We start from the raw sequence: 72,089 nt of genomic DNA on the forward strand, positions 1-72,089 counted from the left end.
GTCAATCCAATTTACAAACACAAATTAATATGGTAACCACAATATCAATTAATATCCGATAGTCTTTATATGATTTGACATAAGACTATTTTATAGCAGCTTTTGTCCATAGAAAACTGAGCAATTCATTTAGAACCAACCAAGGAAACCTTATTAAATATTTCGATTTACTATATTCTTGCCTGAGCGGATATTTTACGAGGTTTTATTGACCATTTTTTTACATTTAATCTATCTGATGTGCTTCGGTTATAGAGTTTGTTTCAAAGTAATCGGAATTCGTACCGATAAAAAAGCTAACATATATGTTTTCTTGAAGATGACACTAGTTATTCACCGTAGAAAAAGATAAGACCATGGCTATTTTCTTATAAGATTAAGCCATCTTATATGGAAACCTAATGAATACATCTAAAAATTTACTGTTTACACCTCTAAGTGCTCTTTCTATCTTTAATCTAACTGATAATATATTTTTACGAACATAAATTTCAATACTGTCCTACATAACAAATCAGCTATTGTAAGACTGTCCTACATAACAAAACGGATATTTTCAGACTGTTCTACATAACAAAACAGGTAATGTCAGACTGTCATACATAACAAAACAGCTATTTCAGACTGTCATACATAACAAAACAGATATTTAAGACTGTCCTACATCATGTACATAGCAAACAGCTATTGTCAGACTGTCAAACATAAATATACAGCTTTATCAGACTGTCCTACATAACAAAATAGCCAATGTCAGACTGTCAAACATAAAAAGACGGTCATTGTCAGACTGTCCAATATAACAAAAAAGTTATTATCAGACTATCAAACATAGCAAATCATGCTAATGTCAGACTATTAACATACATGTAGCATGAAACCAACTGTCAGACTGTCAAACAGAAAAAAAACCCACAGGTATTATCAGACTGTTTAACATAATCATACAACTATTGCCAAACTGTCCTACATAACAAACAGATATCGTCAGACTGTACAAAATGACACAACAAGTGTTGTCAAACTATCACACAACAGGTGTTTTACTATATAAAGAGTCAGAAATAGGACACAATCGGAAACAGTGACTTGGAACAGATAATTCGGTACATTTTTGTATTTGAAATGCGGTCTACAATTAGACGAATGACATATTTAGAAATGCTGCTTACATGTACATTCATTTAGTTTTGATATGAAAATCAAGGGATTATTATTCGATACCCTATGAAGCATATTGTAAACCTCTGATTTAATTAAATTATTTTTTTTAAATAAACCTCTTCCGCAGTAAATTAAATTTGAATAAAAAGTTATCTTTTAGAAAATTAAACAGGATTCTCTTTTGATAACAATCATGTTCTGGAACGCTCTGCATTACAATTATTGCTTACTTGAATAACAAACCAGATTGAACGAACAACACATTTTTTCGACACTAATGAATTTCGTAGATTCTATTAAATCTGACATTTAAATTGCTTATAAAGGACTAAGTATCCATACGAGCAATGCATACGTAGCGTGTTTGTTAATAAAAAAAATGCATTGATTGATAGTAATAAGACGTCATTGATATACAAAGAATCCGAAATGTACTATGTTTTGAATAATATGAAAAGGTTTGATCTTTCATTCCAGTTCCTTTGTCTTTGATGTTATACCAAACGCGAGATGAAAGTTTCAGTAAACGTGTGACAGAGTCCTTTCGCATTGAGTTGTCATTGGAACTTTTAAGACAATTGTCTAGATTCCAATTAATCTATTATTTTTATTTGTCCATTTTATACATTTTAGATGATAAGTCAAGTACATTGAAGCCACCAAATTAATCTCAGAGATAAAGTTAAACAAAGCGAATGTTGCAGACAGGACCCAAATAAAAAAGCTATAGTTTAGATCATGTTTCCACCAAAAGCCGGTTTGTGTCATCATTTACTACAGCCATAGTCAGGAGAGATATGCGTAACCCAAATTAATTATAACTGCGATCGAGTGATATCGGTATCTTCCATTATAGTCGGATATCAGCTATAACCGGCAGTGGTATCAGTAACTTCCATATAGTCTGAGGTAACATTAATTATTCCTATTATAGCCTGGAGTATCACACACTTCCAGAATAGCCTGTTACTAGTATACAAAGATTCGTCATAGCCGAGAGTGGTATCATTAGATACCAAAACCCTATATTTATCTCTACATAAATTTAAAAGTAATACATATAATACCCAAGAAAAGCCGGGAGTTATAATGGTCACTTATTTCTCAGCAGGGGTAGATACCATCGGGAGTGGTATCATCTGAACCAATCATAGCCAGGAGTTATATTTCAGTCACTTTAAGTAAAGCATTACGGTAGATCAATAATTGCCACTAAAGCCAGGTAGTTATATAAGTTACTCTATTCATAGCTCGGAGTAATACCAGTAACTCATATAATCACCTGGGGATACCATAATCTTATTAAAGAGTGGAGTTGTGCAGTGTACTACTTGATGCTGAATTATGTCATTATCCTGTTTTTATATACATATATTCCTCTATTAGTTGATGAGTTTACCTCAGCTTTAGTTTGTAACCCGAATTTGTTTTCTCGCAATCGATCTATGACTCTTACTCTTGAATAGCGGTATTCTACTTTTGCCTTTATTTATATATTTGAGGACAGCTCCAATTTTTCACAAAAAGCTGACTACGACTTAGCGTCAATCTAAACTTTGTCTAACTGAATTATACTTTTACTTATTTAGTAGATACAAACTAATTTATAAAGGAAAAATTGTAGTAACAAAGATATTCGCATCGCTGTCCATCATGTCTGTCTACTGTGTCACTATCAAGAAGTGCAGACGACACAAAATAGACATCTTAAATCTCTCATTTCCCATTTGTATGCCCTTTTCATTAAGTATTTGATTTGGAATATGTCTATACATTTATATTAATGTAATAAGATCGATAAACATCCAACTGAAAAAAAAAATTTAGTCTTAAACATATTTAAACAATATTTTAGATACCAAACTAACTTCATGTATTACACCTAAATAAATAAACAAAACACAAATAAGTATCGATCGATTAAGGCAATATCATGTTATTAGTACATAGCTTGTAAACTAACTACATGTATTACACCTAAATAAATAAACAAAAACACAAATAAGTATCGATCGATTAAGGCAATATCATGATATTAGTACATAGTTTGTAAACTAACTACATGTATTACACCTAAATAAATAAACAAACGCACAAATAAGTATCGATCGATTAAGGCAATATCATGATATTAATACATAGTTTGTAAACTAACTACATGTATTTCACCTAAATAAATAAACAAAAACACAAATAAGTATCGATCGATTAAGGCAATATCAATATATTAGTACATAGTTTGTAAACTAACTACATGTATTACACCTAAATAAATAAACAAAAACACAAATAAGTATCGATCGATTAAGATCATGATATTAGTACATAGTTTGTAAAAAATAAAGATAGATATACAATGTTAAGAATACAGCGACCAATACTAGAAAACAGCTTGCCTTCGTGTAGAAAGATCTCAGGATTTCGAGTAATTACATTTGCAGATAATTGCCGAATAATGTCTTTTAATTTCAACACCGGTGTTATTGAACATTTAGCAAATCTGCCAGCTGAGACATGACAAAAAAAAATCACCAAACCAACAATTTTTCCTTATAGGGATTTTATAGTCTTGAAAAGTTCCTCAATGCTCAAAATACATCTGTACATATATATACAACCAAAACCAAAACCATAAACACTACTGTCCTTTTCTAGAATTAGACATTTTTGTTTTACACGGGGAAACTCTACACAGACATTAACGACAAAAGGGAGTTTTTTTCGTTCCCTATTGTTCATTTTAATTTTTTAGACGGTGATGTTCCTTTTGCACCATTTTATATTGTGTTTATATATCACAACGCTTTGTCAAAGCCCTTGTCAGTTGTGATGTTTTGGTTTTTAATGGTCGTTATCTAAGAATTACTGGTAAACTATTAAGTCAAGGATTTGGCCACCACAAATAACTTAAAACTTTTACTTTTTATACTTCAATCAATAAAAAAAATGGTTTAGGAGTTTCTTTGTACCTATAGAGACTAATTTTAAACGGGAAATCACGCCAGGTTTTCGGAGATGTTGTTTACCTATGCCAGAAATTTAGATGCTATCCGTGTTAAATTATCAAACCTTTGAATAAACTTGTTCTAAAAGGTATTAGATTCTACACAGTAATTAGATCTTATGATATGGTTTTTATTGGTATACATATTGATTTTTTTCATCAGTAAATCAAAATCAAACTAACATTTTTTTTTAAATTTAGATGCACATTCATGGCTCTGCAATCTACATGTATCTGGGCATTGCACAAGGTCATGTTCATTCTCTAACTATTAAAGGAGTACTTACATTGAAAAATCCATTAATGTTTCATGTGTACTGACTGGTATTTTAGTCTTCGGTGTATGAATGTTATTAGTTTATTACTAACTCGTTTAACCCAGCTACGTTATTTATTGATAATGGACTTTTGACGAGGTCAATACGTTATATATGGACCGGTTCAGATTATATTGACCAATGACGAAGTATGTGACTGTCCAGACAGGCGTTCGTAATTCGGTGATTATAGTTTGCTGCTGTATATTTCTATCATAATTTTTTGGTTCATAAAGCGGGTTTTTAGTTTCACAGTTGAATCGTTTTATATTTCATTATGAGACCTATTATAACTGACTTCGGTATGGGTTTTTCTCCTTACCGAAGGTCTTATGGTGACCTTTATTTGTAGATTTCTAATCGTTTTGTTTATGGTGGAATGGTTTCTCATTAGTTAGCAATCTTTAATTATTTCCTTATTTCTATATTTTTAGAATTGACACAAAATGATTATAATAAAAATATAAAAGTTCGCAAACAGAATTATAATGTTCTTTTTATCACATGTCTATTCAGACATTGTAAGATATATAAAGCTAATTTCCTAACCTGTTTACTTTATAAATTAGATGTTATGTGTATTATATTACATATACCTACGAAAACATTCAAACCAGACTAAACTAAAGTTCTTTTAATTAATGTTGTTTCAGTCATTTTATTTTTTACTTTACTTCTTATACAACAATTTAACAACCATTCAGTGCATTGTCATTAAATGATTGTAAATAATGACTGGTCGAATGTTATTGCAAATTTACTTTGAAGTTTGCAATTGTTGTTGTTTTGAGAAAAAGCTGCCATTATATTATTGTTTATTCTGATTAATGAACATTTATATCAAATAAAACGCTCTTTGTTTTCTCGATGAACCGCGTATGATAATACTAAACACTGCCTAATTGAGGTTTATTATATTACAACCGCCGTGAAATTGAGATATTGAGACAACTATTATATCATGTCGGTTAGGGCATGATCATTCATACTTTGTGAGAGAAAAGTAGATTTTTCGAAGGAAAACAATATTTTCTAACTTAAAACAAAACGTTTTTGTTCGGGATATCATGCGGGGACAAAATCTCTATAACAAAATGTGACTATCATATATTCCATCTATTTCTCCATTTTGTACACATTACATACATAGTGAACGATTCTAAATTTAATGTATCATCATAAGGCTTGGTCAGAGACACGACAATGCGGTATGGGCTTTGCTCATTGTTGATGGCCGTACAGTGACCTATAGTTGTTAATTTCTGTGTCATTTGGTCTCTTGTGGAGAGTTGTCTAGTTGGCAATCATACCACATTTTCTTTTTTATATTTATTTAGTTTCAATGTCTTGATTAAATAAAAGAATATGTGAAATGAGTGCTATCCAAGTCACAATTTATAAAAGTTAACCATTATAGGTCAAAGTACGGTTTTTAACACGGAGTTTTGGCTCATATCGAACAACAAGCTATAAGGTCCCAAAAAAGCTACAAGTGTAAAACCATTCAAACAGGAAAAGCAACGGTCTAATCTATATAAAATATGAAACAAAAACAAAAAACAATTATGAACCACATCAACAAACGACAGCTACTAAACATCCGATATCTGACTTAGGACAGGTTCAAAATTGCAGCGGGTTGAAACGTTCCAATTGTACCAATAGTGTAACATCACAACATAGACACACTATAAAATGTCAATTATTCAATAAAAATACATATCATTTGATCTATGATACAATGTAAATACAAAATCAATAAAATAAGTGACGAATAATTAAAGCAACAGTATTATATTTGAAATATGAAAGAATTTCAGAATTTTTTTTATCTTGAGAAAAAATCTGCCGTTTGCAATGACATAATACACAGGTAAATGAATATAATTGTGTTGATAGGTATACATGCAAAGTTCAAATGGAGAAAGGTAATATGGTTTACAAAATAAACAATTTTGATGTTCATATTACGAAAAAGTGAAATTGTTTAGTAATACCTAAGAAAGTATACAGACCAGACATTAACCTGAATAAGTAAACATTAAATAACAAAAAAAGCATTACATTACATTAGTTTCAACAGGTCAAATAAATATGAAAGTACTATTTGAGAGTACTCGAAACTACTGACAGCTACTTAAAGCTGTTTAACATATCAAATTGTACGCTATACCTTTTTAAAATATTTTTGGTGGCATATATCATCATGCAGACAGCTCATGTACAGGATCATACACACTTAGGTACTTTTTAGGAGTTACAGGTCCTGCTTAAACCAACTTTTATGTTTTGATACGATAAAAAAACATAAACGTTTACGTCAATAAACAATATCATAATAGATACCATGATTGAAATTTAGTATTTGCGCCAGACGCGCGTTTCGTCTACAAAATAAAATAGGGTCTTAAATGTTTGCCAAAAACATCTAAGGTAATCTATTCCTGAGTTAGGAAAACCTTAGTATTTCAAACATTCAAAGTTTTGTTAACAGTTAATATATAATTAAAACCTTCTAAAATAAGTCCCAACACACAACGCAAAACCATGAAGACCACACTATGATCTATAAAAATAAGATTGCGATGGGATTGTGGTATGGTCGGCTTGAATATTGAGTATTTTATAGTTTTCACATTGATACTACAAATATACGACCTCGCTATGATGCTGAACTGCTACGATTCCGCTAATTTTGATCTTGTCGCCCTCTTTCTGCTTGTAATTCATTGACTTCTACACACAATTCTTGCTTCGATATATCACTTAATGAAAAATGAAAGAGGTTTGTATTTTCTAGTCGCTCACTTTTTTAAAAAGGGGGTATTAAAATACTTTTTTTGATTGCACAAGATGCGCTTTTATGAGCAACACGAAGAATGCCACATGTGGAGCTGGATCTACTTATCTTTCCGGCGCATCTGAGATCACCCTAAGTTTTTGGTGGTGTTTGTGTTGCTAAGACTAGTTTTTTGTATTGTGTTGTGTGTACTTTTATTTGTCTGTTTGTCTTTTTCATTTTTAGCATGGCGTCGTTAGTTTCATTTCGATCTATGAGTAGACTGTCCCTTTGATATCTTTCGCCCCTCTTTTTTATTTACTTTTCATTTACATAGACTTACACATAAAGAAACAATAACAATAACTTTTGTCAAATCGATATCAATCGACTTTTTCAATAAAGTCATTAAAACATATGTTACTAAACCACTTGTAACGGGCTCGCCTTGAGTAAAGGAGTTTATGTGAGCACTATTTTCGAATTGAGAGACACTATACCCTCTTTTCCAACTTCATGATCAAATTGTTTCAACAAGTTTTACTCTTGTATATGAAAGAAAACATGGGAACTACACGAAGATGTAAGCATCATTGGTTAATGATCTATCGATAAGGTTGAAAGATACAAAACAATTCATTTTTTAGGCAAACATTTGGAATGTTGAGATTTCAAATTTATTAATATATTCTTGAATTTAAGGAAATATTCTGCCAAAATGTCTAATGAATAAATATATATGTATTTGAAACGTATTATTGTTTATTTGAGTTTTAGTTCCATATTAATACACATTTAGGAAGGCTTATTGCGGCTGCTCAAGATTACGAAACCTTACGGAATGTTTTAATCATATATAAGCAGATGTGGTATGAACTCTCCATCCATTAACAAAGCTGTCAACTTTTAATTGGGTATTAAACTGAGATCACCCCTAGTTTTTGGTGGGGGTCGTGTTGTTTATTCTTTAGTTTTCTATGTTGTGTCATGTGTAGCATTGTTTTTCTGTTTGTCTTTTTTTTTCATTTTTAGCCATGGCGTTGTCAGTTTGTTTAAGATTTACGAGTTTGACTGTCCCTTTGGTATCTTTCGTCCCTCTTTTATTAGTATGAGTGTTTTCTTTCAAAAAGTAAAATCACAAAAATACTGAACTTAGAGTAAAATCAATTCGTAAAGTCCATAATCACATGGCAAAATCAAATAACAATACGCATAAAATGAACGGACAAGAACTGTCATATTCCTGACTTGGTACAGGCATTTTCAAATGTAGAAAATGGTGGATTAAATATGGTTTTATAACGCTAACCTTCTTACTTTGATGACAGTCTCATCAAATTCCGTTATATTTACATTAATGCGTTAACTAAACAGACACAATTAATAAAATAGTCAAAATATGGGTACACCAGTCATCATCGTATAACAATTTTAACAGAACACAAAAACATCTATCTACAAACACATTCATTGATTTTTGTTTCTGACGTTAGAAAATTTTATACGTCACATAGATTTGTCGCTCAATGTGCATACAAACAATTTAAAAATTTACATAGGCAATTTTAGCATACAGGGTTAAAAAATCAAAAGTATGTAAGAATAAATTTCAGAAATAGACCGAGATTTAAACTAGTCCAAAAGATATATATAGAATTTATAAGAATCCACAAATAATTAATTCCACTACGCGATTGAATGATTTTGACGTTTGTGGTTCAACGTATATTGTAATTCATAATAGAAATATATCATAATGACATAAAATAGAACAATATCATACTGACGGGATCTTTTAGAGTACAGAGTCACGTTATCAGAACCAAAGAAATTCAAAAAGTCGCATATACAAAACACACCTACAAAAAATGAAAGACAATTCAAACACATTGACGAGATGTATAAGTACCGAGCCACGTCAAACGGATATCACATAAAACCATTCAACAGTAACAGTAATATTAATAATAGAACAAAGACAAATGAAAGAACTATAAAACACGTTGTTAAGATGATAAACAAAATCAGTACGCAGAACCTATACATCAAGACCATCGTGTAGTATTTGTGAAGTTGATACGGATTATTTATCAACAAGGTCTTGGTACCTTACAATGAACTTTTTTTTAGAAAAGGACGAGCGTCACTGATGAACTTTTGTAGACGAAACATGTTGCTGCTGGTTTATATATCACAAAGTCCAACTTATAACACATTAGGAGTGAAATAAAGTTTGCGCGTTGTTATAAATCGAACATTACTTACATTTAAAAGAATATGTCATATAATCTCGAGGACGATGACATAACGTTATCAAATAAACATTATACAATTTTCTTAATGAACTCAAGAAATAAAAAAAGATGTTCGCCATGACAACGGCACAGAGAGGATTTGATTTTGATAAAGTTATAGAAACCTTACGATATCATTGTTTAAGTGTTCTCAACATTCAAACAACGTTCATCATTATCAATTATACTGCCGGAAACATGAATGAACACTTCAAGATGGATCGAAGTTCTTCACAAACGTAGTCAGAAGTTTCGTGAGGAATGCAAGAAGAACCAATTATCGTACTGTGTAAACTTATTCGATGAAGGATGGGAACATAAGATTCCGACAGTTACAGCTATGTTTTAAATTAAGTATCAAATCAGATTTCCTTGTAATGCCTTGCTACTTTTTAACATGGAAATATGGTGATACATCAAGCTAGTGGAAATTAACATGTAACAATTAATGTTCTAAAACTTTAGTCTGGAATCAACTTGAAGACGTGTATTGTCAAAGAAAACTACAAGAAAATTCAATTTGTAAGACCTCAATAATTTAGTTTTTGCTTATTCAAAAGTATGGGAATCGTATAAAGTATAAGTATACCTCTGAGAGTTTGTTATACGACTCGATTAAAATTACGGGTAATCGGTAAAGGTCAACAGCTCATACTTAGTTCTGAATGCAATGAACGAAGACGGTCGTATAGCAACGGTTTACGTATCATGATTATTGTAAATCAATGTAAGCATAAATAAATTCAGCATAGATACCAGGATTATTTTTTTTTATTTACGCCAGACGCGCGTTTCGTCTAAAAAAAGACTCATCAGTGACGCTCGAATCCAAAAAAGTCAAAAAGGTCAAATAAATTTTCCTCTGACAAAACCTTATTAACATTATTCGTATTTTTCAAATGTTCAATTATGCTGGTTACAGTAGCCATTTCTATGACCTTGTCGTGTTTTAAGTGGTATTAAAAATGTCCTAGTGTTAGGATAACGATTTCGACTCTCCGAATTCATTAATTAAAGGTGTTAGAACGGCAATTGTAAAGTTATGGTGAAATGAACTTATCCTATCAGAATTTTATTCTTATAACAAACACAATTCTCTTTTCGAATGCGTTGTTAGTAGTTTGGGTCATCATGCAATTTTTTATATGTCTTTCTGTGTTGACATGAACTATAAATTAACTGTTTACAGAACTTTGATTTTTTTAAAATTCTAAGGCTTTTTACCTCATGATATATATAACCTTAGCTGTATTTTACAAATCTTGTAGGAATTTTTGGTCTGAGCATCACTGATAAGTCTTTGTAGATGAAACGTGCATCTGGCGCAAATATTAGATTTCAATTTGTATAGTTATGTTGAGTTTATTTACCTTCTTCTGAACTGTTTTAAGGGATTTTGTTTTGAATTTCATCGGCGATCAAGTATTTCTTTTTATTCTAATTTTTATCTTTCGTTCTCCTTTGAATCTGGTATCCAAGACCCTAACCAACAAACATTACATCATTTCAAACATGTTAATCTTAATTTTTGCGGACTTAAATGATGACCTCTTGTCATTCTCAGTGATCTAACTGGGATTGAAGAATGTATGACTCTGATCCTAACGAGGCATTATCTTGGCATATGATGTTCCTCTTTACATTCATTTTTGTAAAAACAATGGTGTTATGGACTTATTTCAATATAAGATTGAAGAAAATAGACTAAGAATATGAACAAAACAAATATCCACAACCTCCTGCGTTTAAAATGTGTCATAGTACGATCATTGCTTATCATAGAACTGATTAAATGCGAGTCCTAAAAGATTGTATCAACTCTAAAATAGAATTATTTTAAGGCAACAGTAACTTTTCTATGTTCAAAATTCATAAAACGTTATTAAATAGATATAACACACTAAAACTGAAGTAATCACATGTATAAAAAGATGACTGGTGCATCTACAAAAAATATCAAATTCTGTTCAAATGTCATATTATGGTGTAGAACACATTTGGTTAACATATAAATTAAACAACTATTCTGTTACTAAAGATCTAAGACTGTAAATACATATCTCACGCTAGTGTGTTGAAATACAGACATACCGTATCGGACAGCCGATTCATCAAGGTGACCGTTAAACTTATGTAGTGTCAATTTCAGCCTCCCTTCCATGAATGTGTTAGGGTAGATTTTGTGTAGGGAGCATACCCCTGCTAATGAAACGTTTCAATAGGTCACAATTATAAGCATGATACTTATTCTGAATTGTGTTCTCTGATTTCAACCTTCGATATGTAGACAACCAACAGTAATGGTTATATAATTGAGCGAACAGTAGTAAGTCTCTTTATCCCGAAGGAATACTTGTGAGAGAAATTCTATGATATTTATTCCATCTTATTTTGATTAGTATTGCCTTTGTACAAGATGTTTTGTGGGTTTTGATAAACGTTTTCGTAAAATAGTTCATCACAATGAAACGGTTTCTTATTTCTTGTTATAGTCTTTTTGAGTTTTTTCAATGATATACCTATGTCACGATTGTAATAGTATGATATTTACAACTCGTTCACTCTGCTAGTGTCTGTAACGATATTGTGTTTCGATAAACGTTTTCTATGTTAAGCTGGTGTATTTGAAAGTCACGAATTTTGTTCCAATGAAATAATCGAGGCCTTCACCAAATTATTTTAAATATAAAATAAAACTGGATAGATAGTTTTGCTGTACTTTTTGAGATATTGTGACAAATCTAGTGTCTTGATTTTTTCGGTTGTTAAGTTTTTTGAAGTTCATTTCTTTTTGTGTTTTTCTCTTTTAGAAGATTGTTAAGGGGTTTTCCTGTTGTAGAATTATTTTTGTTTTTAATACCTGAACACATAAATTATCATGTGTTGCTGTGGTCAAGCTGGTGCTTGTGCTTTGTCATTGTCGTACCTGTCTCGTGCTGTTTGTTGTATCGTTGTCATGGGTTCATCGATGTGTACTAGTTCGAGTTTTGTTCTGGGGAAGCTTCATTTTTTAGGTTTGTTTGAGGTCGGACGTTGGTCTGACTTTTGGAAAAGCTGGATAGTCCTCGATCAGTGCTTCGTGTTTTATGTCTTTATTGTGTGCTTATTAACACCATGCGAAAAATTACACTAATCATCACCGACACATTCTGTATGTTTGTACCTATCCCAAGTCAGGAGTCTACATTCAGTGGTTGTCGCTTGTTCCTGTGTTACATATTTGTTTTTCGCTCATTGTTTTGTGTACTTTAATAAGGCCGTTAGTTTTCACGTTTGATTTATTTCAGATTGGTAATTTATGGTCTTTTTACCGCTGAATATGCGGAATGGGCTTTGCTCATTTTTGAAGGCCGTATGGTTACCTATTGATATTAATTTCTGGTTTCTTGTGACGATTTGCCTCAGAGTAAATCCTACCACATCCTCTTTTTTATATGTATGATTACATCGTTATATGTATACAGTTGCACTAGTTCTTCGAGAGGCAAATAATGGCAAATAAGAGATACTCAAAGTTTTAAACATCGTTTTTTATATATGCTGTGTCACATGAATATACATTTTATCAAGAAATGTCAAAGATTTAAAAATTAGAAATGTTGTCTTATAATTTAGCGATAACTTTATTTGGTATTGTATGACTTTGATACTTTAAAAGCAATATTTTCCAAAAATCGAACAATTAAATATGAGGGGGAGGACAGGGGTAAGGGAGACAGGGAGAAAGGGGGTGGGAGAAAGGAGAAAGGGGGTAGGAGAAAGGAGAGGAAGGCTGGGAGAAAGGAGAAAAAGTAGGAGAAAGGAGAAAAAATAAAATATCTCTCCTTTTAAAAAAATTTCTAATATTTCAAGAAAAAATATCTCAAAAGGAGATGTTTTATTCTAATGGGAGAAAGGAGAACGGGGGTAGGAGAAAAGAGAAGAGGGGTGGGATAAGGGAGAAGTGTACCCCCTGTCCTCCCCCTCAAATATGGATTGATTATTGATGAAAACAATCTATAAAGACTACCCTTTGAATTTGAAGTCCATATTCTTTATTGTGGGTTTTCACAGTATCTGCTGTGAATAAACACTCAGATTTTTCAAAGAATAAACAAATTCCAAATATTTTTTTTACATAATAACATATTTGACAAAATATAGAAATTAATGAAAGAATATATAGATATACAACTTTCCCTATAAATCTTTTAAGAACAATAACTTATTAAAAAGACTAAATACTAATATATAAACAAAACAACTGCCCACGTATTTAATTCATATAAATAGAATTATACGCATCCAGATTAATAGAAATAAAGATGGTGGATTAAGAATTAATCTGCTCAACAACTTGAATAATGTATTTATAATTTTGCAAAAAAAAAAGCAACAGTAGTATACCGCTATTCGAAACTCATGAATCGATAGAAGAAAAAAAATCCGGGATGTAAACGTGTCATTCATATATTGAAAATAAATGATTCTTTTTTAAATGTATAGGAGGAATATGTTCAAAAGGCTCTGAAACCAAACAAAATATATGTAAGGTGTGTCTGAAGCGTATTCGTTTGGATTTACCAATATAATGGACGCTCAAAACAAAACCAAAGAAAAAATCATGGATTGAAATTGTGACCAAATCATACAATATAGGAACCACACAACTAGTAATGGTAAAGGTCTCTAAAAATGATAGCTTTTAAAGAAACTTCAATCTGGAATAGTATATCAAGGCCTCTAAAAATGATAACTTTAAAAGAAACTTCAATCTGGAAACAGTATATCCAGGCGTCTAAAAATGATAACTTTTAAAGAAACTTCAATCTGGGAACAGTGTATCAATGCCTCTAAAATGGTAACTTTTAAAGAAACTTCAATCTGGGAACAGTATAGCAATGCATCTAAAAATGATAACTTTTAAAAAAACTTCAATCTGGGAACAGTGTATCAATGCCTCTAAAATTATAACTTTTAAAGAAACTTCAATCTGGGAACAGTATATCAATGCCTCTAAAAATGATAACTTTTACAGAAATTTCAATCTGGGAACAGTGTATCAATATAATTACATTAGATGTATGTTTCATTATAATACGTGATTCTGATTGGCTATTCTGCAATCTCGTTATTCGTTAAGCAACTTCATTACACAATAAAATTTATCATTTATGATGACACGAGGTTCCACAATAAAGTGCACAGTAAATTGAATAAAAACTTGATAAAAATCGGGTTTTCGTGATCCTAGCTAAAAAATGTAATTATAAGTATTGAATGCTTCTTTTTGTAACTTCATAGGGTTGTAAAAACGTTGACCGTGCGCACAGTTTTAGAATGAAGCGCTTCCGTGCTTTATACAAAATGTACTGCGGTCAACGCTTTAACACCCCAATGAATTTACAAAAAGAAGCATTCAATTCTTAAACATATGTCCCTGCTATAATTTGATATCTTTTTGTCTCGTAAATTGTATTTATTTTGATGGGTCGTGAGGAAGTAAAGCACAAAAACCAAAAAAAAATGTTGAACACACATAATTAACTTGCTTATGTTTAAATTGAAAATCAAGTTGCTTCGATATATTTGTAGACAATTACTATCACACTCTAAAATATTAAAGAAACTGGCTACATAAATAACGTTTGTAAGAAACGTTTATAAAGAGCAAATAAATACCAATACATTACATCAATTTGCTAATCTGAGGTGTCCTTTATCTATCATGGCAAAGTGAAAATTCATTTCGTAGATTTTCTTTCAGACATTGTTTTTAAATCAATCGTCTTAATGATGATATAAAACCTTGAGCAAAGTAGATCCGGAATACCTCTGGAATGATCGTATAATGTAATTCATGATATTTCAGTTATAGTAGATCCGGAATGTCTCTTCAATAATCGTATAATATAACATAATTCATGATATGCCAGTGACAGAAGATCCGGAATGCCTCTGGAATTATCGTTTGATATAATATAATTCATGATATGTCAGTGATAGTTGATGCTATTTACTGTTACAAATTCTTTTAAAGACAGCCTGTAGATCGTCTCTGAAGGAAGTATTCATGAAGGCATATATAATAGGATTGGCGACATTGTAAATAAAATACATGTAAAATAAGATCTTACTAAACGGCACAAGGTCATGTGCCATCAACCAAGAGGGTAAAAAGGCAATCAAAAACACTATGGTTACAATAAACAACATGGCGGCAGTTCGTATGTTGGCATAAAACACTTTTTCTTTCAAGCCAAGACTTTTTTTTCTGAACTTTTTCTGACCATCTGCATCTTTTCCAGCGATCTCATGGCCATTGTTTAAAACAGTCATCTGTGTATCAACGGCAGAATATTCATTCGGAGAAGCGGGAAACAAACTTGATCGTTTTCGTTTGGCCTTCAATGCACGTCGAATATGAATCGATCGATATATTAATCCGTACAAAATAAGAACAATTAGAAAAGATATGAGATAAAATCCAGCGTAAATCTTTTGGTAAATATATGTGACAGTATTGTTGAAGATTTCGGTACTTGGCGCGCACATCCCAGGACCATAACCTTCAGGTACATCCGGTTCCGAACTGACAGTCTCGTTTATACCAATGGTTACTGTTGATAATGAAGGAGTAACGGAACTATTACCTAGTATTGTGTCATTTACATTCTTTTGTGATATGTAGGACGACATTGTAGAATTAATGACGTCATTTATAGTTATATTTAAAGATGGTGGATCTATGATAGAAAATATTCCGTGAGTTAAGGATGTCATAATTCCTAAAATACAAGCAAACACTCCCATAATCATGACAATTATTTTAGCCCTTGGAATCGTAATTGCGTGTAAAAATGGATGACAAATACAAAAGTATCGGTCGAATGCGATGGCGACCATGACAAATGCAGAAAACGGGACATTACACGTAATCAAAAACATATATAATTTACACGGTAATTCGTAGTAAAGTGTATAGTTAAGATAAAGAACCACAATATTGTAAGGAATAATTATCAAACAAGTAAACAAGTCAGTACCAGCAAGAGTTAATATAAACAATGACGATGTTGTTATGTCTCTCTTCCTCGAATATATGTATATAACAAGAGCATTTCCGATACTTCCGGTTACACTGAATATTCCCAGAAGTACCAAAACAACCAGATTTTCAGTTTCATCATCCATTGTTATCTTGAATAAAAGACAATTTTTTCCTTGGCCTGTAGCTGTTTATCCCTTTATCTCCTTACATGATTGTCTGTTGGGCAGAACTTAATACCTACAAAATGAACAATAATTATTAAATTCATAATGTTAAAAGAAGAATAGTCTCTCAAATAAGCTTTCTATTATGTACACAGCTTTTATTGTCACTGGAGTTGAGTGGACAAGTCAATTGCAAAAAAATATCTTAATAATCAAAAACTGTTCTAAGAAAAAAACAACACTCAATGTACAACGATAACGAGGATATCAATATCTTTATATATATAAACCGTACAAATAAGGCCAAGTTCAGGTTAATTTAGTTAAGCCATATTTTGGAAATGCGGGGCTTTTTTTTTTTTTTTTTTTTTTTTTTTTTTTTTTTTTTTTATATCATACCACACTATCTTATTTTTGAATGAATACATTAGTTGATAAACAAACACATAATTTATTTTTAACTTGTTACTTTATAGTACTGAAGGAACTGTCCACATATAATCCCTAGTGAATTATTCGATATTCGGGGCAAACGCCATAATAGTTTTCAGTTTTTTTTTAAATTTCTAATTTTGGAAAAAAATCAATAACTTGTGTGAATAAATTCAATACGCTTTAACTATCTGAATTAAAAAAAAAAAAAAAATAGAATAAAATAAATGACAAATATATGAAAAATAAAAAAAAAAAAAAAAATACAAATGTCTACGGTACGTGTATTGTATGTAATAAACGGAATAATTATAACAGGTTTCAAGATTATGAAACTTCTAATTAGATATACATGATACTAGTATAGCTATAGGAAGATGTGGTATGAGTGCCAATGAGACAACTCTCCATTCAAGTAATATTTGGAAACTTTGTATCAGGCTTTTTGAACGGATCGATTCATAAGCGAAATCAATGGATTGATTAGCTACACTGTATGTCCTTTATATTTAAACAGCTTTTCAACCTTTCTGTTAGCTTTAGGACTTTTAAAATTAAATGGCCCCGAACATCACTAAAAAAATATTGATTGTCAAAATACGAACACATCTTGTGCTGTTAAATTGGTTTCTTTTACGTTATTACAAACAGTTAATTTGCTTCAGCATTTAAAATGTCATAAATATGAACACACTATATTGATTTCAATGCTAGATTAAAATCAGCAAAATAGTATAAGTTCAATAAATTAAAATTAAGCTACAAATGTATGATAGAAGTTGATGTAATAATCAGGTGTTAAACAAAAGGATTCGACAACTTTACGGAAGCCAGCCGTGTCTGCCTCTTTCAATTAGATACCAACCATATTATTGAATAAGCCATGACGCAGGTGAAACCTTCATCATATTTCAGGGTTGATAACTTGATTATCAGATGTTTCTTGCCGTTGGAACTCTATACAAAACAAATTAATGTAATTCAAGGGATAATGTAATTCAAGGGATAATGTAATTCAAGGGATAATGTAATTCAAGTGAAAACTCTAGAGTGAACTATTGAATTACAAGTATTGACATGCAAAACTTACGGTCAAATCAAACAAACATGTACAATTGTTTTGAAATATAATTAGGGTACACACATGTAAGAAACGAGAATTAAATTAAAAAAAAAATACTCATTAGAATATTACGTTTGGTACATGTACATGCATTTCGTGAATTATAGGCCCCTACCTCAATTATCTCCGTATAGAGACACAGTCTTCCTTAATTATTTTAGAAAACTAACTCGTAGAGACCGCCTTGAAATAATTCCTTAATTATTTTAAATAATGCAGGCTTTCTTTTCTCTGTATTGTTTAAAGTATTCCAAAGTATTCAAAAATGTGTTTTTCATTTAAATAGATATATGAAGATGTGATATGAGTGCCTATGAGACAACTCTCAATCAAACTCACAATTTATAAAAGTAAACCATTATAGGTCAAAATATACCTGTTTTCATTACAAGGGAAAAATGAAGAGATGCGAAAACTGATGTGCGGAAGGGACACAAGTATAAGATTGTTTACAATATGGGATTTGCTACTTGTTAAAGTTATACTTAATGAATGGCTGTTATTTATTTTGAATTTTATGGTTCAATAAATTCAAAATAAATTATTGCCATTCATTATAAATAAATTTCTATCAAAAATAAGGCTCAAAGAAATATATTAATACGAATAACAACGTACACAGATGTTTGCGTATGAATACACAACGTTAGAATAAGCGTGTCGTCATAAAAATTGATAACATTGAAAATAAAGCTAATTATTTTAACCAATCAGAAGACAGTAAATACACCAAATTTATTTATATCGAAATGCACTATGAATTGGGTTATATTATCGATAATCATTGTATCGGAATAATGGTGACAAATAGAATGCACTAAAGCATGTCGAGTTCATACTTTAAATCTTTGTTCTTACGATTTACCACAAAACATCCAAAAATAATTAAATACACGCAAAGTAATTTTGAAATTAAGATTAATAGTTTAATTAATAAATCTGTATAATTGCAAAAGCATGATCATGCTATGGCAGATTAACAGCATATCTATACTATGAAACGAGAAGACCTCATTTTATGTGTCGCTTCTCTTCGTTCCACAATATATTAATCATCATGCCTCTGTGTCCTATAGGTACCACGCAAAGTGGCATTTGTCATCCATTCGTATGATTATTCAGTTTGGGTTATTTTGAGAGAAAACCAAAAATAAACGCGTCCGGATATTGTTTCCGTCATAGGAGGGACTTTTACGTCATAGACTTCCGTTTAGGTCCTTTTCATAGGTATTCAGGGACAGGACAATTATTTTCGCGTTTATCTGAATGTATACTATGATACTAAAATATCATATGGAGACTCTCTATATAATATATGAGTGATCGCACCGTGGATAATAAACTCAGAATTGAAAATAAAGTTAATATAGATACAATACACAATTATGTATGTTCATAGTATTTAGAAAAAAATAATTAAAGTTAACAGAAAACAAAAAATAACTGACTTTAGAAAAAAGGGAGAGGGCTTAAAAAAATATCATCAAGTACCTATGACTTTTGATCACTTTCCTCAAATTCTCCAGTCATAATTTATTTTACATAATTTCATCCTTCAACAGTTTACATACTTTCAACCACGCTCTAACATGTCTATAGGCTGAAGCTGTTCTAGTACCATATTATAATATTTTCAAAGAATTTTTATTTTTATCAAAGTTTCTATGTATATTCTATACATTTATAAATTCATTTTTATTATTTTTGAAATTGATTGCATATTTGGTTAACTAAATGATATAATATGAGACTGTATTATGTTTCTTTTTTCTTTTATATTCAGAAAGGCAATTTATCGAGAACTAAACACATAAAACATTCCGAATACACGTACGTTGCCTACGTGATTCACTATTTTTATTTTCATTAGCATAATTTGTATTATCATCCTAAGAATCCTTAATCTCGCGGTTCTATCTTTACTTAAACTTAGCGCTCGTTCTCGGGAGTATCTCAAATATTTCTGAGGTAGATATTGATTCAAAGGGTAGCAAGTAAACTTGTTTTGGTATTGATATAGTATGGACAGTCCTATTACACTTATGTAAATCGGTAATGAAAATGTTAAAATATTAAAACCATGGTATTTATCTACGTCATTTATTTGATGACTTCCGGTAATGGCTTGACCTTTATATTTGATTAATGTGCAAGTTCCGGGCTTAATGTAAACATAATGGGTCAAAATCATACTATGACAAGTAATTGCAAAGGTTTAAGCAAATTATGGCAAGCAGCACTTATTTTTGACGTTGAAATATATGAAAATGACTTATAACCTAAAGAACAACGGAAAAGGAACGGACAAACACGATATAAATATAAGAACAGATTAATAAGAAGGTTGGACAACCTCTGTTGAACAAAGTTTTATATGAATAGTTATTGCATTAGCTAGGTTCCAAACAATTATTCAACCTATATTTATTTTAAATGGCCGAAACGAAACAATCATATAGCTCATTAATATTGCATATCCAAGTCATTTCTTTTGGGATATAATAATTTTTGAAAAAAGTAAGAAAAAAGAAGAAAGAAATTATACGAACAGCAATTTAGACAAGTAATGACTGCTGAAAGCTTTTTTTTTTAATCAAACAATAAAATCATTAGATCAAGAATTACAGATTAATATTAGATGGATACATAAAGTGCTTCTTCTATTCTCTAACGTCTGTCCCAAACAAAACTGTGTCATTTGGACTCTGGCAGAGAGTTTTCTCATTGTTAATCATACCACATTTTTCTTTTTTTTATAAAAAATGGTTTCAGTAACAGTTGTTTTAGTTTATGGTTATAGATCATGATTCTTACAAAACGATTATTAACGTTTCGTGTCCCTAAAGTTTATCAGCTTAATGACCTTTCAATGATATGATTTTCACAATTTTTAATGGATTCTCTATTGATGTATACCCCTAAGATAAATTTCAAGTGACAGATTTAAACCTTATATCTTAAGGGTAAGTCTGGCTAAGTTCGGTTCGGTTATATTTGCTTGATTTTCGGACCCGATGAGCTACAAGGAATGACACATAATAAGAATTATGAATTATAGTTAAAAAAAACCCACCAAACGTCTGATTCCTGTTTTCAAGAGAAATAATAATTAATCCCCCTAACGGTGCTCTCAGCAGACGACAGCGAGAATCCATCGAACAATGTTCTTAGCAGACAGCGGAAATGTACTTGATTTAAACACCTCCACTTCTGTCTTTTAATGTTACTAACTTTGAGTTGCATGGTAATCGCTGCTTAGACACAATGATTAATTCTATATAATTTGAAAAGGACAAATTATTTAAAATGCTATTTCTATTTTATCAAGGAACAAATGCCTCCTACGTATCTGTTTTTTCATTGAGATTACTTCATTTTGTTGATTATGTATAAAAATCGTACGAGTAAGAGCAGGAAGGGACCAAGTAAGATGCAGATCAAGGATTTTGAAAACGAGGCCGCCAAAAAGACAAGGTTAATATGTATATCATTTGACCTATAATGGTAAACTTTTATAAATTTTGACCTGGATGGAGAGTTTTCTCATTGGTACTCATACCACATCTTCTTATATCTATGTAACTTGTGTATGTACATGGTCAGACTCAATGTTATTTTTTTAAGAGGAACACTAATTTATTCATCTGGAAGGTCATTGTTCCTTTTTGCACCTTGAATCAAATAAAATCATCATTAGAACTGATTTGACTTTTCACTTGTAATTTCGTCTGATCTTAAACTAAATTTGTTAAATATGTAGGACTCTAAAGTGCGATGGTACTCTAAAGTGCGATGGGCACGCTAAAGTGCGATGGTGTCCGCTAAAGTACGATGGTGTCTCACGCTAAAATGCGATGGTTGTTTGTTTGCTAAAGTACGATGGCATATCACGCTAAAGTGCGATGGACCAATAGGTTCGAGGGCTTTATAAAACGCGTTAAAGAACACTTAATGTAAAAATAGTCCTTTTGTATAACCTAGTATTATAAGGTATACTATATGTGAAAGGCATTTTAATTTAACCGTAGTCTTAAGTGATTGATTCTAAAAGACCGACGACATAATAATTGCTAAAAAGTAATTTGGGTGTCACAGAATACTATATGTCTTGTAAATGAATTTCTGACAATTCGGGCGTATTAAATATTGTGATAATTTGTGTAGCTTAACATTCACACGTTGTAGTCTATCACTAATGGGAACAAAACCCCTAACAATCGTCCTTTTTACATTACAGATACAATATTCGATAATTGTCGGAATATGTAACATTTATTTGTTTAATTTAAATGAGAGAGAAAAGCGATGTTTGCCGAACTTAATTTTCTCCTTTTTTTTTGTAGCGACTATACATCCATGTTATATTTTCCTGCAATGTACAACTAACGTTTCAGCCGACAATTAATAATTTACGCAATATCTTCCGGCGTGTTCATTTTTAGTTTGTATAAACGACTGTTAACGTCATAATCCATCTACGTTTCGTTCGTCTATACTTTCGCAGACCATCGGACTTTAACGTATGGAGGAATCGCACTTTAGCGTAGACCATCGCACTTTAGCGTGACCATCGTACTTTAGCGTCCCCATCGCACTTTAGAGTCCTACAAATATATTAGTTGTGATAGTAGCAATGTTTTTTTATTTTCCTTTTGAACGCATTTGAGCTTCTCGGACTAAACAGGACAACCGGATCAAACCGTCGAGTACACCTAAACAGGTAATAATGAAAAATAAAAAAATGAATCATCGGGCATCAAAAAACCTGGGGCCGTGTCAACGAAGCTGTCCTAGGACTAGGACATGTCTTAGGATGGTCTTAGGACACGTCTTAGTAGTAAGTCAGGTTAACGAAAGTCTCCTGAAATAAGATATGTCCTAAATTTGGTCCTAAAGTTAGGACATACAAATAGGTGTCTTAGGATAGTCCTAAAGGTTACAATGTCCTAAAACGTAATAAAAACAGCAAATATGGCATAAACTCAATACTAGAAATACTAATACAATATTAAACTATCAAACTGTTATAAGAATTAAATTAATAAAACATTTTTTTTTTCAATTTTTGTTAAAGATTTAATTGTATTATATTAAATTATTTCGTGCTGCCTTTTTTGAAGCCTAAAAATACTATCAGTAAAGCAACATTTTTGCGACATACCAAAACGGTGCAATAAAAATTTAAATATGGGAAAAAAACTACTTCTTTTTTTAACTAATCCTCATTCGATACATGTAATGAAATCGAGAGGACAAAATTAGTTCACGTACTAAAATTGCAGCACGAATATCACATTTAACGAAGTTTTGTGACTATTTACTTTAATGTTTTCGTATCAAAATCATTTATATCTTCTATCTTATTTTTAAATAACGTATATTATTAACGTATTTATATTGTTCCATATAAAAGTCATCCTCCCTCTCTTTGCATATATAAATATTAAAATACAATCAAATCTATGTCATAGAAATCTCTATATATTTTTTTCAATTAAATATATGTGTTAGGATGGCCCTAGGACCATCGTAGTTAGGACTGTCCTAAGACAGCTTTGTTTTACATCCTAAGACATGTCTCAGACACGTCCTAAGACTATCCTTAATAATGTCCTAAGACCTATCTTAGGACATATCCTAGGATACTTTCATTGACACGGCCCCAGGATATTAAAATGGCCAACAATTATAATAAAAATGTAAAATAAAAAATTAATGACTGACTTACAATTAATTAACATTGATTATATCTCCGTCCATCTTATATGTAAAGTAAGAGTACACAATCAGTCTAGTTCTATGCTTAAACTACAAAGTTTGAAAGACATTGGCAATTCATGTGTAAATATAAAAAAAGAATATGTGGTATGATTGCCAAAGAGACAACTCTCCACAAGAGACCTAAATGATACAGAAATTTACAACTATAGGTCACCATACGGCCTTCATCAATGAGAAAAACCTATAGCGCATAGTCAGCTATAAAAAGCCCCGAAATGACAATGTAAAACAATTCAAACAAGAAAATAACGGCCTAATTTATATACAAAAAATGAATGAAAAACAAATATGTAACACATAAACAAATGACAACCACTGAATTACAGGCCCATATATACAGAATGTGGCAGGATTAAACTGTTTATTTGAATTAAGAAAAATAATTGATATCATAGGAATTTTAGGATTTTTATTAAAAAATCTTTGTTTTGTAAAAGTCTAAGAAAAATGTATCGGAGTAAATAATACCAATGATCAACCTTAACAATTGTGATAACACTGAAAACAATAGACGATTAATCAGAGAAAATAAATTCTCATATTTTGATATTGTATATCAATAGATTAAGAACGCCAAGAATCTGTTGATCTGAAATCGTTAAAGTTTATATATTTAATGCATTGCATGCTGATAAGAACATCAATTTGATGATTTCTGATTAAAGTGTCATGGCTGAAAGCTGTTCATATACTGATAACGATGACAGACGAGATTTCACGAGATTGCCGTCTTCGTGAATAAAAGGATATTTATATTCTATCTTCAGTTTATAAATATATATATATATTGATATGGTAAACTTAAGAATTATTTAGCATTCACTTGTCTCTTCTATTTGGCCATTTGCCTTATTGACCCCGCAGATGGCATATTTTTGTTTGCTTAATATAAAAACATCTCACTATCGTCTCGTTGATAATTAGTAATAAGCATTCTGACATATTTTTTTGGCAAACACTAGCCTGGCATGTTCTTAATGGGACGTAAATTCTTACTTCGACATACACCATCCCGACATATTATTACGACGTAAACCATCCTGAATTATTTTTTGACATACATCATCCTGACATATTCTTACTACGACGTACACTATCCTGACATATTTTTTCGACATACACTATCCTGACATATTTGTTCGACATACATTATCCTGACATATTATTTCGATATACAGTATCCTGACATATTTTTTCGATATACACTAGCCTGACATATTCCTACTACTATTCACCATTCTAACATATTCTTATCATTAAATGAATACTACGCTATTGTAATATTTAAACGCATATAAGAATAAGCTTTTATTTAAAGATAACTAGGTAAACTAGGCAGACAATGGCAAATTCAACAATTGTATTATCTTTTAGATAAAACAGTATTATATTATGATAAATACAGTTTCCCGATCAAAAAGATATCTAAACAGCCAGCTCATGCAAATCTCTACGTACTCTTTGCCCTATTAAAAGACTTCACGTGTCTTATTAGAATCGAAATTACTCCTCCATTTCATTTATTTAACTTAAACCTGGATAGGCATTACGTTTGACTATACATATAATATAATATAAGATGTGGTATGATTACCAATGCAATGAGACAACTCTCCACAAGAGACCAAATGACACAGAAGTTAAAAAATAAACTGAGGTTACCGTATGTTCTTCAACAATGAGCAAAGCCCAAACGGCATATTCAGCTATAAAGGCCCGAAATTGACAAATGAATGTTAAACAGTTCAAAAGAAAAAACTAACGGCCTCATTTATGTAAAATGAACGAAACACAAATATGAAACACATAAACCTACGACAACCACTGAATTACAGGCTCCTGACTTATGACAGGCACATACATACAGAATGCGGCGGGGTTAAACATGTTAACGGGATCCCCCCTCCCATAAACTCGTACAGTGGTGTACAATACAACATTAGAACGATGCCTACACAATAATGCCGCTATCCATGTCATAATCAGCATATAGCATGACACGAAGGAATTATGTTCTTTAATGTGATTCATGTCCTTTCGTTGTGTTTGCTTTAATGTTGATTAAACTACCAAAGATACAAAATAAGTTTACAACTGTCTTTCTAATTATAAGTTATACAGTGATATCTTTTAAGGATGTAGTCATGTCACTGACAGGTTTGAAAATTTTATTATATGTTTTTATCGACTTGGTTTTTTTTCTTACAATACAGGGTAAATATTTTGCCCCATATCACCCACTATTCTTTTCATTGAAAAAGTCAACAGCTCATAAAAAATCATTGCCAAAGTTTTAGCAGATTCTAGATTGTTTCTTACGATTTGAGATCGAAATATTGCCAATGCTAAAAATAAGGTAAAAGTCCGAGTCATCATTTCCCCGCCATTACAAAAAAATCTAATATATCGAAAAGGAGTTCCATAACCTATCAATATTTTTAGCTTATTTTGTTTCTTAGTTAATTCTCTTCTGACTTAAAATATCAATTCACCTAACTACATCCTTAAAACGAGATTATATTGAAACATTAAAGATTAACCTGCCTTATTCGATTATTAGCGATGTCATTTTCCTAAAGTCAATCAATTTAGTCATGACAAACAAATGTTAATTTCCGATAATAAAGAATTGACTTTTGATATCCAATAACGATGTAGCATGCTATGAGTTTTCTTTTCTAGAACAATACAAATTTTTATTATAGCAGCTACACCTGAAAAACTTTTATCCCTTGATCAATTTATAATTCAATATGAATGATTTGTAAATTTTCCTTCATCCTCCTCACTATTATCAGTAAGTTTGAAGCTAAATATAACCTCAAACTTCAAACAACTGCATTACAATAACATAACACTACATAAGGTAACATAAGGTTCATACGTGCTTCAATGCAGATAAAAATATCCATTCACAATCTAAAGTCAGGTGGTATTTTAATGAGGATGGTAAAGGGTTATTTTCGTGCAACGTGATTTGCCATTTTTATTTCATGTGTAGCCCTGAAAAGGGCTAGTTATTCACCGTGTTTCGTGAAATCGGTAAAAAGGTCAACGAGCAAGAAATTTTTGATAGTTCGTTCACCGTCAAACGGCAATTTTATTTTGCGTTCTTCCGTACAGATCCCTACCCCCATTTACGCCCCTTATTAATGAATATCTAAAATGTCGGACATCACTACGATACTATCGCTTTTTAAATTGAATAATCCAATCTGCAAATATGCAGGCCAAGCATGTCAAGCATGTCGACAGTTGCAAATTCCCAAATGGCAAAAATAGCAACACGGTCTCTATGTAATTCACTGTTTCAGAATCTAATCTACCTGGGTAATATTTTCAAAAGTGTACACCAAAACATCCTGATTGGTTAAAAATGTCATAAACAATGGAAATTTAACCAATGACGTGACTTTATTTTCATTTTGGGGTACGAACAATGAAATTACCCATGATGCTTTAGATTCTGAAACGGCCAATTCACTGTAACCACGTTGTCGTTTGTACCATTATACGGGACATTTGACATGAACTACATCGCCATCAAACAAAGATGTTCCTAACCACGTTGTCGTTTGTACCATTATACGGGAGTTTGACATGAACTACATCGCCATCAAACAAAGATGTTCCTATAAAAAACTACCAATAATTTCCAGAGATTGCTGAAGAAGTTAAAGTACAAAAGAAATATTTTTACAAATCAAGTAGTTATACCCCAATCTCTAAGGGAGCATATTTTATTTTTAGATTAATATTTTTTTCAGATAACGTATAAAATTAAAATCACTCTGCAACTGACTCCAAAATTTCAAATGATTATACTTTAAGGATATATATTATATATATAAATGATACAGACAAAATGGTATTTGAATTAAAAAGACATGTTCATCGAATATATGTAAATATCGTATCTCAATATAGGAATGGTGGATATTACAATTAAGTTAAGAAAAAGGTTGTGTACTACACATACGTGCAATATATAGCAATATTGTTGAAGATGAATACCATTTTATTTTATAATGTTACAGGTATAGTGATGTATTAAAAAACAAAGTTTCAAAAACCATCTACGTTTGATATATAATAACATCGTCAGTGTTTTATTTGATGACTAACGTTTATTTATGAAAAACGGCACACGGAAAACCTATGTATTTCTGAATTATCAATTCTCAAATACATCAACCGAAACTGCCGACTGCCCTTGCTCATAGATCGGTATATGGGTATTTTTGCTTTATGTCAGTTGTGTTTGCGCCTCCTGCTAATCTGAGTCCATTTCATACTGATTTTGTGTGAAATATAATTCCGTTTATAATATTATCAAAAATCAAGCATTTGGCTTACATGTTTGAATTATGAACATTTTGTCACGCTTTAAACGCTGGCTGTTTGTACAGTTTTAAAATGGTTCTACGATATGGATTTTTTTCTCATTGTTGACAGCCGATTGCATTGAGTGTGTAGGTAAAGGTAATATCTTTGTTTAGCTTGCTTGCTAGCTGAACCGTGGAGTTATTATAAGGTTAGATAAACTATCCTCCTTTAAGAGTAAACTAGTCCGACAGATTACCAATCTGTCTGTAGGTGTAGGACTAAGCTACTTTGAAAGGAGGGTTGTATACCTTACCTAAAAATGACTTCAGGGTTCAGGTAACAAGCAAGCTTACCAAATACATAATCTTTTTCTACACACTCAATCCGATGGGCTATAACAATGTTTAATGCCTTACTGTGACCTTCGGTTGCTTACGTCATATGTACTCTGGTGGATAGCTGTCTGCTATTCATAATATGTCTCCTTATATTAATATTCATTTTAATGCCAGACATGTGAAATAATAGATATCGTCCCCATTCAGTTCGTGTAAAATACATTGGATTTTTATGAATGTATTGCAATAGTTATTCTCGATATGCATCGTTTTAATTGAACAATACCCTTTCCTTATTTCAACCCATAACATGTTCAATTGATTGACAAATTTATATTTCTTAATGAACCTTATTGTTGATAACATGTATTGAGTCGTCAGACGCCTACACTTCTTTTGTTAAAATTTCAGATTTGAATGACTTTGTACTTCAAACAGTTGCATATTAGTGGTAGATTGCATGTAACGAACTGTCGCGGAACTAAATATTCCTTTGTGGAAAAGTAGAGATTAAGATCACAATACTCAGTTATCAAAATAAGAGAGAGAGAGACAAAGAGGAGATGTGGTATGACTGCCAATAAAACAACAAACCAGTAAAATTCAAATGCAGAAGATCAACACCGTTTCAGCCTGCAACAATGAGACAAACTCGTACCATAACAGCCCAGACGAAAAAAATGTGAAAAGTAGTTAGCCCCAATTTGGCAATGTCTGGTATTAATCCACGTTGCAAAAACATATATTGTACGGTTCACTCAAATGATCATTATACGAAGTAATATAGTGTATAATAGAGGTTTATACATTCCACCATACTTCACATGGTATTCTATCGTATAGGTCGTGGAAATATCTAACTCAAATTACTGGGTCTTTTTATTTACTGTACAATTCATCAAATGCAGAATTTGTTGTTTAAACAATGCTGAACAATTTCTTTAATTGACAGATATTCAATACTCGTACTTGTGTAAAGTCATGTAGAATTAACATTGTTTGTTAAAATTTGATTCACGAGCAATTTGATCGTGTATTCTTTGTGTACAAAGTGTAATTATAATTTGTACAGATTTTTTGTACAAGTTATCAGTGTTTTATGAACCGCCTGACACTAATGGATGATGCAAACACACAGTCTTTTGTTTCGCATATTTCTGTTAATGTTTCTACAACTACATGATACAGTCTAAGGCCGTGTTCACACCAAACGCCATGTACAGTAAACATGTTTACATTTAGTTTAATGTAATGTACAGGTTGCATTTCTGTAAATATTGACAATGCAATTTCCCATAGGAACTCCTTTTACGGCTAAAACTGTACCACTTTTACTATGAAGTTTTGAAAAAAATCTTATCCTAGAATTGAAAGTTCATATGCACCACATTTTTTTCAAAGGTCAAAATATAGGGCTGTGCGGCATATTTTCAACGTTTATATGCCCTGAACTTCTCAGAGTTTAAACTTACACTAATTTTCTTAACTACCCCTACCTCGAATGAAAGGTTACCACAGATTTCAATGTAAACAATATGCACGTGTTTATTTACTGGTAACATTCCCAAGTTCTGTCTCTGCGATATGGAACACAGGGAGCATAACTGGGAACCAGTATGTAAACAAAATCAATTTTCTATGAATATTCAATTACTCCCCAAAAGAGGCGTGTTTTGAGAAACAGCTGTATTTACAAAGTGCAACCTATACAGACATTTATTCAAATAGAAAACTCTCTAAAATCAGTTTTTCTCACATTAATACTCATTTATCAGAAATAAAGTCTTAAAGAAATCACTGTGTATACTCTAAATTTTTCTTTACTATACATTTTATACCCCCTCCCCTGTTTCAATTTAAAAAAAAATTTGAAATCAAAAGTTTTATTATTGCCAGCTTACCCTATTTGCATATTTTCTGATAAAAAATGCCTAGAACCTGTTAAAAACTGTTTTGATAACATATTGAAAGCATATCAGAATATCATAAATGTAATGTTTAGCAGTCAATCATTACAACATTCAAGATTATATAAAGTATCCAATCCAGCCTCTATCTCCAGTCCACATCTTACTGTATGCCTATTTGTCAATTGAAGGAAACATTTTCTGCCTCAAATGGTCAATTTAGAATTCTTGTCACAACAGTATCATCTGTAACCATATATCTGACACAATTTAGCTACTATATATACTAGAAGTGTTCAAACAAAGCCATATTTGCAATAGTTGTATGTATGCAGATACCAGTCTGAGATATAAATTCACTTAAAATGTTGTAGAGATGACTGCTAACATCTGATTTTTGCATAACTTCCAAGCAAAGTTATTGTTTTCTATATCAAGAACTTTAAAATCATAAAATCATAGCATTTACAAGTTAAATTATTTGTTTTATGACACAGAGGGTAGGCAATTTTCTATGTTTTTTGCCCCTGGGGCCTCAAATTTCCTAAATCATTCTGCTGTTTCTAGCAATTTGGAATATTTAGTACATATTCAGGATAGAACACACTATTGTAAGTTTTCTTGAGATATTTTTGTTTTTCTAGCTTGTATTTATTATGCCGTGGTGACAAAAAAGCATATTTAGGTGTTGCGGCTTACTTTTGGGTTATCGAAAGGACACAAATACCCCATAAATAATATTCAGGAAGGATCTATGAGTTTCAATGACTGCGAAGAGTAAATATAAGCACTTCTTAACAATTTAACTTACAAATATGCAAATATTATGATTTAATTTTGTATCCAGGACTTTGAGTAAACTTTGCATACTGTAAACTGTGAATTTATGCTGAGTCATCATATTTAAGGCCCAGGATTCTATCAATCTTCATTAAATATTTATAAAACTTCTTATTTGAGTTAATTTCTTTAAAATCTGTGAAATAAAGCAAATTTGGTTAAATTCTGAATGTTCCCCTTTTTCACCCTATATAGGTTGCATTTCTGTAAATATTGACAATGCAATTTCCCATAGGAACTCCTTTTACGGCTAAAACTGTACCACTTTTACTATGAAGTTTTGAAAAAAATCTTATCCTAGAATTGAAAGTTCATATGCACCACATTTTTTTTCAAAGGTCAAAATATAGGGCTGTGCGGCATATTTTCAACGTTTATATGCCCTGAACTTCTCAGAGTTTAAACTTACACTAATTTTCTTAACTACCCCCACCTCGAATGAAAGGTTACCACAGATTTCAATGCAAACAATATGCACGTGTTTATTTACTGGTAACATTCCCAAGTTCTGTCTCTGCGATATGGAACACAGGGAGCATAACTGGGAACCAGTATGTAAACAAAATCAATTTTCTATGAATATTCAATTACTCCCCAAAAGAGGCGTGTTTTGAGAAACAGCTGTATTTACAAAGTGCAACCTATACAGACATTTATTCAAATAGAAAACTCTCTAAAATCAGTTTTTCTCACATTAATACTCATTTATCAGAAATAAAGTCTTAAAGAAATCACTGTGTATACTCTAAATTTTTCTTTACTATACATTTTATACCCCCTCCCCTGTTTCAATTTTAAAAAAAATTTGAAATCAAAAGTTTTATTATTGCCAGCTTACCCTATTTGCATATTTTCTGATAAAAAATGCCTAGAACCTGTTAAAAACTGTTTTGATAACATATTGAAAGCATATCAGAATATCATAAATGTAATGTTTAGCAGTCAATCATTACAACATTCAAGATTATATAAAGTATCCAATCCAGCCTCTATCTCCAGTCCACATCTTACTGTATGCCTATTTGTCAATTGAAGGACACATTTTCTGCCTCAAATGGTCAATTTAGAATTCTTGTCACAACAGTATCATCTGTAACCATATATCTGACACAATTTAGCTACTATATATACTAGAAGTGTTCAAACAAAGCCATATTTGCAATAGTTGTATGTATGCAGATACCAGTCTGAGATATAAATTCACTTAAAATGTTGTAGAGATGACTGCTAACATCTGATTTTTGCATAACTTCCAAGCAAAGTTATTGTTTTCTATATCAAGAACTTTAAAATCATAAAATCATAGCATTTACAAGTTAAATTATTTGTTTTATGACACAGAGGGTAGGCAATTTTCTATGTTTTTTGCCCCTGGGGCCTCAAATTTCCTAAATCATTCTGCTGTTTCTAGCAATTTGGAATATTTAGTACATATTCAGGATAGAACACACTATTGTAAGTTTTCTTGAGATATTTTTGTTTTTCTAGCTTGTATTTATTATGCCGTGGTGACAAAAAAGCATATTTAGGTGTTGCGGCTTACTTTTGGGTTATCGAAAGGACACAAATACCCCATAAATAATATTCAGGAAGGATCTATGAGTTTCAATGACTGCGAAGAGTAAATATAAGCACTTCTTAACAATTTAACTTACAAATATGCAAATATTATGATTTAATTTTGTATCCAGGACTTTGAGTAAACTTTGCATACTGTAAACTGTGAATTTATGCTGAGTCATCATATTTAAGGCCCAGGATTCTATCAATCTTCATTAAATATTTATAAAACTTCTTATTTGAGTTAATTTCTTTAAAATCTGTGAAATAAAGCAAATTTGGTTAAATTCTGAATGTTCCCCTTTTTCACCCTATATAGGTTGCATTTCTGTAAATATTGACAATGCAATTTCCCATAGGAACTCCTTTTACGGCTAAAACTGTACCACTTTTACTATGAAGTTTTGAAAAAAATCTTATCCTAGAATTGAAAGTTCTTATGCACCACATTTTTTTTCAAAGGTCAAAATATAGGGCTGTGCGGCATATTTTCAACGTTTATATGCCCTGAACTTCTCAGAGTTTAAACTTACACTAATTTTCTTAACTACCCCTACCTCGAATGAAAGGTTACCACAGATTTCAATGTAAACAATATGCACGTGTTTATTTACTGGTAACATTCCCAAGTTCTGTCTCTGCGATATGGAACACAGGGAGCATAACTGGGAACCAGTATGTAAACAAAATCAATTTTCTATGAATATTCAATTAATCCCCAAAAGAGGCGTGTTTTGAGAAACAGCTGTATTTACAAAGTGCAACCTACACTGGTTTCACATTAAACTTGTTCACATCTAAAAACCTTGTTTTATTACCTGTACATAAGATTTGTGCACACTTGTACACTATATGTCATTTAAATGTTCATTACGTAGAACCAAATGCAAATTTTACTTCTCTAGTAGTTAGGGAACGACCATTTGACTTCAAAAAGGAGGAAATTGGATTTTTTCTTGAAAAATATTCTGATCCCCAATTTGATAAAAAAAATATTCTGGTCATAGAGATGATAAAAATATATTCTAAACCCAGAGTTTCCCCATACATTACAGTGTAAAATATTGAAAAAAGGTATTTAAATGCGTGCATAAAAAAACCTGAATAAAAACGTTCGTGCGAAAAAAATTCTGACTCAAAAATATATACCCCTCCTTTTTTTTTAAATTAAGGGGTTGGTCCTTTATGAAAGCCATTTTGACAATTTGCAGTAGTTTTTAAAAGATACTAAAGATGTCTTGATTGCGCATTAAAAAATGCAGACTGCAGCAGCGTGCTCACAGACGAACAAAGGTGATTGAGATGTTAAGGATCACTACATTTTTATCTTTTCTGTTTCTTTCAAATGGTATTTCTTCTCCAATGAGTATTTAGCAAAAGGAGATGTTAATGTTTTTTATTTTATTTCTAAGTGTATTTTAACGGATCTCAGATACTAGACCAACAGTACAATTTACCTCACACTTTTTTTAGTAATGTATTTATGAGTGAATCGTTGTTTGAGTAAAGACCAGTGGCAAATATTTTCGTGTATGTCCAGTCGATTCGGGAATACCTTTTCAAATGAATTAGGTGTTCGGCATTGATGCTTTGAGTCTTGATAAAGGGTTAATAAAGCTACCTAAAGGTTTTTTTATAACAAATAAATATATCAAGTTTAGACAAACTTTATTAATAATTGTTATAAATATCAAAATTACTCAAAAATCGTTCCTTCCTTAAATATACATGTACTTGGTAAAATTTAAGTTCTTAATGCCTATTTATTTACATCCCAGCTCCTTTGTTCTAACAGGGGTGATCTGAGCCGGATCACCCCAAACAGATCAACCCAGTTTAAGTTGTTATGCATGCTTTCCTTTGTTCTGTAACATTTTGGCGGGAATGTCAAATTCACTATAAAACTTATAATTAATTATACGGAAAATAAAATTGAGAAAGGAAATGGGGAATGAGTCAAAGCGACAACAACCCGACCAGACTATTTATCAAAATTCAGGTACAACAAATCCAGTGCATATGCCACGACACATACTACTACACCAGGACGACTGGATATGAACTTACACAGTAATTTAACATACTTAAAGGAAGCAAGATCTTTTTATATGTGGGGCGAGTTGGCAGACCTTTATTCAGTCGGGTTTACACCTTTTTCGTTAATAAGTGAGTTGTCAGATTAATTGTTTAATTTGATTTTACACTTTTTCAAAAGTGGGGCCAGTGACAATATAGTGTGGGCCGATTGTCAAGTGGTGCGAGTTGACATTGTTTAATATCTACTTATCGTGTTCGGGGGTCATAAAGGGTATACATCATATAGTAATATATAAAGTATATTATAATGGTTGTGTGGCGTTCTAAACTAGATTTTATGAATTGTAAATGTTTTTTTGTCTTATCTAAAACAGCTGGGATGTAAAATAGTTATCCCACTCGGACTTGGTGTGTCAGTGATAGATCACCCTCTAGCCTCCAGCCATCGGGGTGATCTGACACACCGGGTCCTTGTTGGATAACTATTAAATGTACACTTAACTTACACAAGGCCTGCATTGACTATCGACTGCATGTAGACAAAACATGATTAAAACTACATGTAAACATTGAGTGTTAACAATGGGAACGTAATCGTGTTAAGTTTACGTGTGAATTACACTAACACAACACCAAGTTTAGATCAATGTGAACACGGGCTTTAATACTCAACATTTATACACAGACATTATAATAACACAAAAAACTTTTTATGGATATGATTTTGATATAAGGATTAAAATAAAATTAGAATTCAAACAATTCAAGTGTTCTTATTTTCAGTTTGAGGACAAGGAAAATAGCGCATAATGTTAGGTTGAATAAAAAATTAAATTTAAGACACTAAACTGATACATTTTAGAAGATAAGTTTTATAAGCTAGTGCAAAAAGGTGTGTGTCAAAAAACACTGTACACAGTATAATGTTTACAAACTTGCATCTTGTACACAACATATACATAGTTTAGGAAGAAATCAATATAAATAAACATAGGAATACATAAATCATCTTCGAAGATAAAGGAAGACATTCTTCAGTGATGAAAAACTACAAGAAACTCGACTATTCTTTTGAATAAATGGATAAGATATATAATAATAATGCAACATCGTTTGTAAGGTACAATATGATTGGCTAATGACTCCAAATTTGAAAACGTTTGCGCAAACGCAGATGACATATAATAATGTTAAATGTATGCTTTGATGTTGTTTTCTGTCAGTTTTATTTGACAATATTGCGTTGCTGTTAAACTTAATTTGCGACCATCAAATTACCAACTGATACCGTTGGTGCTTAAACTTCAATCTTCTAATTATCAAACATGACCATTTTGATTCACGACCAACAAAGTTTAATATGGAAAACGTTAACAATGCAAATTCACATTTTTAACTAAATGTTGTAGGTTTAACGCATATTTTTTCATCTATATAAGAATTCTATTTAAATGATTAATGAGCATTATACAGGTTATTTATATCAGGAAGGATGACGAAACGGAACAGGTTATACAAAATACGAGGGAAGGACGGCAGTAAATATTCTACTGCAATTCATAATATTAATAAATAAAGTTATATAAACTGTAAGGTCATTTTACTCTAAATCTTTTTAACAAGAGTGATTTCTGACATTCATTTTGATTTTTATATAGTTCATGTATATGAAGGTGACAGATTGGTTTTATTTCTTAAAAAATTTGCAAATTACAAACCCCCTCCATCCTATAATTAAAGTTACCCAGAACGAAAGGAAATAAGACCAAATGTAAATATTAATGTATGATAATGGTTGACCTTCTCTAACGTGTAATAACGTATTACCTAATGTCGACGGTTAACAAAAGTTATATATGAAAAAGTTTATAATGACTGCACATCTGTCGTTTACTGCCTGTTTGTCATGAATTCGATGCCTGAATTCCACTCGAATTGGTGAACATGGACTGATGCCATAACTGATACATGTAATTTGACATATTATATAATATAGTCAACATATATAGTAGAACTGGAACAGTTGTATGACACATTATATTGTATAGTCAACATATATATTAGAATTGTAACAGTTGTATAGGTATATCATAACAATTTATAGATGATTGAATAATGAAATTGAAGAAATTGAACATGATCTACATTATGAATATAAACTTTTGAATTTTTAAATTGAAATTCTGTGTTTTCTCCTCCCCAAAAAAATTGAAGATGAATTGTATATTATATTTGAATGCAAACTCGGATATATCAATACAAGAAGCATTATAATCGTACACTGAAATGTTCATGCGTTAAGAGAAATCCCACCTTTTTAACTCCAACCTTTTAAACTAACTTAAAGGAACTTGAGTTTATTGAAAAAACTGATTACGACAAAATCGAGGCATGAAAATTAAAGTTCTGAGACTTAAAAGTTCAAACTCATCAACAAATTAACTTGAAAACAACGTATGCAAACTCTAAGTTTTAAATTACATTCGATTATTTTACAATAAAAAGAAAACCAATAAAATAGATTTTAAAGAGACTCACTTTCGTTGTTATATATTACTTAATTCAATATGGAAACATAATAGCAGCACTAACTTTATTGGACAAAAATAGTTCAAGTGAAAAGTAAACAAATTAACACAGCATCAATATATTCATGTGAAGTAAATTCTATTTAGAATGCCAATTAAAATTTAATGAGCAGGAGCTTAATACCGTGGGAGTAATAGAACGTGTTTTGCAATGTAAATAGCACTATGGCTTCCTAATTTAGAAACTGCCAATTGCTAGTTCCTTTTTATTTTTTTATTTTATGCTTAATTATTGCAAAAACTTTCCGAACATCACAAGAAAGCGTTTACACTAGTTCGAAAGATTTTAAATAACTGAGGTTCGTATTATTTTGGAATGCATTGAGAATCATACTTACTCCCCTATAAAGGTTTGCAAGTGTTTTAACTTGAGCAGACAATTTTAAGTTGATCTTTTCAACTATTATGGTCTTACTTTTTATTCTTGAAAACTTGGCTTTCGAAAGGTATATAGAAAAAATGTAACTAGCTCAGTCATTTGACTTGATATGAATTTGCTTACCTTTCAACCCAATGCATATATCTACAATTAAAGGAAAATTGAAAAAGAACAAAATACTACGGCTTTGGTCAAATAGGTTACCACGTTGCATCAAATGACTATCAAGATAATAATGTAAACGCAATACAACGCATTTTTGTGTATGTCAATAGATATTAACTCAACGTCGTTTGAGATATTTCAGGTAAAGTTCAAAATGGATATAGAAAGAAGTCAATAAAACTATCGACAAAGTCAAAATAAAAAAATTATCAATGGAAGGAAATCTATCAAATGATCTATTTGTATTCTTACAGTGAAGAAAACAGATTCGTACCAGTCTTTAACTTCAACCCTTTACACAATTTAAATTGTTGTGTTGTTCAAGACCCACATTTAAATAAACTCATCATAGATACCAGGATTAAAATTTTGTTTTTGCTTCAGACGCGTGTTTCGTCTACAAAGGACAATCATTGGACGCTGGAATGCAAAAAAGTTAAAAAGGCAAAAGAAAGTACGAAGTTGAAAAATGTTGAAGAGCCTTGGAAACCAAAAATTCCTAAATGTGTTGCCAAATACAGCTAAGGTAATCTAATGCTAAGGTAGAAAAGCCCTAGTTTTTCATTAACGTTTTGTTAACAGTTAATTTATAACATTTCTAATGGATGTACAATGTGTGTACATCATTTTTGCCTTCAAGTACTTTTCCAGACGACATTATGTTTTTTTTTAAATCTTCTTCATCAGTTTGGCATTTGATAAACGTAGTTTGAATGATTTGTACGACAAACAAACTAGTAAGCGAGAAACAAATGCTAAATTTACGAATTAAAGTGTATACCAACACGCAAATGCATTTCAGTATGTTCTTGAACAATGTTTGCACGTTCATCGAATCCAATAAAAGCTGTATTTTGTCACAGCACTGAAAAAGGTAGACAACCCACACTGTGCTCAACATTCTTTATCCAATTTAAAATGTTTAAAGAGCATTAGGAGCTCATAATTCGCTAGTTTAATAACGTGAACAGAATAAAATTAATCATCGATCTGGACTTAATGTTTACTAATTGAATAGTAACCTAATAACAACAGCAATTACCAATCTTTTGTTAGGATAATATGGCCGTATCGTATTTTTATTAACTTTATTGGAAGATTAAACAGTTAGGTGAAATTAAACTGTGTAAACATTGCTGACAATCGAAAGTGTACATGGAGGTCAGCAATATGCCGACTACATTTAATATGAGGATTATGAGAATTCAGCACTTCGGTGTTGACATGAATATCAATTATATGGTAATTTTTATAAATTTACTGTTTACAAAAGTATGAATTTTTCGAAATACTAAGCCTTTTCTTATTCGAGGCATAGATTACCTAAGCCACATTTTGCACGGAATTTTGGAATTTGGGTCCTCAATGCTTTTCAACTTTGTATTTGTTTGGCCTTATAACTATTTTGATCTGAGCATCACTGATGAGTCTTATGTAGACGAAACGCGCGTCTAGCGTATTAAATTATAAGCCCAGTAATTTGATAACTATATCACAATTCTAATTTAGACTTTTTGAAAGTAGGTGCTGAACACATGCTGATTCCTCAGATTTTAATCATTTACTATAGTTGTACTGTAAAATAATTACTATTATATACTATTAAATTACTATCATATACTATTAAATTACTATTATATACTATTAAATTACTATCATATACTATTAAATTACTATTATATACTATTAAATTACTATTTTATACTATTAAATTACTATTTTATACTATTAAATTACTAATTTATACTATTAAATTATTATATTTTTAGTTTAATATATTAATACAAAATTATTTGGTTTTGCAATGTCTGCCTGTTTTCCTTTTTTTGTTCTTTTTTATGTTTTGCTTTCAAAAGAACTTCCTTTGAAACAAATCTTCGTCATAAAGCAACTCGGGTAACGTTAAAGGGTCACACCAATCCAAGACAACTCAAAAAGAGAAAGAATAGAATTTCTGGGTTTTGTAAATGAACGATGCACTATAACAATCGTATTCGTGTTTATTTTAAACGAAGGTACATTATTACAAATAATATGTATATGAATGAAAGGAGACGTGTTGTAAATAATCAGAGACAACAAACAAATATAACAAAAAAAGCACTAGACATTAAAGGTCAACAAATGTATCTGGCATTTGTCAAACTGGTTTTGTTTTCGTAAGTCATAATTTATCTAAGCAAGATTGTTTGATAAAATACAAGGACATCGATGTAACAGGTCGCAATAAGAAGCCGTCACGGTTTGATGGTTGAATACCTTTACACATTTCGTAGCCACAATCTTGTCCTTTATTCCTGGATTTATCCTATTGCAACTTTATAAGAGGCGTTTTCTTACGTATCAGTCTGCCAAAGAATTAGGCAGTGGTGAAAACATAATAAACAAAAACCTTCCAAGATTTACATTGATTCATGTTCACGTTTTATAATTATGCACGAAATTAAAGTTTGTTTCCTTTTCCCGTTCTGGTAATTCAAAATACAATTTGGTTCAAGTGCACCTGAAATTTACAATAAAGGGGAGCTAATCCCATATTTTGCTAGCATTATAACCAAAAATTATCTACAGATTTCTCGAAAAAAGACAGGCACGCAGATACAAAAGTCCCACCAGTTCAAACTAAAGTCGAGGATAACTTAAAAAAGAATGGTTAGGTCGGTGAGTTTTTCTTTTTTCGATCCTGTTTTGCATTATTTCTAAATTGCCTGATTCTTACAAAAACTGGCACTTTAAACAATATCAACAAACAGATATGTGTCACTAATGGGAAAGGAATAGGAGAACACAAGTTCACTTTCAGGTGTTTGTGTGGTTTCGTGCTAATCAGATATTCAGTTTCCTCTCCTTTTTTTGGGTGTTTTTTATTCGTTTTGACCATGTTTTTTTTATTTATCATCTAATGGTAGATTTTAACAGCCTCTTGATACGTCCTTGATACCTCCCATTTTTTCAACTCTGTTTGGTTAATTTGAATTTTAAATATTGCTAACATATAAAACCCAACTTTTCCCTTGGTACTTTATAATATGTAACTTTCCGAACACATGCTTAATTTTAAATCTGATAATTGCTTTACAATCAATGATATTTTAAACGCATTTACAAAGCCTTTGACATCATTTACGGTATGTACAACTTCATTGATACTTTAGGCAAATTTTTCATTTATATGATAGAAAAATTTTGAGACTCTTATATGTTTGCCATTTCACATATGTACCATACAGGTATTATATAATGAAGGTATACTTGATCATGTTTATATATAAAAAATCCTTTAAATAAAGTCAGCAAACTTGTAGCGAATAAAAGACTGGTGCATCATACATGTATGTTAACAAAATTCAAAATTATATTTGATAAGACTATTGCCGCAAAAGCCGAACACCTGAAGTAATATACCAAATCATTTTCGATATAAGAAAGAGTTTTTAATAAATATTGTATATGATATTTCAATTTGTTTTACAGTTTCAAAATAATAATTATAATAGTAAATAAATGAACAAATTATCAATGTCACTCAAAAAAAATAATTTTTCTATCCAAAAAAATCTGTGTATAAATATTATGATTTATTCATGTTAATATTTTCGAAATGTTAAATTAAAAGTTTCTTACCTTTTTTTTCCAATGAACGGTCCCACATACAATTTCACCAAATATGATCAGTGTCGAAGTAGCATTCAACAACTTCATAAATAAACCATTGCCTAAGATCATTACAATTATAAACACTACACAATTTCATAAACCAAGTTGTCTATGTACTTTCATTCTCCAATGAAAACTCGCCTACTGTCTTACGGGCGTGATACCTGGTGAAACAAACCCAATTAAGTAGTAATCAATTTATCAATAAGCATTGGTCACATTCTCTTGATATCTTAAGAATACTAAAGCACGTTGTTATCTGAGACAAAGTTGGGCTGTAGCACACGCTGTCTCAATACAATAATTAAACATATCGATGTCCAATAAAGTCTTTATTTGTTCACTTTGAGACCGCTTCTATCTATATTTATACTGCAATATCCTAACGTTTAAGAAACTTTACGTAAAGTTTGAGTAAATAAGATATTTTATTGCGTAGAATAACCAAATACTTCTTTCTAAATAATCTAATCGATTAACAAAGAAAACATTTTCCTCCTTTCAGTCAAAAGTGAATTTTGTGTTATTCTCGACTATAGGACTGTTTATATACACATGCAATGCTATGTCTTATTTTCGACACGGCGTCGCAACAATTCGAATAGAAACAGAAAGATATTAAAACATATGTTTTCAGGATAATAATGTTTTAATTGAAATGAAACTGAAAATGAAAAATATAAATAGTTGCAATGTCGCATATATTCAGATTAACATGATCATGCTGGTCATGAATTCTCCCATAAAACATTTTAAAAATAATTGATAATTAGTTACAAATGTATAATGTTAAAAAATCTTTATTTATCTTAAGTAATTATCCTATGCAATTTACACTGCAAAATCTCCAAGGCTATATCATTTAGATCAAGTTTTGTATATGTTTTATCTTCTTTTTTATACATATCTTTTTTTGTAAAGTTGTTTTTATTTTAGAGTTGTTTACGTGTATGTTGTTCATCTTTTATATATGACTTTACTATAAATAGGTTTAATGCGTGTATACACATAACCATCATGTATATGTGAGATTAATCGCTCTCGTAACTGTTTTTAGAGTGGCATATGCATACGCTGTTGTTTACTGAAAATATCTGTCTGTGTTTTATTACCTTATCCGTATTTTGCACAACTTTTTGGAATTTTGAACCTCAATGCCCTCAATTTTGTACTTGTTTGGCTTTATAACTATTTTGATCTGAGCGTCACTGATTAGTCTTAGAAACGCGCGTCTGGCGTATTAAATTATAATCATGGTAACTTTGATAACTATTTCACTGTTTTATATATACACATATATGTATACATGAGGTGAGACCTCGTTGTCTTTGTTTTGTATTGCGGAACGTTTCGTTTGCCATATTCTATTTCTAGTACTAGTAAATAGTAATTGGTTCGATGTTATATTATTGTTATTTTTCTTTCTTACTTTAATTAAAATAAAAACAACAGGGATGACCGTGTGCAAAATATCATTATGTTCTGATTTTTTTTTATTTATCTAATATTACTTACTGGTACTCTTATATAAATCATACATCTTATTGATAATAATTCAGCATATGTAATAAGGGAGACACAATTGGTAATTATTGGATCACTAAACAAATACCACGATACAAAACTGCAAAGAACCATGATAATGATTGCATTTACATATTGCTGTTAACACAATTTGATACAATACTGTAAATTTTACATGTTTGATGTTTTTCCTTCCTATAGTTTTTTCGCCAAATAATTATGCAACCCCTAAATCTATCTTATACTACTGTTTTTTTAATTCTCACATTATTTCATTTGTCATAGATTTGTCTCAATGTAAGGATCAATAAAAAGTAAAATCACAAAAACACTGAACTCCGAGGAAAATTCAAAACGGGAAGTCTGTAATCAAATGTCAAAATAATTGTATTACAGTTGCATCAAGTTCTATAATATTAACAACGATGTGTGAACTAAGCAAACAGAAATAAAATGTTAAATTGTCAAAAATAAGGGTAAAGCATTCAATGTTATGTTTAAATCTTAATCACTATAAAAACAAACAAATATATTACAAAGAAGCACAAAAACGCATATAGACAAAGCACATACACAAAACTGAAAGACAAGAATACAAACAAATACATAGTTAATTTCAGTAAAAATTGAAATAACGATATAAAATGCATGGCATCTGTGTATTATGATAATAAATTTTTGGGAAACTGACCTTACCATTTTATTTGTTTTTGTGTTTTATATGGTGTAATATAATATATTTTTTTTTAAATAAAAATTGAATGGTACTTCTTAGTTTGATTTATTTGTTTGAATACCTACAAATATAAAAATAAATACTTTGTCATCAAAAAACATTATTGCATGGTATTTTTACCTGAAACTTGCACCATTCCAGATATATGGTCAATGGTTATAATCAAATTCGTTACATTTAAGTGGTATCTGGATTTTGTGAAGGAATAATCTTACTGTATTGTTTGAGAAAGGTCTATACTGTAATATCAATGGAATGGTAAGTACTATCAACCGAATATGAAAATCTCAAGCTGGAAACAGAAAATATTACCATGTTTTGTCTAGTTTGATTCAGATATACAACTTACAGTATCACATTTACAACTAATATGAGATAAATAAGAATATCAAATCATTTGTGAATCAAACCTAAAATTATTCGGGCTTTTATTTTTGATGAACGAAGAACTTGTATTAGATTTAAAATCTCGGTACTATGCTTAATTCATTACATCCCAATTTTGTTTTTTTGAAAAACAATTTATGCTAAATATTGTAAAAAAAAAAAGAAACATACATATCCGATTGATAAACGATTTAATAAATTTACAAAAATTTCGTCAATTAATATTTGCTTCGAAACTCGTTTTTATCAAATGTTCAAATAACAAGAAGGATTTTATGTTTCCGAAAAAGAATCATGAATTCTATGCTATCTACTTCGAACTGTTTATTATTAGCAGTGACAGATCGATATCCACTTTGTATCATTCCAAAGATAACATCTCTATGACTTTGGACAAGGAATCGGTAAAATGATACCAATGAATTATAGCAGTAATGACGTTTCAAGTATTGTATGATTTACATCAAACAGGTGGTTACACATTGAAATCAATAAGTTATTTCAAGAATTGTTTGATACATTATAAAATTTTGAAATCAAGAAAACTTTATAAAGCGATACGTGATTATTTTTTTAAGTTGAAAAGTCTTAATGATATAACGTTAAATTAATAGATCTGGTCATAATAAAACAATGGGAGATGGGGTTTGATTGTCAATGACACAAATATATACCAAGAGATCAAAGACTAAGGAGATACTTTAATAAGATGACTCCAATGCTCTGGTTTTGTAGTCCCAGTAGAAATTTGTCATTGAAAACAAAACCAACTTCCACTCGACATGGTCTGTTGTTTATTTTCCTTTTGATTGGGAACGATAATTTATGTACTTGACTTACATAAAGTTGTCTAATAATTTAAAGCTTGTCATCAAATGATCATTTCGAAGTATGCAGTTGAATCATTGAGTTTTACTTATTTATAGACATCTGGAATCAGAACATTACTTTGAAGTATATGCATAGGGTTGTTGAAAACAGATGGATATAACAACATTAACGGTACCAATTTTTCTGCACCAGATGCGCATTTCGACAAAACATGTCTCTTCAGTGATGCTCGTGGCCAATATTGGATCTGACATGGATCTGACATGTATAAGTTTTCCCTAATTTTATAGTGTTTGGGAAATTGCTTATTTATTTTCTCATTATTCATTTCTTCAATACAGTTTGGAGAATATGAATTGGGTTAACTCCTTTTTATATCTAATTAAAAATCTATCATATCTTATTATTTGGTTATGTAGAACTAAACGTAAAGCAAATTCACCACTGTTCAAAGATAGTATAAGGTGTATATTAATGTGATATATCTGATCATGAAAGATCAGGTATTGATTTTTCATAATTGCTAAAATAATCATGAAAGATCAGGAACTGGTTATTTGTTTATGCGAACAATTCTTGAAAGAGTTCCAATCATTCTGTATGTTTGCTTATTCATCATTGTAATTGGTGTAATTAAAGACTTGACTTTTATTATTTATTCCGCTTCACCTTTGTTGGGTTATGAATGCTCAATGTCATCATAAAAATTTCGTATAGAATTATAATCCTGGTACTTTTGATACTATCATCACAAAATTATACAAAAAAAATTTCACAAAACCCATTAAACACCAAACCAAGTGAGGTAAACTATGTCATTTGCGAACGAATCTTTGCTCTAACCGTGATATGTTCAATAATTACAATTTTATATCATGATTTCAAAACCATTTAAATCCGTAGTTTTTATAGTTCCATAAAGGAGATAAGGTTTAATCAACAACAAGACAATTATCTATCATATATCAAATAAAGTAGATAAAATCAATTGTAAGCAACAACACGGCCTTCAACTATAATGAAAACCCATTTTGTATTATCGGCTATAAAAGGATCCAACATAAGAAATAAACAATTCAATCGACAAAACGAATGGCCTAATTAATAACAAAACAATTTACCAAAAAAAAAAACAAATATGGCAGAAACGAACGAACGACAACCACCAGACTACAGACCTCTGACTAAGGACCGGTACACAAAGAATGTGGTTGGATGAAACATGATTGTGAATCTGAACGGACAACGATATGGAGAATTTTTGTTTTAAAAAATACAAACAATCAATAAACTAGTTATCTAGAGCAGATAACTTTTTTGGTTGTTTTTCATTATAATATTACTGATAAACAGATAAAAGCCGCACATCATATCAATACAATATACATATACAAAATTTGTAAATTTTTACTAACTTTTTCCTCTGTAACTACTAGGCAAAGTTTATTATAGATAGAGATAGTTGTAAGCAGCAAGAATTCTCAGTAAAGTAAGATCTACAAAGAAATCACCATCAACAAAACACAACTTTGTCCTTTGTTTAATACTCACATAGACCAAGGGGAGCGACACAGGCTCTTTAGAGCCTCTAGTTATACACGTGAGAGGTATCGCTAGATATACACTAGATCGAATTCACATGTCCTACACACAGAAATGCCCTAATAAGCCTGGAATATGACAGTTGTTATCTTTTCGTTTGTTGTGTCTGAACTTATGATTTTGCAATTAGAATTTTCCTTGGGTTCGTTTTTTTTTAAATTTTACTTTAAGTTATGACGGGAGTCAATCTCAGTTATACTAGGCCGACACACTTAGATGGATTTTTCACTCTCGTACTTTAAACTTAAAAATAGTTCACGAAAAACAAATCACTGCTCTTTACAAATGTTATTTTAGCTTAGGACTAGGGCTAGTTATTTAAGGCTAATATAAAAAAGTTGTGGTATGATTGCCAATGAGACAAATTTCCACAAGAGACCAAAATGACACAGACATTAACAAATATATGTCACCGTACGGCCTTCAACAATGAGCAAAGCCCATACCGCATAGTCAGCTATAAAAGGTGCCGATTTGACAATGTAAACCAATTCAAACGAGAAAACCAACGGCCTTATCTGAATTAAAAAAATGAACGAAAAACAAATATGTGATAGTCTGTGCCAATCGCAAAGAGAGTGATTATAAGTGTTGCAGGGAATCTATTATGTGTATACAAAAAAGAAAGAAAAAAAACCCTGATTAAATCGAAGTAGTCCAAAACGTCAAATATGTAGATTAAAAACGCTTCATCTTCTATGTCGGCTCAGTCAAGGTTGTTATGATTGGGAATAGAACACGGTCGATGAATTTATAGACTAGCGACTCATTCATCATAAAATCTTCAGAGAAAAACACTCGTTGGTCTTTAACATGTTTAACAATTCGGTTTAACTTACGATCAATTCTACATCATAAGATAAGCTAAGAGAGCACATAAAAAGCCGGGGTCGAACCTTACTGAAGCAAGAACGCTAGTAAAAGCATCATCGAGTTGGGTAATTTGCAAATGACTGTCTGATAGTAAACAACATAACTATGTTCACATTTAAATTATATCAAAGAGTGTTCCAGACCCTAAGATGGTAACATAACTATACTGATCTTGAAATAACCATGAGCCTTTGTTCAGTGATGAATGTCTTACTGAGGCTTTAAGACAGCTAGCAGCAACAAAACCGAGGTTCCTTTGTGTTTTTGCATAAAATGCGTGTAGCGATTCCTTTTCGAAACCTTTTTTTAATCTAATTGATGTGTTTGTTGAAGGGGACTATGAACAACTTAAATGTTCATTTAGTTAGAAAAACCTTACAAATGATTTTCCCAATACAGATCACTCATTATATAGGTATTTAGACACATTTTCGGAGAGTGTCATACTCTCATGGAAATACAATCCATGCAATATCTGTTGCTTTTCAATCTTTCATATAAACCCCATTTAATCATAGATTGAAATGAGAATGTTCATCTAGTATAATATTTGCATTGTAATAATTTGTCTTTAAGAGTACAGTTAAGATCGTTGCCATACTGGATAATAATCATCTCATATCGGATCAATCTATTGACCAAGAGTTCAAACAGATATCGGTAAATAGCATATATTTATTCATGACTGATTGTGTCCGTCATTTGTAAAGCTTTATTAAAATTGAAATCCGAGTGATGGCCACCTGATACATATGTCAATATTTTCTGCTCCATGACTTTGATAATTGATCATTCTTGAAAGCATAAAGGAAGACTTATTACACTAGTTACCTCACTAGTACTTTGACTTTGTCATTTTGTTAAGATTCTACTCTCACAAAAAAAAAAACAAATACGTATATCGATCAATACAGATGGATAAGAGGTATACATTACATAACTTATAAATGCGTGAATGAAAAGAACATAATTTTTTTATTGATATATATTTCAATTTTTCTTTTTCTTGTTAAACAAACCATGATTACCGTTCCTGAAAATAGTTTTTTTTTATCCAAGTGTTAAAAAAGACAAAACAAATATCCTTTCGGCTAGCCGACATCTTATACAATAATTAATATACGATGTACATAAAGACTATCCAGAATTCCTTTTTACCATTGCTTTGACATTCAGAAAAATACCTGAAAGGTGGAAAATGATCAACTTCTCCAATATTACAGCATACAGTACTACAGTTGAAGAAGGATAAGTTTAGCAGTCAGCTAAAACTAGAGCGTCTTTTGTATAATAAGACGATGTAATGGTTGCAATGTTACAACTAAAGGATGTAGAATTAAGCAGCAACAGGTGACAACAAGTCCTTCATCAATGAGTACATTCATACTACATATGTGCACACGAAAAAGTAGCAGTCATGAAATAAAAATAACAAATGTAACAATTTTCATACATGACTTTACGCAGGCAAATCCAGAATAAATTAACCTAGGATACTGGTGTAGCGTACACATGCGTACAAACTATAAACTCAGTTGAAAATGTTTCCTCTTTATCAGATGGACTAAAAGCACAACAACACAATTCGCCGTTTCAGAATCTAATGCATCCTGGGTAATATTTTCAAAAGCGTACACCAAAGCGTTTTGATTGGTTTAAAACGTCCTAAACAATCGAAATTCAACCAATGACGTTACGTTATTTTCACTTGGGGTACGAACAATGAAATTACCCATGATGCTTTAGATTCTGAAACGGCCAATTCACCAAGTCCAGATCCAAGAGTACTCACACTTACAAAGCCAATAATAAAAACAAAATAGCATCACGAATCTAACACTAAGCACATTTATTGTTGAAATACAAGCTATTTTGAATAAAACTTTTGATTGTATTTTGTTAAAGTAAAGGGATAATTCAAATCAGTGTATAGAATATGTGTTTATATGTAACGTATTAGAAGTAGCTATTATGTTTTGATGCCGATTTCAGATAAGTTCTGTGATGTCGTCTCCTTGCACATGTCTTAACAGCATGGTCTATTTAGTTAAAATCATGACATAATGACAAATATGTGTTGAATGCATAATTTGTTGTAAATCATGCAAAGCATATTAGCTTTTCCATAACATGATGCGTAACATGCAATTTGAAACTTATAATTTGTATGACGTCCGTTTAACCATGAAAATACGACAAAATTTTGCGGAGTTTTATTTTATTTCAAATCTATAGATTTGTTCAAAATGCTAACGAACTATTTCCTTATGCAGTGCATTGAAATTTCAAAATAGAGAAGGAAAAACAGTATTGTTGTCAATTTGGATTAAACAATCTCAATTAGACATTTTACTGACTCAGTTATGCATCGTAAAATAGGTAATCAACGGCAGCAACTGTTCAGGTATAGTATTGTCATTCCTAAATGCACAAACAACCGGTTATTCCGTTGTTAATATTTGTGGGTAATATTAAATCCCATAAACACTATACCAGGTTAACTGTTTGACATTTTTCTGAAAGGACGTAATGATTTGATAAAACAAAAATCAAAACTCGTTTCTTAAATTTTTTGCGATTTTATTGTATTTATCAATTATGGGACATACAGGCATATACATTTTCCTATATCTATATAAACAAATTGAACCACGTTTAAAATTACGGTTTGACTCACACATTTCATATAGTAAAATAATTGTTTTTCAAAGCATACAAACAGAAAATTGAATAAATATTGGTCTTAAACAACAGTTGTCCATATTTTTGGATTCAAATTTTTAATAGAACATTGTTTTTTGTATCTTAATATATTGATTATAAATTATACGAACCTCATAATTTCTTCTCCAATTTTGTCTGAATTCTAATGTTCAGAAGTTCAAGTTCACAAACGTCGCTTTACGGTAATCTTCCCGTGCTGCTTATACAAATCATAGTTTAGTTAATTTTGCCTTAACCACTAAGTCGTTTCAGCTACAATAAGACACAGAAATAACATGTGATTTTGTGTTAAACATTTATAAAGGCTGAAAAAAGAAATATTAGCTCGCAGTCCATTTTTGTAAATTTCGTCATCATTAAAATAGATTAATAAAACCACATCGCTGCCGTATCATTTGCTTGCTTCCAATTCTTGATTACATTTTATGTTATACTTTGAGGTAATTATCTTTATTTTATTTATATTTGTCATGGACACAATTTTATGTCACTGTCCTGAGAACGCCCTAACATTAAAGGTCGTTACCTTTACCCTCGCATACTTATTTTTATGCTGTTTCATGCTGTGTTTTATTCCTATCTTATATTAATCAGCCTATTTTATTGGGTTTCAGGTTTATCTCTCTACTTTCTCCTCTTATCGAATATTTTTCATTATTTGACTAACATAAAGTTGTTAGCAAATTTTATTCGGAAATATTTGCGTATTATATAAAATAATTCAAATAAAATTAAAAAAAAAATCTATACACAAATTGAACCTTTTTTATTTGACAAAAATATGAACCATGGTTATACTAGTACTTCATACTTGTTTCATTGTTTTCTTCTTATAGTTGATATGTTTACCTTAGTTTTTGTTTGTAATCCGGATTTGTTTTCTCTCAAATAATTTATAACTTTCAAACAGCGGTATACTACTGTTGTCTTTAATTAAGACCGATCTAGACGCCAACCGACAAGGAAAGCACAACGGTTCAAAAAGGTGAACGTCAAGACCAAATAAACGCAAAATTTAACGAACACGACGGCACAAAGTGTTAACTGCTCACCCTCAATTAGACCATACAACACTTTTTCTGGTGTAGTTTGATGGTGGTGTTAGTGTCTGTCCAGAACTTCTTTCAGAGTTGTTCATATGATATCATTTATGATATTTGAATTGTTCCACATTATATAGATACTATTTTTTTCTGGTTGCAAGTTTTCTTTTTGCATGGCAGCCATACCATATCTTCTGTTTCACACCAGGCTTTGTGTCACTAACTTTTTATCAAATCAATTGCCTATTGGTTATCTCCTTTTGGACGTACAAGACTTGTATATTACGGTTAATCTTAAATGTATTGTAGCAATTTAGTATAACTTCTATTTAGCTCAAATATGAAAATTCTTAGCATTGACTCCTGTATCATTAGTCCTCGTCAAATCAATTTGCTGCGGGCGCCTGATTAATGTATAAGGTGAATGAACTGTGGCCTTATTATATAACGTTCAATGAAACTTTGCCTCAAATCGAATATGTTTTTATCTTTTACGCTCTAGTGATATAAATCGTTTTGAAGTAATCAAACCACATAAGTGCATTTTGAACGAAAATATGTTACCTTGTGTGTTGTCACTTTTGAATTTTAAATTCTTTCGAGCACTGTTGATTAGCAACATCTAGTTTCATCACAAATTTTATGAATCGATTAATGAATTTCAAACAGCGGTATACTACTGTTGCCTTTATTTATAGTGATGCTTTTTCTATTTTTTTGTTCCATTTTATTTACATTTAAATCTATCATGTTAACCTTATTTTAAATATTCAAAAATTGAAAACAACACGTTTAATAATTTCATGCGTCCAAAGTGCTTTACTGGACTTACCTTAATCAGGAACGCTCAAAACCAAACTTTGAAATCCGAGGGATGTATAAGTACCGAAACAGTAGAAGAGCTATATGATAAAAATACTTAGACAAAATAGCCAAATTTCTCTAAAGTCAACTTTGCCCAAGGGAATTTCAAATTGTATAAACGGACAAAGGATTGTTTTGAATTCTGTCAGTACCGTAGGAACATTTCCGGAACTTTCTCCGGAAGTAAACTACGTCTGTCACTCATTATACAAAAAAACGGAAATGTTTGACCTTCGATCGATGGATCAATGACAAACACGTGGATGACCGATGTCGTGGTGAGATGTTCGATGACCAGTGTTTGCTTACGATATGTCATTAAACCATTTAGGTTACTGTATTAGAAAAAACGGGAAATCACCTCGATCTCTGCAGTGAAAAGTTTTTTCGTCATTTCTATATTCTAATTGTTGCCCATAACAACAGGTTTGACTTTCTGAGGGTAGTCAGATGATTTTTCAAATAATTTGACGCATGCTTTATGTCTAATTAATAGTTTCTAACTAAATTTCCATCTTTACCCTTTTTGAAACAAAGATATTTTATTTTCTATTTTTTCTTGTGGAGAGTAGTCTCATTGGCAGTCATACCACCTCTTATTTTTATATATACCAGTATGGTGTTCTCTAAACTTACTGAAAGTTAGCTGTTTTTGATATTTGACAGTCCCTCCACAGTTCATTTTAACCATGCATTTTTAAAATAATGATGAAATGCTGATTTACAATCTCGTTCAGGATTCAACATTTTGTAAATTAATGTAAATCGTGTCAGGAACTTTTCACAATCCTCAAAAACAATCACATTGAATATGAATATTTCGGGTGTGAATACACGTCAATATATAAACCAAAGAGAACAAAAGCTCAGTCGTCATCAATATATAGGTGTTTGAGTAGTCCGGATTAAATAAAGCTATTAGTAAATATAGGTAAAATATAAATACAAAATGTCTTACATACCAATGCACCAAGATGTAACGTAAGAAAATCAACGACACTGTTTTAGAGGGGCATACATATGAGCGTGTTCTCGTTCTTTACATCTAAACTGTATTGTTTAAATCTCAGTTGGTGAGCATTATTAATCAAAAAAAACAAAAGAACAAGCATGAAAAGATATTGAAAAACACACCTTAATATAGATACACTTAGTCTTTTGTTTTTTGCAAATTGTGTTGTTATACGTTAGGCCGTTAGTATTCTCGATTGAATTGTTTCATATTCTTCAAATCATGACTTAAATAGCCGACTATATTTTCAAGGTTTGTCTTGTTAGATGCAGTTACGTTGAGTATAATTGCTTACGTACACTGCAACACATCTTCTGAGTATAAGTACATAATAAGAGCCAAAAGGACATTTCTTGTAATCAGGTATAACTTTGTTTAAACTGTACAAAACAGTAAGTCAACGACATACTACATTCCTAATCTAAAAGATAAAAACGAATTTCCCTCCCCAGAATGAAATACAAAAAATAATCGAGACTTATTGGCAAAAAACAGAAATAACAGATCAACCTTCTCCATTATTCAGTTGCTTTAATCAATAAAAAAGATTTTGTGTTGAATTACTACAAACGTTTGCAAATCTTTCATCAGTATAGTCACAGAACAAAACAAAGTACAAAACAATTATATATAGTGAGCATCAGACCGCAGAATAAAGAAAAAGCATCAAAATCTTTACGAAATAAAAGGAGTCCAAAATATGAAGTTTTTAATTGTCAAACAATTGTTACATTTTCTTAAATTCGTCATTTCTTTGCAGTCCAATAATATTGAAAATATCTATATACACCGGGGACTGTAACAATATAAGATTATATCCTTTTACGATAAGATATTTTTTAAATTGACTCAAATGACTGTGCCTACAGTGAATGTTATGAAATCCTTCTACATGCGAATGTTATCAAATCCTTCTACATTTTGTAATGCTTCAAATTTTTCGTTCCGTTTGAACTGTTTTCGTGGTATTAAGGGCGGACATAGACTATTTCCTACCGGTCAGAAATAAGCTATACATCGATTTTTAATTGTTTTTTAAAAATTAGAATATGTTTTTGGTTGGTAACAAACAATTTTTTAAGGACTTGACTAAAACTCAAAATTATTATATTTCACGAGAAAATGATATTTCAATATACTGAAGGATTCATATAACTTAAATTATATAAAACAGATAATTGTTTTTCCACTCATCAGGACACACGTTTTATTTGATATTTTATGAAATATTTACAATTTTTAAATTTTGTCATTTATGAAATTAGACCGGAATTCAGTCTGCATGCCAAAAAATTACTGTTTGATGAAATAAACTTTGTTATAATAATTACTTTTATGAACAAAATAACTATATAATTTTAATCAAAAGAATGACATGACATAACATTTACCAGTTAAAAAATACGTGATAACAAGATTTCTGTATGTTTATTTGAACACCTCAATGTGAAAATCCAATCATTTTCTAATTATGTTCATTTGTAAAACATGTAACGAAGTTATACTTCTATTAATGCTAGTCAAATGGATATGTAGATCACGTTATAATGTCGTCATCAACAAACGACTTTTAAATCAAGAAATTAATGAAAGTTCAAATGCAAACATGTAATATTTATATCTATACAAAAATAAGTAGATGTGGTATGAATGTTAACGAATCAACTACCCACAAGTGTTCAAATAAAATGGATGTGCACAATTAAATTTTCTTGCACCAGATGCGCATTTCGACAATACATGTCTCTTCAGTGATGCTCGTGGCCAAAATATTTGAAATCCAAAGTTATATAAAAGATGAAGAGCTATAATCCAAAAGGTCCAAAAAGTATAGCCAAATCCCTGAAAGGAATCAGAGCTTTACATGAGGGAGATAATGTAGTCGGCTGTTAAAGGTATATTGAAAAATGTGAAAAAAATCAAACGAGAAACCTGAAGGCTTCTAATATAAAATAACAACTAACAAGAAATGCTTTGAGTATAAATGATTACTGGGTTGTCATTTCATAAATGATACCATATAAGTTTTGTTTAATTAAAATTTGCTCTTATATCTTTGTTTGAAACATAGACGTATTTGTATGTAGGGATGGTAATACCATCGGGGGCTTAATGTCCACCAGAAAAGGTATAGACCCAGTAATATTACAAGTAACAAAACCAATTTAATGCAACATATATGAAAACTCCAAACCGTTTTACGAACGATGGAAAGCGGATAAAAAAGTGAATAGAATCCGGAAAAGAATTAGAGTTATGCATTACGGATATACAATTCCTAATTTACAATGAATACCAAAGTTGTAAGCCGTGTGTTGGTCAACTCTTCAGTTTAAAAAGCATTTCAAATTTTCAGTTATGTTCTCATTGATTGATTAAATGTTGGTTGCTTTAAACTCAATTAGAATTAAATAATTGAGCAAAGAAAGAGGTAGGTTTGCACTAAGAAATCGTATTTTCCATGATGATTATCACAATCGACATTCTGTTAATTTTCAATGAGACTTTAATATTGAACAAATTCCAAACATTTTATGTCTTATATGATATTTTAATAATGGCTTGTTCTATTAAACAATATTTTCTCAATGTCTCACTGTACTTCTTAGAATATGCTTTTAAATTAAAATGTCTACTTTGATTGGTAAAATGGATGTTTTTTTAGAATACTCATACTAATTATACTTTAATAGCTAGTTGATAGTCTGGTGATTAAGTAGACATATTTCAAGTGTATTCGAATAAACGTGACAGCAAATTTTACCGTATCCAAATATAAGCTCATTCTAATATTTCAAGGTATATAAACGATATATATTAAAATCTTCTTTTAAAACAATGATAGACATATTTTTTGGTAATACTTTCAGAACTGCCTAGAATTGTCAGTACCAGAAAACTTGCCGTGTTCATCGCACATAGATATACATTCGAATTCATATTTTTAAATTGCAGGAGCATTATTCTGCAAAAACGCAAGAAAGTTTTTTTCTGTATGAAATATATCTCATTAATTCAATTATTACTGTTTTTACCTGTGATTAAATTAAATCGAACCTCCGGGTTTTTATTTATTGAACGGAATATCTAACGATATATAGTTTCAATGGTTTCTCTTTATTTTATAGATATGTTGATCAACCTATCCAGTCATTGTGAAGTTTAATAATTCATATGATATGCAATTGCTATAAAAAAATCAGAAACCGGAAATGTACCGCTATTGCATTACAGAAACAATTAGGAAGGTGCGATAGTAATTATAGATATCCCGGCCCGCCGGAACTGAGAGATTATGATCCAATTTCAGTTGCGGCACATTGTAAAATGTTATAAATGTTGTAATATTTAGGTAGTGCATGTGTACATGTTTTTTCTGTTAACTGTCAAAAATCTTTGTTGGAATTTAGTGGAATTTAGTTTTATATTGATTTAGAAAAAACTGGTTAATTTCGGAAATCGTTTGGAAGAACATCGTTATGTTTCAAGGACCTATAATTAGTTTACATACTTTTAGAATGGTATGCCAGTTGTCTGTTACGTCTACACGAGATTCGGGATGCACTCGAAACAGTTTGAATCTAATATTAAGTTAAGATCAACATAAAACAAAACACAATCTTAAAGGTAAACCAAAATAAAAAAAAAGGATTAAAGCAATATTTTATGATGGTAGAAACCCCTTTGTGTAACAAGTAGTGGCATCGACCAAATGTCTGTAAACACTAATCATTGATAGTAGGGTAATGATAAGCACGCCACACTCCCGTTACTCACCAGTCGCGTTAATTGAATCAAAACCAAATAGGAAGTTGGAGACCAATAGATTTGAAAAATATGTTCCTTATTTACAACCTTGTAAACGAAATTAAACGGACGGACATAAGGAATCTATTATACTCAATCTTTTCAAGTAGGTGCAAATAAAGATACCTAAGATGATTTGTGGGGATGCGTAACCATATTCCTGATTCTGGTGGTAAAAATAGCGACATATATGATTAATGAGTTTGACTGTCCCTCTGGTATCTTTCGTCCCTCTTTTGCAAGGTTAAAAAGCAAATAGTCAGCAGTTGGGTGACACCCAATAAAATAAATGAAATTATTATGAGATTATCATGAACGTAGCTCTTGTCTAGAAAAATGGTTCATTATAGTTTATTTGCTGGAAACATTTTTTTGCTGTAAATGAGAAAATAAATCTAAGATAAAATACACAAATCGTTCACAGCAATGCCTATTTAAATCAGATCTCGTTTTAGTTTTATATAATCTTGATTGCAATAATTCATAAAAAATTATTTACTTTATATAACTCATGTCGTGAAGTTTGGTTTGTCTCGATTCGAACTGTTAAGTTGTCCGTTTGATATTTTTTGTTGATAAAAGATAAATGCGCATGCTTTTTGTAATGATTGGTATACAAATGATCATGTCGGCACATTTATCAATTGCATGTAATAAAGTTAGTTTGAGACACAAAAGTTCTTTTATTCTGTAAATTTTTTATATCATAGTTTTTTAAACAATATCTTGAAAATGATATAAAAAAGCCACCTAAGTATTTCAAAAATGTCAAACATTTTGTAAACAATAAATTTAGAATTATGAGCTTATAAATAACAAGTCTGGATACACAGATGATTATTTAAAAGTTGCTTCCACTACATTTTTGTATCTTGAAATTCAACAACAGCATCTGTTTCATCATGTTCCTGATAATAATCTATTCAATCTATCACGCCAATATATCCTTATTTAAATTTATTGCTATCAACTTTAACATATACTTCAATAGATACTTCCATTCCGACTGCAATCTCTCTTTCGTTCAGCATTAGATCTAAAACTACGTTCACAATGTATTCGTTTATGGATGACAGAAACAAAATCTAAAAATGATAATTTCACAAACAAATGTGGGAAGGTTTGTACACGGAGATATATAAATTTGTGACACCCGAGGCGCTTTCTGATGCTACCTGCTCAGATGAAAATAATTGAACTCACAGGATGTATGACTACATGTACCAGATCACACAAGGAGCGATGTATATACAAAGAACACCAAAAAATAGGAACACGTCATCACGGAATTAAGGTTTTAGGTGTTTCTTTTTTTTTGTGACAGCGGATTGCGTCTCATTTTAACGTTTTCTTGTGTATACAATTTATCACACTAGACTTTTTATCGTTATAGACGACTTTTTTTATACAAAAAAATTGTAGCAGTTTTCGTGATAGCATATTCATTTCAAACTATATTACAGCACTATATGATTTAGTGTTTTTTGAAAGTCAAAAGAGGCACTCTCTCTACATTAAACATTTGATTAAATGTCCACATTCCGATAGAACATAACGATTTATATAGACATCTTGCACTGACCATTTTGGCGAACGTTTTACTACCGGAACTTTAGAAATCCAAGAAACGATCATATTCCTATACCACAGTGTCAACCCTCTAGATTGGAAATTTGACTACTTGGTTGGTGATACTCGACTTGGAGATTCTTTCAACTATGCTGATTGTCAACTATAGTTCCAAATATGCCAGGCTCACAAAATATGATTGATATGACACTGATGATCATTAGGCAATAAGAACGTATAAAATTGAGTAAAGCAACACAACGGCAGTATACGATTCAAAAAGTAATGCAGATTATCTTACTGTTATATACACTTGCAACGTTAAATAAAAAGAACTGAGATAAACAGTAGGTAAATTGGTTGGACGCTGGCATTGGGAAAAATGACACAAGCTGAAAAAGTGTCCATTTAAAAATGTAAGCCAGGAAAAAGATGGACCACCTTAAACCAGGTACAAGATGTACAATATATTTAAAAGAAGTTGTGGTGTGATTGCAAAAAAATAACTCTTCACACTAGACCAAATGAAACAGAAAATAAAATCTATTGGTTATTTTACGACTTAATTTTCTGCGGGAGCCTGATTAGTGAATAAGGTGAATGAAATGTGGCCTTATTATATAACGTTGAATGAAACTTTGCCTCAAATCGAAAATGTTTGTTTTTGTCTTACGCTCTAGTGATATAAATCGTTCTGAATTATTCAAACCAAATAAGTGCATTTTGAATGAAAGTAGGTGTACCTTGTGTGTTATCACTTTCGATTTTAAATATTTTGTTTGTAGCACTGTTGATGTGCAACATCTAGTTTTGTTGATAATTTTATAGTGGTGCTTTTTTTTTCTATTTTATTTACATTTGCATCTGTCATGTTAACCTTATTTTAAATATTCAAAAATTGAAAACAACACGTTTAATAATGACAAGCGTCCAGAGCGCTTTTGTGGAGTTACCTTTATCGTGAACGCTCAAACCCAGACATTTGAAATCTGAGAGATGTACAAGTACCGAAACAATCGAAACGCTATATGATAAAAATTCCCAAAACAAATAGTCAAATTCATCTAACGTCAACTTTGCTTGAGGGAGTTAAAACCTTAGTTTCTTTAAAATTTAAGAATTTATAAACGATACAATTTCAGAAAGGTTTGTAAAGTTGTAAGCCGTGTGTTGGTTAACTCTAAAGTTTAGAAAGCCCTTTTGTTTTAGGAATAACAGAAAACTTTGTTCAGTTATTTTCTCTTTGATGTGATTGTTCAATCTTTTGTGTACGTGACTTTAATATTGTAAATATGCTACACTTGAAAACCTTTCTTTTCAACGGTAGCAATTTAGTTAATAAAATCGAAAATGAATTTGGGGAATAACTCAAAGAGACAACAACCTGACCATAGAACAGACAACAGTAGAAAGTCACCAAAAGATCTTCAATGCAGGGAGAAACTACCGCACCCAGAGGCATCCTTCAGATGGACCCTAAAGTAAAGTGGGTTTTTTTTTTAGTTATAGATTCGATTTATTTTGCACAGAAAACTACGCTCTTATATAAAGTGCTAGAGACGAGATTAAAAAATACTATGAACACAGAGATAAAGCCTTAGCTATGAGATTTGAAAGCATTTTCGTAGTTTATATTCGCTTTATAAATAGAGTACTACTGCACAGTTTAGTTGTTGTCCTCTCGACTGCATTTAGCATAGCAGTATTTTTATGATATTGATCACAGACGAAATTTCTCTGACGAAGAAAATCTGCGGTTTAAAGCCACTAGAATACACTGAAAGTAAATTAAATAGATAAGAAGCATCCCAAAAAATTAGAGCCGAACCCAAATACTCCGAAAGGGTTAATATGTTGAAAAACTTAGTATTTTTTTTATCCCAGGCCTCGATCACCTTAGACGTATTTGGAATTTTGGGTCCACATTGCTCCTCAACTTTGTACTTGCTTGGCTTTATAACTATTTTGATCTGTGCGTCACAGACGAGTCTTCTGTAGTCAAAACGCGCGTCTGGTGTATTAAATCTTAATCCTGGTACCTTTGATAACTATTGTTAACAATTCTTTCTACGTATTTCATCAGACCAAAGTGCAGTAGTCAATACTCAAATGATACAGATGTATTTACCATATTTATTAGATTTGGTAGTATTCTTTGTGTATAGCTTGCTACATTTGTGAAGTACATGTCTTGATCGTGTTGGCTTGGTCTCATTAAACTTTTCTGGCATTATGGGTGTATTGCAGTTTTCCTTTATGTGTCGTTTATTCGCATTATGGGATGATTATAAGTATAACATGTTGGTTTTAAGCAGGGGGCATGTGTCAAATTATATTGGCTTTGGTATCAAATAATGTGATATTAACCATGAACGTTTTCTGTTAATATAATTATATAAACCAAACAAGTTTTTTTAAATAAATTGATTGATTGATTAAATGTTGGTTGCTTTAATCTCAATTCGAAATAAATAATTGAGCGAAGAAAGAGGTAGGTTTGCACTAAGAACTCGTATTCTCAATAATAATTATCACAATCGACATTCTGTTAATTTTCAATGAGACTTTAATATTGAACAAAATTCCAAACATTTCATATTTCATATCATATTTTGATAATGGCTTGTTTTATTAAACGATACTTTCTCAATGTCTCACTGTACTTTTTAGAATATACTTTTAAATTAAAATGTCTACTTTGATTGGTAAAATGGATTACTTAAAATACTCATACTAATTATACCATAATAGCTAGCTAATAGTCTGGAGATTAATTATTAAAATTGTAATAAAGTGATCGGACGTCAATAAAATGTCATTTCAAATTTATATTTTGATCATTTTCATTTTGAATTTGTTAATAGTCGTTAATGGTACTTTCGTCTTCCTTTTAATTTCTTTTGAACGTCGAAGGTAATTTAATTATGATCTAGAATTTGACATTGATTGTACCCCTAAGTAGATACATTTCAAGGTTATTCGGCTAAACGTGACAGCACCGTATCCAAATATAGGCTTATACTTATCTTCATTCAATTATATCAAAATATATAAAAAGATTTATATGATAGTCTTCTTTTAAAACAATGATAGACCAGTTTTGTCGTAATAATTTAAAAAATCCTTTCATCAGAACGGGTTAGAATTGTCATTTTCAGAGAACTGGCCGTGATTATCGCAAATATATATATATTTTCCAAAACATATGTTAAATTGCATGCGTTTATTCTGTAAAAACGCAAGAAATTCAATATTACTGTTTTTACCTAAGATGAAATTAAATCAAACCTCTTGGTTTTCATTTATTGCAGGAATATCAAACTATGAACTGTCGTTTCAATGGTTCCTCTCTATTCAAAGGTACATGTATGTTGATGCCACATTTGGAGCAAAATTTGCTTACCCTTCCGGAGAACCTGTGATCACCCCCAGTTTTTAGTCGGGTTTATGTTGCTCTGTTTGTCTTTTCTTAGCTCTGGCGTTGTCAGTTATCCATGAATTTGACTGTCCCTTTGGTATCTTTCGTCCCTTTTTTCCAACCTATTCAGTCATTGTTAAGTTTAATAATTTAAAATATATGAAACTATAATCAGATAAGCATGTACATAACTCTTGTCTTCACTAGTAAAATAAGAGTATCTTTGTATATCTGCTGGAGACATTTTTTTGCTATTAACGAGAAAATCTAAGAAATAAAACAAACAATCATGCAAAGCAATGCATGCTTATTCAGATAAGATCTTGTTTTAGTTTTATATAGTCTTGGTTGCAATAATGCGTCAAATTAGCTGATTCAATAAGTTTAATTACCTTTTATAACTTATATCGTTAGGCTTTGTTTGCATTGATTCGTACTGTTTAGTTGTCCGTTTGGTGTCCTCTATAAGAAAAATAAAATGATTATCCTTTTTTAAATGATTGGTATAAAAGTAAATAATAAAGAAATTATCATGTAGGCTCATTTGATATTTATATGTGTTAAAGTCTGTTTTAGACACAAAAGGTCTTTTTTTTCTGACATGTACATGTATGTAGTTAAAAACATATGATACGGTTATCCTTTATTTCCAGTCAGCTGTTTATAATTGTTCTCTATTATATAAATGATTGAATTACCAGCAGTTAATAAGGGGTAATGGTAAGTTAATAATTTTCTTATTAGTCACTACATATATCTTTACTGATATTTATTTTTCATTAGCTTTGAACTTCAATATAGATCTAGAATATTATATAAACTATCCTTATGACGTGCGTTGTCTTAAATCCGATTTTTTTCTATTGATTATGTAAAAACTGTTTTTCATAGTATAACAAGAATGTGTCCATAGTACATGGATGCCCCACTTGCACTATAATTTTCCATGTTCAATGGACCGTTAAATTGGGGTCAAAACTTTAATTTGAAATTTAAATTGGAAAGATCATATCATAGGGAACATGTGTACTAAGTTTCAAGTTGAAATGACTTTAACTTCATCAATAACTAGCTTAACCAAAAACTTTAACTAAAACTTTAACCTGAACTTCGCACTATCATTTTCTATGTCCAGTGGACCATGAAATACGGGTCAAAACTATTATTTGGCAGTAAAATTAGAAAGATCATATCATGGGTAACCTGTGTTCTAAGTTTCAAGTTGATTGGAATTCAACTTCATCAAAAACTACCTCGACCAAAAACTTTAACCTGAAAGGACGCACGGACAAACGGACGAACGAACGAACGAACGGAGGCACAGACCAGAAAACATAATGCCCCTCTACTATCGTAGTCGGGGCATAAAAAAGTTGGTAAAGAACTAACTTCTCATCATGAATACAAAGAATGCAGTGAGGAATTTTTTCTATTTTTGTTTTGCAATGATTTCTTGTGTAAAATAAAATTATCACACTAGACGTTACGTTGGTTTTTTTTTCTATTATAAAAAAAATGTTCCAGTTTTCGCAATGACATTAGCATTCCAAACCATATTACAGTATATGATGTGGTGTTCTTTAAAGTCAAAAGTGAATGGCACTCTTTCTCGCGATTGATTAAATGTCCCCATTCCAATAGACAATGACGATGTGTGCGGACATCCCTCACAGACAACATTTACAAACGATTTACTACATTAATGTTTTAAGTCAACCATATTCCTATACCACAGTCAACCTAAAAGACTGTAGTTCTTTGAATTTCGACTACTTAGCTACTCGACTTGGATTTTCTTTCCAACTACGCTGTTTGTCATTTATAGTTCTCAATGTACATGGTTCAAAGAATATACAATCAGGAAAATGTCAGAACGGCGCTGTACAAAACTCAAGATCTAATGCAAATTGTTATAATGTTATATTACATGTAACAACGATAAATTCAGAAACTGAGATAAAATGTGTTTAAAAGTAGAAAAAGACGTTAAAAAGAGGCATTCGGACACGAAAAATGAAACAAGCTGGCAAAGTTTCATCAGAAAAGCTAAATAGGAATCATAAGAACACATGACTTACGCAGGAACAATTATCTTATGTATGTGTATGTTTTCTTCAATAATTGTTTGAAAAAAAGAATGTGTGTAAAATAAACTATCGACTATTGCTCCAGTTGTATATTAGATTCTACGTTGAAGTTACAATAAATAAACAATTAAGGAGTACTATTAATTATAGACATATCATATTGGGTAAACAAATACAACTTTGTTTCAAGTCTACAAAACATGTGTCTAAATGTGTTGAGGAAAAAATAGACTTACAAAAATACCGAACTCAAAAGAAAATTCTTAACGGAAAGTCCCTTATCAAAAGCTCAAACACATCAAATAAATGGTAAACAACTGCCATAATCTGGGAACAGGAATTTCCTTGTGTAGAAAATGGTGGATTTAACCTGGTTTGAATGAGAAGTTGTATTGTCTATAAAACCAAAAAAGTCAAGATTGGAAGTTGTCAAGGGATGATTTATCAGATTGGAATTGATTCTTAAAACTCAGCTACTAGCAAAATTACGAAAGAATAAAAATGTATATTAAATTCTGGATTAAATTTAAAGATGTCAAAGTATTTTGGAAAAAAATTACTGTATTTTCAACTTAATCACTAATGCTGACTTTGATAATAGTACTATTAGACATTTGCGGAAACTGTCATACACCTAAATTAGGATTACAATTACACTTACAGGTACCATTTAAATCTTGGTCTTTCTCAAAGTGTAAAAATAAACCGTCGATCCAAAACAATGTAACGATAGGGATGTTTTTTTCTGTAATTGCACAACGATTTTTTTTTCAAATATATTTGCAGCAATGTGTTAACATTTATAATGTCATACGGTGTTATCCAAGGTTGAAAATGCTGCAATTGTATTATTAGTATGATAGAATGAACTAACATTATTTTAAAACTTTTTTTTACAGGAGACACACAAAATGTCATAATTGTCGTTGCAGTAAATAGATTGGGACAATTGCTGAAAAAAAGTCAGCATTACTTTGTGGTAGGAAAGGTGCAATCAACCAAGGAGCATGTTAATGCTTAGACATACTTTCTTTCCCTTAATTTAAAAAAAAAAAAGAATGAGGAAATACAGCGGACGGGTGTTTTTGAGCTAGATATTCTTCATGAAAATTCACTTGCAATAGAAAAAAACCCACAACTATTCGAGAAAAAAAAACCCTTAAAAAAAACAGTTATCAACGAACTTTTCTGTGTCGGAAATATATTTTAAATAGCTGTACTCAAATAGTTAAAAATTTGCTATCTATGTTTTCAATAGCAATAAACAAAACAAACAAAACATTACAAACGAGTTCCAAGTTGTTTTTCTCCATGCAAAGAAGACACCATTTGCGATTTTGTATGTGTATTATTTTTTTGATTTTTGTATTTTGATATCACCGCTTGTTTTTTTTTCCACCTGGAATCGTAAGTCTAAACTGTAATCCTAGGTATAGACCTAGTTTCCGCAAATGTCGTCGTCTACTACTACTACTACTACTACTACTACTACTACTACTACTACTACTACTAATTCTATACTACTACTACTACTACTACTACTACTACTACTACTACTAGATCTACTACTACTACTACTACTACTACTACTACTACTACTACTACAACAACAACAACTAATACTACTCCTACTACTACTACTACGACTACTACTACTACTACTATTACTACTACTGCAACTATACTACTACTACTACTACTATTACTAGTACTACTGTAACTATATAACTACTAATACTACTACAACAACTACTACTACTACTACTACTACTACTACTACTACTACAACTACTACTACAACAACTACTACTACTACTACTACTACTTCTTCTACTTCTACGACTACTAAAACAACTACTACAACTACTACAACTACTACTACTATAAAAACTACTACTACTACTACTACTACTACTACTACTACTACTACTACTACTACTACTACTACTACTACTACAACTACAACTACTACTACTACATGTCCTACATGTACTACTATTACAAGTGGTATTTGTAGTTTAAGTAGGATTTTATTTCATTTTATAATATGGTATCTGGATAAGACAAAAACATTTTAGATACGTGAGCGAACAAGACGACATGACAAACAAAAAACTAAGTACGTACTTGATAAAATTTATAGTTGTCTATTTTTTACCGACCCCTAGTAATAGATGTAGACAGATAGACTAGTTTTGTCACTCAAAAGGATATCTACAATGATATATATTGACCGTCTATGTAGGACTTCAGACATATTTATTGATGAACTAATGTAATCATCTAAGCATTTCGATTACAAGTATGAAATATGCAAATCTACATCCTTAATTAAATATAGTACAATTAGGCTAACAATATTATAGGTAATGAACGAAATAACAGAACATACATACCTAGTTTTAATCAGGTAAATATACAAGACGGAGTGGTAGATTTGAGACTGTGCGATGTATCTTTATGGAGTGTTACTTATAAGTTAGTGCAAAGTTTTAACATTAAAAATTAAATAAGTACGTTCAAATGAATATGCTTCCGATCTTCCCGTTTTTTTTTTGTCTTTTTTTTTTATAGAAAACAAAAACATGTGGAGTTTATGTAATGGTATTATATTATGTTATTGATAGAACTTGACAAATTAATTTGTATAAGATACAAAGGTGTGATCATGATTTTTCTAAGAAAACGTTTAATCTGTAAAACCTGTTTCTTAGTACATCAAATTTGTGGTATGATTTATTTGTTACTTAAGGTATACACGGCCAAAGTACAATTTTCTTAGTTATTGATAGAATCCTCCAAGCCTTAAATATACTATTTATGAGGGTTTTTAGTTCAAGATAATTGAAGATACTGTCCTTCCGAAAATGGCCATTGTCACTTAACAGTAATTGGGAAGACAGTAATTTAGCTTCCACAATTTGTAATAAGCTTGATTGGCTTAAAGTAATTACTTTTTATTTATGTTTAGTCAAGAAGTTACTTTGACGTTACCACCAGACATATTGCCAATAAAGAAAAAGACAAATGTCCAGCTAGCGGCTGTCTATAAACATAAGGTCAATTAATTACATTCAGAATACGTACCTCTTATACGGAACAATGCTTTCTAATCCGAAATTTCAATAAATTGTGGAATGTTTTTTTTAACATCTGTTTAACAAAAAAAAAAACACGAATATATTATTAGTTAGATCTTACAATACGGTAGATAGTAATTAAAATTTCGGCATATTAATAGATATGCTAAATGGTCTTATCATTTATTTGTTACGAAAACGATGGATTTTGTATATTCAATTACTGCAAAATTGTCCTACTCATGTTGTTGCCCGGGCCAAAGAATTATTACTGTGCCCCGATTAAACGACATGACGTAAGTGCGTCTATAACGACAATGGCGAATGATGACGGTGCCTGGATTGAAAACTGTAATAAGACAATAACAATCAAAATCAAGGAGTAAACAAAAATAATTAAGAAACAACACGAACTCCAGTAAAAACCGGGAGTAAAATCAGTTACTCCGGAAGGGTAAGCATTTTCTGCACCGTATACGGCACCCGTCGTGTTATTCTGATAATTCTGTTACAATAGCCAGGAGAAACAATGTCAAACCAACTATTTTCGATTTAGCCCCAGTTATGATAAATTTTCGCTTTTTATGTATTAACATTATCAAAAATTAGGGGAAATGTAACAATAAATGTGTATGCAGTAAATGATAGAAATTTAAAGAAAATTTGAAAACTTAATATTTTGCATTAGAAACGAACTTATGTACACACTTCCTATATTCTTAAATATATTTTTGAACATTCCAAATGCAGTTGACTTTGGAAATGCGTGTTCTTGGATTATGATCGTAGATTCCACAAACTTTTTCATTGTATAAATTTGAAAAAAAGATGCAAATTTTTTATTTTAAAATGAAAGGTTAAATTTCTAAGACATCTGTCTTGTAAAAAGTAAAATGAATTTAATTCTTACACATATCTTTTTTCGCATAGAAGTAAATAAGGGCAACAGTAGTATACCGCTGTTCGAAACACTATTTTGTTTTTCTCAAATTGACAGTAACGTTCTACGAAAAGCGGAATAACTCTAGAATAGCAAAAACTTGCAATGGAACATGCGCTTTCACTGATCTTATAAATTGGATTAACATTTATTGTTTGAATTTATTTGATTGGAGTAAAAAAAAGATCTTAAATGACTTTCTAAAAATCAATCTATTGAACTTCGTCCTTTGTTTCAAGGAATTCCTAGATATTGTAATAACTATGTATGGATGCAAGTAAAATAAAAAATATTTTTCCAAAACCACTTAAAACTGTAACTGGTTAGTGTCATTTTTTTACTTTTAGAATTGGCTCAAGTTATTCTACTTTACGTCTGTTGTTGCTAATATCTTGTCAATATGAATCATGTCAGTATTTTCTGTTTGTTTAGGGTATTCCCTAATATGAAATTGCAATGAACTATCATCCCGTACCGTACCATATGTATCGTTGGACATCTTGTTTTTGACTTCATAGATTGAGTTGTATATTGTTATTGGAAAAATTCGACGTCCCTTTTTAAAATTTGCCATTCAAAACAGATGGGATTAAGCAAGAAAACCATATAATCATCCAGCTATAAATCAGTATTTAACAAATTGACCAAGGTTTCTTGATTTAAAAGTATGTATTTCTAGTATTTTCTATTCAAGATATTAGCCACATAATATTTTTGGATGTTCGTTTTCAATTGATACGGTAGTACTTCCTTGCCCATGATCTTTTGAAGATATACACCACTTTCTAATTAAGGCTGCCAAAAATTCTACATACACAGTTAACTGAAGTACTAATCAGAAATGAACTTTAATATGTATCATGACCGTTTATCTATTTTGCTATTTCTAAAAATTTAAGGCCACTAGTGCTTTTAGGTATTTTATCATGCAGTGAATTCAAAAATTCAAAAATTCAAAAAATTCTATATCAACTGTATGTTAAATAAGTTTATATTTTTCTACACCTGATTATTTTTTCAGTTTGGAAAAGTATGTTCAGTAGATACTGCATTTTTTTAATCACACTGTTATAATACATTGACTTAGGTATGGTACATAAAAGAGAAACCTAAATTCCACCGTGATACCTTAATGACGGTTTGAATGAACACATGACATGTACCGGAAGTAGAGGTGAAAACTAATATCAGATTAGTCCACACATTCACACATCATGTCTTATCTCTTATCTTGATATCGCTTACACACCATAAGTCAGTACTTGAATGTAGTTCGACATGTCAATATTAATGAATATGTTGTTTTATGTGCTACTAGGAATAACTTATTCATATGTAATTGGTGATGAAATTTACAGAGACTGTGAGTAGTTTATGTAAAAATTAAATAAGTACAATCGCTACGTCTGGTTTCTTCGTTAAGCTTAAAAAGAAACATTAAGGAATAAATAGTTAAATAGTCGGAGAAGTAGAAATACATGAGAAGCTAACCAATCTCAGGTCTAGAAAAATGAAGGAATATTACTTATACATTTATACTTTGATAGGAATATTAAAGCGATTAACATACATTCATAGACATAAGAAAGAAAAATAGAATAGAAAAGCTTGAGTCAAAAAGTAAGCGTTCTAAATTTTCCTTCTTTTCTATCAGTTTCAAATGTTCAAATGATATTTGCTTTGTTTGAAGTACTCAGTCATGTACGGTTGCAAATGCATACAAAAGGACAAACTGAAAAACGTGTGGTCACGGTTCACACAAGGTATTACCACACGTTCCACAAAGAAAAACGTAAAAATTACGTTTGTGTTTATGTGCCACTCAGAAAACGTACGTAAAAATGACGTTTTTGTTTATGTACCACGCAGAAAATATAATAAGTATGTTTGTGTTTACTTTGCTTCTTTTATTTTCATCTGTAGCCAGATTCTTGATATCTCCCAACTGTAAGTAGCATCTACAAATAATATTACTTTCATACTCTTCAAGTAAACCATTAATTAGCTGTAACAGATTAGAACCGAAAACCACAATTAGGTTTTGCTATGGAAAAAAAATATGATATTGATGTATCAGAGATATGGAATAATCCTTTATCAGAACTTAGCAAGTGACATTTATTTATAGGTATTTTTTTTTTATTTCTTTTAGAATTATTTGTGATCTTAAAAATGGAGTTCAATCTCTAATTTAGGTGGTATTCTTCAATATATGCAGTGTTTATTATACACGTGTTTTCCTTTATTTTCTACAATTTATTAATTCGACTTTCCATCTGTGTTTAACCAATTAATCGGTTGAATTTAGCTAGAGTGAAAGAAGTATACATTATTTTTTATACAAATTCCAACAACATACACAATATAGATACGACAGTTCAATTAAATTGGCACAAAAAAACCCAACATAAAATGAGGTACAATCTGAAATCTTTCAATTTGATCATTCGGTCTAAATGTTTAACGAAAAACTAGAAAACAACCGTAAAAAAAACTGTCAAAATTTAAGGTAGCATAAAGGGGCATAAGTTACGAGATGTTAATAGTTATCAAAGGTATAAGGATTATAATTAAATACGCCAGACGCGCGTTTAGTCTACAAAAGACTCATTAGTGACGCTTGGGTCAAAATAGTTATAAAGCCAAACAAGTACAAAGTTGAAGGGCATTGAGGACTAAAAATTCTAAACAGTTGTGTCAAATACGATTAAGGTGATTTATTCCTTGGATAAGAAAATCCTTAGTATTTCGAAAAATTCAAAAGACTAAAAGATTGAAAGTATGACTTTTTTCAATCATTAAAATTAAAGAAAGTCATAAAGAGAAATAGCTATTTGCATTTAGCAGCCAATTTGTTCCATTTTGTCAAACCAAGCTTAGGACATTCGATTATGTATTTTTCACTTGTAATTGTATCATACCCTGAGGAATCTTTGCTAATGAATTACTCACGTGTAAGTGTATTAAGCTATAAGAATAAACGTTGAAAGTAAAACAAGGATGAACAATTTGGTTTCCGGTTTTGATCCACATAAAGTCCTTCTTATACAGGTGAAAACGGTGATAAGTATACTTTTTAACCTACAATATGAAATCAAATAGACCTACAAAAATTGAATTGAACGTATCCGCTATTTGTTTATACCCATGTGTGTAGGTTTTTTTTTATATCAGTTGCAAAACATGTTTCCCAATCCACTATAAATAAATATGTTTAAACTATATTACACCCTCGGCAGTAAATTAGATGGTTACTAGACAAAAATGCACACAAAAAGTTGATATATATTATCGAGTTTATGCTTGTTAATTGTTTATTCTAGACTGGTTTGTAATCAGGATATATATTTTAGTTTGTTATAACTCATATATGTCATGTATTATACAAAGTTATAGACTGTAGAAATTTGCCAAAATTAGTTTGAATTAATGTGATACCAAACACCTTAACCAAAATTAATTTGGCTCGTTTAATTTTCTTAAAATTTTGACAAAGTATTTACTTTGACACTTTTACAAAAATATAAAAAATTTAAAAAATTTGAACCAACCGTTTTGTCAGAAAAATTACACTGGTTTTATAGCAATTTGACAAACACCAATTTTGATCATTGAGAAGCTTAAAAGAGGGACGAAAGATACCAAAGGGACAGTCAAACTCATAAATCTAAAACAAACTGACAACGCCATGGCTAAAAATGAAAACA

The 72,089-nt window shown here is 30.9% G+C and overlaps 1 protein-coding gene and 1 long non-coding RNA gene across 2 annotated transcripts in view; one reads left to right on the forward strand and one right to left on the reverse strand.

Moving 5' to 3' along the window:
• Positions 1-15,424: 15,424 nt before the first annotated feature.
• On the reverse strand, positions 15,425-41,989 carry LOC139502024 (cholecystokinin receptor type A-like). Its single transcript, XM_071291343.1, has 2 exons — positions 41,853-41,989; positions 15,425-16,825 (listed from the first exon to the last, which is right to left on the reverse strand). The coding sequence occupies exon 2, from the start codon at positions 16,729-16,731 to the stop codon at positions 15,550-15,552; it is 1,182 nt and encodes a 393-aa protein (XP_071147444.1). The 5' UTR covers positions 16,732-16,825; positions 41,853-41,989; the 3' UTR covers positions 15,425-15,549.
• A 27,610-nt stretch (positions 41,990-69,599) lies between these two features.
• LOC139501788 (uncharacterized) overlaps positions 69,600-72,089 on the forward strand; it is a 3,972-nt gene continuing 1,482 nt past the window's right edge. Inside the window, exons 1-2 of the long non-coding RNA XR_011658654.1 lie at positions 69,600-69,745; positions 70,306-70,329. This is a non-coding gene — a long non-coding RNA (uncharacterized lncRNA). The remainder of the gene's footprint in view (positions 69,746-70,305; positions 70,330-72,089) is intronic.

Source organism: Mytilus edulis, chromosome 13 (genome assembly GCF_963676685.1).
Source record: "Mytilus edulis chromosome 13, xbMytEdul2.2, whole genome shotgun sequence".
NCBI classification, from domain to species: Eukaryota; Metazoa; Mollusca; class Bivalvia; order Mytilida; family Mytilidae; genus Mytilus; species Mytilus edulis.

Excerpts from the sequence above, each read along its gene's own strand:
- LOC139502024 (XM_071291343.1), bottom strand. The coding sequence starts at position 16,731 with ATGGATGATGAAACTGAAAATCTGGTTGTTTTGGTACTTCTGGGAATA.